General features: G+C 33.0%; 1 long non-coding RNA gene across 1 annotated transcript; it reads left to right on the top strand.

The window, feature by feature from the left end:
- Positions 1-56266: 56266 nt before the first annotated feature.
- On the top strand, positions 56267-58986 carry LOC130799722 (uncharacterized). Its single transcript, XR_009039329.1, has 3 exons — positions 56267-56533; positions 57511-57588; positions 58421-58986. It is a non-coding gene; the product is annotated as an uncharacterized LOC130799722 (long non-coding RNA).
- Positions 58987-72089: the final 13103 nt, after the last annotated feature.

Genomic DNA, 72089 nt, shown 5'->3' with positions numbered 1-72089 from the left:
TTTTCTATTATTTTATTCAATCATCAATTACATTTTAAGGGTTGAAAATAGTTTAAGAAGATAGTTGTAACCTCGTTATATAATCTAAATTTTACATAAAATTAGGATCTATAATTTATTTTTGACTCCAGCCCCTAAATCTTATTGCCGGCCCCAAGTATAATGTGCTTTAGGTGCCTTATTGGATGGCTTATTCATTGAACACTAATATGTTAGCCAAAACCCAAAATTAATGCTACACATAACATGTTATCTGATTCTTATCTTAACTAATCAGCTATTCTTAACTTTTTAACAATTTAGGAAAAATTGTTAAAAACTACCTATACAAAGTGGTCTTTTGTAAAAAACTACCTACAATAAAACTTTTTTGTTAAAAACTACCTAAAAAATATAGTTTGTTTGTCAAAAACTACCTAGTAATAGAAGATATCCATTTTCGTTAAAACTAACGGGAACTATTATATTTAATGAGCAAGAAAAATAAAAAAAAATTAGGGAAAAATAAAACTAGGCCCTTTCCATCTTCAATCTCTAACTTTCCCTTTCCCCAACAAAAAAATAGTTTATAGCTGTAATGAATTGGCAATTTTCAACTACAAATTTTAAATCACAAAAATAAGTTTCAATTTTGAATTTTACTATAAAAGAAAAGGAAAGGGACAACAACAACAGCACCTTCAAAAAAAGAGGTAGGAGAAGAGAATAAAATGAGTAAGTATAAAAGAAGAAATAATAAGAAAGAAAAATAAATGGTCTTGTATTGTTAGTTGTTCATCTATTGGATGCGGAATGCATGAGCGCGGAATGCATGAGCTGTTCATGGACTTTCATAGTAGATTTTGTTGAAGATGAAGGATAAAAATGCTACTGGTTTCTGGAAATGAAAGGGTGAATTGAGGTTGAAGATGAAGTGATGTGTAAGTTTAATAATATTTCTATTTTGCTTTTTTTTCAATTAATTATAATATTTAATAGCTCATCCTAATAGTCATTTGCATATCACATATTGGTCAATGTTAAAAATAAGAATCAATATAAATGATTTTGTTAATTGGTAGTCTTTGACAAATAAAATATATTTTTTAGATAGTTTTTTTTAAAAAAAAATTATTTTAGGTAGTTTATAACAAAAAGTCACTTTTTATAGGTAGTTTTCTACAAATTTCCCTAATTTATTCCACTTATTTTGTTATATTTTTTTCTGAAAATTTTCATTTACATAAAAACCAATATAGCAAATTAGAGTAAGTTAAATAAAAAGACATTATCTTTCTTAATTATAGGGTAGGTCAAGGAAACAAAGTAGGACTAAGTGAGAATTATAGGCGGAACTAGCGTTGGTTGGGGTCGGCTTAGGTCCTGTCTAGGGATGCAAACGGGGCGGGGCGGGGCTGGTATTGGCTTTACCATCCCCATCCCCATCTGGTAAATCAATCCCATCCCCATCCCCATCCCCGCGGCGGGTATAATTTTTTTCCCCGTCCCCGCCCCGATGGGTATGTACCTAATACCATCCCCATCCCCATCCCCATCTGGGTATCCATCCCCGTCTAATACCCATTTTACCCGCCCCACCACCCGTCAAATCCCCGCTTAATACCCATCTGTGTCACATATTTATTTTCAATTATTTGGGCCTTAAAACCCATAATGACTCTGCCAGAGAGGTAGTTGAATCTCATTCTCCCCAGTTCAGTTTCCACCCTTGGCTTCAAAATCTCTAATAATAAAGAAATTAACATAAACAAATAAAGGAATTAAGTAGCATTAATATATAATGGTGAAATCAGAGGCAACAAAGAAGCAAACAGAATCATCCAGCAACAGATCAACAACAACATTATTAAAGAAGAAATTCAAACAAAACAGAGGTTTAGATTTGGGTGGTTTAGTATGAGATTAAAATTGGTGGGTGGTGAATTACATACTCTATCAGATATTCAGATTCAATTATTTTCATTTTTCATTTTTTTAATTTTTTATTTTTACACATTCATAAATTAAAATTTTGGTTAGTGGCATTTGTTTCATAATCTATCAGATATTCAGATTCAATTAAAATTACATACTCCAGCTCATTCGTTTCATGCCATTCAAGAGAAAATATGAAAATCATCTGGCATGGTAAACAAATACAGACACCGACAAGCAAATACAGACACCGACAAGCACACTTTATTCAAGAATTTCTTTTTTTCTTTCTTCATTCCACATTGATGGTTTCAAGATGATTGAAGAAGATGATGATTGGAGAAAATCAGAAACTTACCTATTGATGATTTCAAGATTGAAGAAGATGACGATTGACTGGAGAAAAGAGAGACAATTGAAGAAGATGACGATATGCAGCAAGATTGAAGAAGATGGGAGTGTTTCAAGAAGAAGAAGAAGATGGGAGTGCAGCAGTGAAGCAAATGATGAAATGAAGCAGTGAATGAGTGAAGCAATAAAGCAAATGAGAAATGACGGCCAGCATTAGGTTTTGAAAGAAATAATTTAGGGTTTTGATTTTTTAAGCAGTGAACTGTGAAGCACAGAAGTAGTGAAGCAAATAATTTTTAAAAGTTTTCAAAGGCCCAATCCAAAGTTTTTAAAAAAATTTGAAAATAATTCAAGGTTTAAAAAATTCAGAAATTTGAAAAATAATTTAGGGTATTCCAATTTTCAAAATTTGTACATTTCGTGAGGCGGGGCGGGGCGGGGATGGAGCGGGTATCACCTAAAACCCATCCCCATCCCCATCCCCGCGGTGGGTATGAATTTTATACCCGTACCTGCCCCATGACCCATCAAACCGGTACCCATCTCCGCCCCGATGGGGCGGGGATGGGGCTGGTCTCCTACTAGACCCGCCCCGCCTGCATCCCTAGTCCTGTCAACTGTCGAACTTCTATGAAATTTGGTCTCCATTGAAGGTTTGCTATCTTAGGCATGCTGGGTGTCCAGCCTAATTATTTGAGTTATAAATTTTGGTTCATTTTAAAATATGTTATTGGGGACATATAGGGCTTCAATCTGAGCAGTGGTGATCGGATTTGGTGATCTGGTATGCCGAAAAACATAGTTGAACAGCGGATGCACTATTTTAGGTGAAATTTTCTTTATTTTTCTTTATTATAGTCTTAGTATTATTTTATTTTATTGTTTTGTTTTATTTAAGCAACATTTTTAACAAATGCTATTTTATGTGAATTTAGAATTTGTGCTTTACGCATGTATTAAAATAAATATTTTATTAGTTATGCAATCCCATCCCTTCAATCCTTAATCCGCCCCTAATATCAAGTCGACCATGACCGATCTAATACTTGTTTTATTGCTGAGATTATTAGTTGATATTCCACACCATAAAGGAAAATAGAGATCAATAAGCGTCAACCTCTTTTTGGAAATGAAATATTAAAATTTTGAAATTTTTTTTTGAGGTTACCTCTTGTCCTTTTTGTAAAATGTTGATTAATGTTGCCAGAGCTAAAACAATGAACCTTGCAGCAGTAAACTTCTCACCCTTTAAACACTGTTACAAACAAATGAGAAATATAACTATATAATATGATAACATGTTATGAACATCAAAAAGCAGTAGATTTAAGAAACTATATAATTCAAATGTATACAAGTTTCCAATAAGAATTACTTTTTAGAAAGGCAAAAACTAACAAACACTCAAGGTTGTTTCTATATATTTAAACGAATAAAATAGCTAGGAAATCAAAAAAAATAAAGAAGACATATAAAAAATATATAATTTGTTTCAAGGAATGATAAAATAATAAATTTTAAAATTTATTCTAAATTATGTAATATAAATAATGTTATAAATTATATTGTAATCTATTATACTCCCTCCAAATCAATTTAGTTGTCCCATTTTCTTATTTGGCAAAGTCTTTTTAGTTGTCCCATTTTCTATTTTGTCAATCTTTTTTTACCTAAATATTCTTAGTTCACACAAGTAATTACGAATATACCCATATATACCTTACTTAGCCAACTACCCTTCACTACTTTACCCTTCACTACTTACTCTTCAATACTTACACTTTACTACTTACCCTTTTTAATAACCGTGTCCAAGCAAATGAGACATCTAAATTGGTTCGGAGGGAGTATAAATTTGTTTTTTTTTATATTCTTACTATCGAACCGCAAAAGCGTCTGTTAGCATGATACTTTTAAAAATTTATATTTTGATGCAGACTTGCTACTTAAATATCAATACTTAAAGAATAATCTTAAACTTTATGCTCAAAATTGATTTTTAAAAACTTGTTACATTGCTTTTACACTATTGCTTGCACAAATTAATAAATAACTCATAAAATGAAAATATGTATTAGCCGAATCGTATAAAACATCATTAATGTTTTTCTTAATACAAAAAGAACAAATTTTAAAACAATCAGAATTATGGCTTTTTATTAATTAATAATCAGAATTGAAATTGTTAAATTTTGTGTTCATTTATTATTATTAATTGAATAGAAAGTTAAACGTGATGCACGATAATTTTACTAGTATTATGGCTTTTTATTTTGATATAGAAGTTTTAATATATTCTTATTTTAATATTTAAATCTATATTAATAAACCTTGAAAATAATTTTTTTAAAAACAAACTTATGAAAAAATACACATAATCAAATTACTTTTGCTAATGACAACTAAACAATTACTCTTTTCGTTAATAAATTATTCACATTTTCCATTTTGAGTTGTTCTATTTGTTGTTTGCATAAAGAATCTTTCTGTATGTATCACAAATTTTGAACAAAATTTAACTTTGTCCATCCTCATTGGAACTTTTAATAATACTTGTGGTCTCCGTGTATGTTCCATTTACTTTATTTTAATATGTATGTTCACTATATGTTTCCCACTAATTTAAAATATATATATATATATATATTAAATATTTTTTATGTTTATGGTTTTCATTTTTGTTTGTTAAATTTATTATTCAATAAATTAATATATCAATTATTGAAAAAGATTAAATATTTTAAATTTCCTTGAATATTCTTATGTGAACTTCTTTAATGGATTATATTTTATTAATGTAATAAGAAAAAATGAAGGATACTCTGTCTTACATCTAGCTTAAAATCTTCCGAGAGCCTTGGTAGTAGTAATTTCGAATGGTCAATTTTGAAATATTCATAATATTCAGATTTAGGTGGATTTAGCGTCTCCATTAACACCCACTCTGCTTCAGCATCAATAGAGAACATCAAGAATAGGGAAACGATAGCTTCCAAACATTGTACAGCTGCATCTGTTGACAATTCTCCATTAACGCTGTTTCAAAATACAAATTAAATCAATATCTTGAGTAAATTTAAATTTTTTTAAAGTTTATTTTTAAACATATTATATTAAGACTTAAACTAATTATTCAACGGTAATATTTCATCAGGTGGATTCAACTATTGGCACTTATGACCTAGTCTTCAATAGTTGTATTCACTGATTTTAACTTTGCGCATCGCTTTTATCTAAAATACCGGTCTTTCTATTTGTCACACTAATTTTACACTATTTCAGAAAGAATTTCATAATGATATCGCAACGTTCATTTTTTGTAAAACAATATCTTTATGATTAGCAAAATCGATGTTAAAGTGCTAAAAACAAAAGAAAATCAAAGCATTGAATATTAGGAAAGTCAAAGGTAATTGGAATAATCAACGAAAGTTAAAGGCTATTTGAGGTGGTTAATGGTCACTTGGTGTTAATAGTGTAGGTTTTGATATTTTGGTGGTTGTAATTCGCAAAAAAAATATACTTTAAGGTTGCAATCGTAAAAGCCCTAAACTTGAAAATTGTAATTCACAAATTAATTTTTTTTAACTTAAAATAACTATTATAAAATAAAAGAAGAGAAAAATTTTTTTATTCATTCTCTACCCTTTGCTTTCTCCACTTTCACATGCTTCCTCTATTTACCCTCCTTCCCCCTTAGTGGACTCTGGCAATCCTACCCTGCCTTTTATTTTAAAAACTAAAAATATTTTTTATTATAATTAGATGGGTAAAAATATTTGCTTATGAAATTTTTCGAGAATAATATATTAGACGTTGACTACAAAAAATTTAATTATTTACAACATTGGATTTAGTGGCATTAAAATGCCACTGATTTATATTTTTAATGTAATAATTGTTGGTTGTATTTAAAGTTCTACTATAAAGTGATTTAGTGACACTTTATAATAAATAACACATATATTACGCTTTATAATATATTTTTATTATAATAATTGATCAATACACGATATAAATTAAAATTAAAACAAAAAAACACAACAAATTAATAAATAACACAAATATTTACCTTTCTTTTAACGTTTCTATGGATTTGGCTGCATTTGTAAACTACAGAGAACGAGAAAAAGGCCGAGGAAAAAATTAGTTCAAATGAAATTAAATAAAATTTAAAAACTATGTTTAACAAACATTATTCTCCAACAATAATCATCACCCTTGTATAAAATAGTTTTTCAATACTATTGGTTTGTTTTGGTGGTAAATAGTTTGCTTTGTTGCATAACAAATGTCAGTAGTTTGTTACAATATTTTCTTGATAGTTTGTTATTAGGTGACACCTCATCAAGGTCCACAACAAACTCTACTATTTTTTGTATATATATATATATATATATATATATATATATATATATATATATATATATATATATATATATATATATACACAACTCTTTGTCGTCTCATTTAATATAGATGAATAAAATTTTTCTTCCACTTTTGATATTCTCTTTCATATTCTGTGTTTTTCATATCTTAGCATGATTTGCTAAGATTATTATGGTATTAGAGCAGGATACCTCCTGAGTCACCATTCTTTTCTCTTTCTCATTCTTCCTCTTCTCTGTTTCTGTCTTTTTTTTTCTCTGTGTGGCTATGGTAACTCAAGTAAATCATGTTGATTCTGCATAAAATCCCTCAAGTCATTACTATTTACATCCTTCTGATCATGCTAGTGCAATATTAGTTTCTACTCCATTTGATGGCACAAGATATGCATATTGGAAAATAAGCTAAAAACAAAATGTGTCAATGGATCTCTAGAGAAACCGAATACGACTTTCGCTGATGCTAAGGCATGAGAATGTTGTAATAATATGATAATTGGTTGGAGCATGCTTCTTTGGAAACGTCTATTGTACAAAGTGTAATGTACTATGTCATAGCACGAGAGATGTGGAAGGATCTTGAAGATCACTATGGCCTAACATCCGTTGCAGAAATTTATTCCTTACACACTGAATTGTTTGATGTTGTTCAAGAATCTGATATGTCTGTTTCTGAGTATTTCACTAAAATCAAATCGATTTGGGATCAACTTGATGCTCTTGATTCGGTTCCCATTTGTTCTTGTCAGGTTATGTATGCAATTTAACTAAGAAGGTGCTTAAATCACAACAAAATCAAAGGCTCATACGGTTTTTGATGAAGCTTTCTGAAAATTTCAACCAATTCCGCACTAATATGCTCATTATGGAGGAATAACCAAATGCTTCTTTGGCATATCATTTATTGTTGCAAGAGGAGAGACACAGAAACATCGGCAAGCTACCCGATTTTACCTCTGAGCTCATGGCATTGAATGTTCATGAACGCTGCTATGGCAATACCTGGAATGATGGTGGATAAAAGGTTGGTTCTAACAACAGAAATAAATGAGCTAATGTAACCTATTATTGTGATCATTCTGACATGAAGGGCCATACCATAGATCGTTGTTTCAAATTGCCTAGGTATCCAAACAAGAATAGGCCATCTAATAAGCGATTTGTTGTACTTGCTGGTTCTGATTTGGTTGCAAAGAGCAAGATTGAGAACATGGGTCTCAGTTTGGAAAAATTTAACCATCTTTGTGCATTTTTTGGTAAGAATGAGACCTCTCAAGAAAATACCTCCATGGAAGTTCTTGATACTCCAAGTGCCACTAGCATAGCATGTACCTTTTGCTTAACCTCTTTCTTTAACAAAGATGCATGGATCATATTGATAGTGGCGCTTCCGATCACATGTGTAACTTTCTTCTTCATCTTCACAATATTCGTAATATCAAAGGTCACACCCAAGAGATCACCATTCTTGATGAAAGTAAGGTGAAGGTTAGTCAACTTGATAAAGTACAGATCACAGCACTGTTGATGCTAAAATATGTTCTATTTGTGCCTCAGTTTAGAATTAACTTGATTTCTATTCCCAAATTTTGTAGAGATAATAATGTTCATGTCATCTTTACTAATGAGCATTGCATGGTACATGACCATTTGATGACAAAGAATTTGCCTCTTGGTAAGTTTACTGGAGGTTCATATACTCTTGGCAACATTCCCTCTGAAGCACCTAAAGCAACTCATGACAATAATACAATCTCAAACAATGTGATTACACCTAAATCTAAACTTGAAGAGGCCAAGTTATGGCATATCAGGATGGGTCTTGTCCCTTTTTCTAAATTGAGATATGGTTGTCCTCACATTGATGTGTCCAATGTAAAAAAAGATATTCTCTATACTATTTGCCCACAGGCTAGGCAAACTAGAATACCTTTTCCCTCTAGCTTTGTCAAGTTTAAAACACCTTTTTAATTGATACATGTGGATGTGTGGGGGCCTTATTTTTCTTTTTACTTATGATTTTTGTAATAATTTTCTTACTGTGGTTGATGATTACACACGCTGTACTTAGGTCTCCTTAATGTAATGCAAGAGTTCATCCACTTCTTTTTTACAATACTTATTCAATTATGCTGACAATCATTTTCATACTCGAATCAAATTTATTCGTACAGAGAATGCTAAAGAGTTGTGTGACAGTGAAGCTTTGCATTGGTATCAAACTAAGGGCATAGTCCATCACACTAGTTGTGTTCAAAATCCTCAACAAAATGGAGTTGTCGAACGGAAACATCTTTATTTATTGGAAACAACTAGAGCATTGTCTTTTCAAGCAAATCTACCCTTAAAATTTTAGGGTAATTGTGTTCTTTGTGCAGCCTACATCATTAACAGATGACCATTATCATGCCTTAACAATATCACACCCTATGAACATCTTTTTGGTACACTACTAGACATTCAACATTTAAGATTATATGGTTGCCTATGTTTTTTTTATCGACCCTCAAACATAACCGTCCTAGATTTCATCCTAGAGTCATGCTTGCATTTTTCTTGGTTATTCATGCATACAAAAAGACTATAAAGTCTATGATTTAACCACTCATGAAGCTCTTGTTTCAAGAGATGTGGTTTTTCATGAACATCACTTCCCTTACCATTTCAAGGACAAGTCTCAATCACCCTTTCCACATTTTTATCTTCTAATTAATACCCCACTTCCTTTCATTTTTGATATACCTTATGTGCCTACCCAACTGACTGCCCCTATCCCTATCTTATCCCAAGACATGTCTAATCCCTCAACTACTTTTGCCCCTTCTATCCCTATGTCCCCACTTAGTCTTTCCCCTTTGCCTCATCTCTAAGATGCTCTGGTTGTGTTCACAAGGCCTTATCCCACTTGCAAGATTATATATGCAATTATTCCACTGATCATTGGTGCAATATTGTTAATTTTGATTGTCTACCTCAACCACAAAAGAATCACATTGCTTACATATTTGGAAAGAACCCTTTACTTATAAAGAGGCTATTGCAAATGAAGCTTGGCAATCTGCCATGCAACTTGAACTTCACGCTTTGCAAATGAATAATACATTAGATATAATGACTTTACCTCCGGGAAAGAAAGCCATTGGTTGTAAATGAGTGCATAAGGTGAAACACAAGGCCAATGGTTATCTTGAGCGGTTTAAGGCACGTCTTGTGGCGAAAGGATATACTCAACAACAAGGGATTGACTATTAAGAAACTTTCTCTCTTGTCTTTAAAATGACTACTGTACTATGGATCATTGCTTTTACTGCTAGTCGAAAATGGCCTCTCTTTCAGCTTGACATTAATAACGCTTTCTTGCATGGTAACGTCCATGTGGAGGTTTACATGAAGGTTCCTGATGGCCTTGATCATTCCCCAAATGACGTTTGTCGTTTAAAAAAAGTCTCTTTACGGTTTAAAACAGACTTCTCGTCAATGGTTTGCGAAACTCATATTGGAATTAATCCATCAAGGCTAGGGATGGTCATAGGTCCAGGACCCCGTTGGACCCGCTCCGGACCCGCCCCTTTTTTAAGGGTCTGGGTCTAAATTTTTGAGACCCATCGGATCCGAGTCGGATCTGGATCCAAAAAATATTTGACGGGTCCGAGTCCTAAGGTAAAGACCCGGATCCGGACCCAAATCCGGACCCTAAACTTTTAAATTTTATATTATGAATTTCTGATTTTTAAATTCTAATATTAATTTTTTTATTATTAATATATAATTATATAATGCCTTGGGCTTTTGATCAGTTGATTACTTGATTCACTTGATTGCCTTCTCAAGTCCTCATTCTCAAAATCCAGTAACCCTAAGTCCCTAACTTTTTTCTTTCTCCCTCTACACTACTACTCTGCGCTGCGCTGCAATCCAGTAACCCATCGCCATCGCCATCGTCATCCTTCTCTCTCCACTTCAGTTGACTTCCACGGCTCCACCATTCATGCCAGTCTAGTCCACCTCCAGGTCCTCCACCATTCACGCCAGTCCAGTCCAGGTACTCCATTTCTTTGGTTTTCTTTAATTTGGTAGTGATTTCAATTTTCATTCTTCTATGTATTTCGTGGTTTTATTGCCTAAATTTTGTTAATCATTTTGTTAGTGATTCTAGTTTTTTTAATAGCCTAAATTTTGTTTAGTGATTTAGTGTTCGTTAATTTTTCTTTAATTTGTTAGTGATTTTTTAAATGATTCCAATTTTTATTCTTCTATGTATTTTGTGGTTTTCATTCTTAATATATGATGAATTAGGTCTTAGGTGACATAGTGTGAACCTGAATTGATTGTAATTTGTAATGTTATGGAATATAAACTATGTTTGTCATTTAGTCTTTTATATTTGATTTTTAATTATGTATTTAGACAAGTGTTTTTACGTTTTAGTAATTATTTTGTATTTGAATTTTATGGACTCGAACAAGTGTTTGTAATACGATAATAAGTTGCTTACAAAAATACAAAAAGACTCGCAAAAGGTTCAATTTTGACAAATTAAAGAGGCTTTGTATAAGACCCATTAAGGACCCTAGACCCGTCAGATCCGTAGGGTCTGGGTCTGGGTCTGAAAATTTTGGACCCTTAGGGTTTGGATCCGGGTCTGGATACATAAAAAATAAAAGGGGCCGAGTCCGGGTCTGGTTAGACCCGCCCCATGACCATCTAATCAAGGCTTCACTCGGTCAAAAAATGATTATTCCATATTCATCAAAGATACTTTTTACACCTTTATCATTGTTTCCATCTATGTCAACGATATCATACTTACTGGTAATGACAATCAGTCCATCACAGCTCTCAAAGATCACCTTTAAAAGACCTTCAACATTAAGGATCTTGGTCATTTAAATTTTTTTCTTGGGATTGAGGTCACCTATTTGCCTGATCGTATAGCTCTCACGCAAATAAAGTTCACCTTGAAACTTCTTAGAGATTCCGGCTTGCAGCTCTTCAAGACAGTTTCTACACCTTTACCTATTACCCTCAAACTCTAACATTTTAATAATTCTCATCCCTTCTTTGATCCCTCCTACTATCGCAACCTTGTAGGGAAGCTCAACTTTCTTACTCATACCCCTCCCGATCTTTCTTTTACCATCCAAACACTTAGCCAATACTTGAAAAATCCCACAAATATTCATTTCAATGCCCTCAAACATACCCTCACCTACTTAGCCTCTACCTCTGGCCACAGTATCTTGCTCAAGGCCACTAATCAACTCAACTTACATGCTTTTTCTGACTCTGATTAGGCAGCTTGAATTGATTCCCAAAGATCTGTTACTGCATACTTAATGATGTTGGAAAAATCTCCCATAAGCTAGAAGTCCAAAAAGCAAAATATAGTGCCAAAGTCCTCATCTAAAGCCGAATACCAAGCCATGTCCTCTGTTGTCTCTGAAATAGAATGGCTTGTTCGACTACTTAATGAATTGGGTGTCACCAATTTGAAACCTGTGATGCTCCATTTTGACAACCAGTCAACTATGTATATTGCTAACAATCCTGTTTTCCATGACCGTAGTAAACACATAGCTATTGATTATTGTCACTTTACTCAGGAAAAGGTGTTAAAGGGTTTAGTTCAAATGTCTTTTCTTCTATCCAAACTTCAGCTTGAAGCATTCTCTCCTAGCTTGGTATGATATGCCTCACCCCACCACCAACAATAGTCATCAGCTTTGTATAAAATAGTTTTTCAATACTATTGGTTTGTTTTGGCGGTAAATAGTTTGCTTTGTTGCATAACAAATGTCAGTAATTTGTTACAACCTTTTCTTGATAGTTTGTTACTAGGTGACACCTCATCAAGGTCCACAACAAACTTTGTATATATATAGGGCTGTACTATTCTTTATACTTATTCAATACAGATGAATAAAATCTTTCTTCCTCTTTTGATATTCTCTTTCATATTTTGTGTTTTTCATACCTTAGCTTGATTTGCTAAGATTATCAAATGGATTTCAACTTGTTGATATTGTTGCACAATCAAAACATATTTTCAACAATTTTTTTAGTGTCATTCAATAATATAATGATTAAGTTTTCTATTATTTTATTCAATCATCAATTACATTTTAAGGGTTGGGAATAGTTTAAGCAGATAGTTGTAACCTCGTTATATATCTAAATTTTACATATAATTAGGATCAATAATTTATTTTCGACTCCAGCCCCTAAATCTTATTGTCGACCCCAAATATAATGTGCTATAGGTGCCTTGTTGGATGGCTTATTCATTGAACATTGATATGTTAGCCAAAACCCAAAATTAATGCTACACATAACATGTTATCTGAATCTTATCTTAACTAACCAGCTATTCTTAACTTTTTAACAATTTAGGAAAAATTATTAAAAACTACCTATATAAAGTGGTCTTTTGTAAAAAACTATCTACAATAAAATTTTTTTGTCAAAAACTACCTAAAAAATATAGTTTATTTGTCAAAAACTACCTAGTAATAGATATATCCATTTTCGTTAAAACTAACGGGAACTAATATATGTAATGAACAAGAAAAATAAAAAAAAATAAAATTAGGGAAAAATAAAACTAACCCCTTTCCATCTTCAATCTCTAACTTTCCCTTTCCCCAACAAACAAAATAGTTTATAGCGGTAATGAATTGACAATTTTCAACTACAAATTTTGAATCACAAAAGTAAGATTCACTTTTGAATTTTTACTATAAAAGAAAAGGAAAGGGACAACAACAACACCACTTTCTAAAGAAGTGGTAGGAGAAGAGAACAAAATGTGTAAGTGTAAAAGAAGAAATAATAAGAAAGAAAAATAAATGGTCTTGTATTGATAGTTGTTCATCTATTGGATGCAGAATGCATGTGCTGTTTATGGACATTCATAGTAGATTTTATTGAAGATGAAGGATAAAAAAGCTACTGATTTCTGAAAATGAAAGGGTGAGTTGAGGTTGAAGATGAAGTGATGTGTGAGTTTAATAATATTTTTATTTTCCTTTTATTTTTTAATTAATTATAATATTTAATAGCTCATCCTAATAGTCATGTGGATATCACATGTTGGTCAATGTTAAAAATAAGTATCAATATAAATGATTTTGTTAATTGGTAGTCTTTGACAAATAATATATATTTATTAGGTAGTTTTTAACAAAAAAAAATTATTTTAGGTAGTTTATAACAAAAAAGCACTTTTTATCGGTAGTTTTCTACAAACTTTCCTAATTTATTCCACTTATTTTGTTATATTTTTTTCTGAAAATTTTCATTTACATAAAAACCAATATAGCAAATTAGAGTAAGTTAAATAAAAAGACATTATCTTTCTTAATTATAGGGTAGGTCGAGGAAACAAAGTAGGACTAAGTGAGAATTATAAGCGGAACTAGCGTTGGTTGGGGTCGGCTAAGGTCCTGTCAAGTGTCGAACTTCTATGAAATTTGGTCTCCATTGAAGGTTTGCTATCTTAGGCATGCTGGGTGTCCAGCCTAATTATTTAAGCTATAAATTTCTGGGTCACTGACTGTATAAGCCTATTTATTGATGTCTTCTAGTTAGCTTCACTTGAAAGCTTTGAGTGTGTTATTATAGTCTTAATATTGCAATGAAACAGATTGTTTTCTATGGCAACAATTAAAGGTTGAAAATCAGACATATTAGAGGATAGAAAAAGTGAGTTTTTCCCAAATATTTTATCTTATACAGTCTTCATCAAGAGGTCCGAGCCGATGCAGGGGCAAAAGTGATCTATTTTGGTTCATTTTTAAATATGTTATTGGGGACATATAGGGCTTCAATCTGAGCAGTGGTGATCGGATTTGGTGATCTGATATGCCGAAAAATATGGTTGAACAGCGGCTGCATTATTTTGGATGAAATTTTCTTTATTTTTCTCTTTTATAGGTCGCTTGGATTGCGTATAAATATTTAAGGGGGTAAATTCAATGTGTGGAAATTGGAAAACAATAAGGTGGCTTTTGCGTAGGAGAAAAAGTTAATCTTTGGACACAAGATAAGTTGGTTTGGCTTGACCTTTAACATTTGTAAAAGCCTAATATACATTAAAAAGTGTTTTAAAGCTTTGAAAATAAAATTAAAAGTCGAGTCGACATTTCTGATTAATCAACAGAAAGGCAATTTGAATTTTTTTAACTAGATGACATTTATACCTTTGCTCTATTTTTGGTTCTTGTCTCATGTAATTGTTACTATATATATGTTTTATAAATGCTCTAGTACACTAGATTTAGGATGGTTAGTTCTAACTAAATATTCTCTCGCAAGATTGAATCCGATTTGACTCCTTTTTTTTTTTCTTCTACAACTCTCATTGAAAATCTTTTGTAGTTTTCCATTAAAGTTTTATGGAAGCTTAATCTTAACAGAATTACCTAAATTAGGGAGAATGTAGTCTATATTGGATGAACTTCATTAAATATGTGTATTGATTAATTGTTGTGTAATTCTTGCAATTGTCCATTTCTTAAATTAGTGTGTTTCTTAATCTATATTATCAGGGGCGTACTTTATCACATAACCGGCATGAGCGAAGAGACATGGTCCCGTTATTTTAAGCACCCAAATTTTTTTTAATATATTTGAATATTCCAATTAAAAATTTTTAAAATAATTTTTTTACCAAAATGGCAATACGTGCAAATCTCCATATAATCTATGTCAAATTTTTTCCGTAAATAATGATGATGTATTACCCTTATATTGAGTACTTGTGTTTTAATTATTGATTTTGGGTTATTAGTTTGTGGATATTATTTTATAATTTTTGATCTTTACATTAATATTAATTGAATATAGGTAACTAAATAGTGTTATTCTTATTTTTTATGTTGATGAGATTAGTTGAGCAAATCAGTACTGAATTTAATTGAAAAAAATTAATTAGTAACTTATCATTATCACTTTAAAAATAGACGTTTTACGTTCATATTTAAAAATTCATATTATAACTTCGGCAAAAAAAAAATGGAGATGGCTATTATCATAATAATAATAATTATTAATATTATTATTATGTGTTCTTACATAGGACACCTAGAGACATCAGTCTCCTAAGCAAGGGCTTCGTAGTGCTCACAACACACAAGGCAGTAGTGTTTAGTAAGGGGAGGTCCGAGTCTGAATGTTTATTTCTATAAAAAAAAACTAAAAAGTTAATTGGCTAATCGGATTTACTTGATTACAATACTACTTTTAATTAAAAGGAACTCAAAATACTAATTTTAAAAAGTAAATAAATAAACATATATAAATAAGAAGTAAAAAATGTATCTAATTTAAAATGGATAAACTATAAAAAGATAAAAAAAATAATAAAAATCATTATTATTTAGATAAAAATGAACTTGATTGAAAAATTTACATTAAAAGTAAATAACGAATTTAAAAAAAAGAAAAAAATAATTTTTATTTAAGAAAACGAGTCTTGTCTAGGGTTTGATTTTTTTTTTAAAATACTTTCCTTCCCTATGTCTATCCTGCTACATAATAATGTATTAATAAAATAAAATAAATAAATAAATAATTAATTAAAAGATATTTATTTTAGAAAAGAATAAATCTAATTTTATATTAAATAAAAGAATTAATTAATTTCAAGGATTGAATAAAAAAATAAAAAAAATAAAAAAATAGTAATAAAAATGTAGTTAAAACCAACAGAAAAAAAAAAAACACCAAGTGAACTGCTACATCATAAAACAACAGGTCTTGTGAGAGTCCGTCTTACCATGAGATTAATAGTCCAATCGGTCTAATTATATTTTTTTACAGTACATGATCAGTAATTGATCCCTTTAAGTACATTTTAGGTCAAAGTTGATTTATTTTAAAAATTATTATTGATAATTATATCGATCACTATTTATATAATTAACGATCACTTTAAGGTCTGAATTGATCACTTTAACATTGGAATAGAATTCTTTAAATAATGATCCGTTTAAAGTTATAAACTTGTAAGTTCAACTTGATCACTTTAATGTCAGAATTGATCACTTTTAGGTTAAAATTGATTTTTTTTAGTTTAATTGATATATCTAAGTTTTAATTTAAGTTGAAATTGATCGCTATAATTCCATAATTAATAATACCTTTAATGTTAAAATTGAATTTTTATTCTTTAATTTTTCAGTTTGGATCAGCCCATTAGTATCCACCTCATAACGAGGCAGTCTCCTATGAGTGTTAGCGATCATAAAATTGAGTACCATAATTTGCCCGTTAGCCGGTGAATCGATATTCAAGTTAAAAAGCTTATTAAATATTGGATTTACTGATGTAAGTTAAGTTTAAAATTTTTTTAAAAGCCTTGACTTAAATTGTTGTATGAGATGGTTTTACTTCAAGAGAAGTATTTTATGCATCGTTAAAAACCTCAACACATATTATAAAATACAAGCTTATTGTTTGATTTCGTCTTATTATGAGAAGGTCTTTCATAACATACGACAAAAAGATAAATACCCTTGATGTAAATTCTTTTTTAAGAAAAATCAAACCTTGTTTCTGTATGCTTCAAGTTTTGGAATATATGCGGAACTATAGACATGGCGCGATTCGTCGATCAGGTCAGAAACCTTAGTCTGCAGGTTAGAATAAATGAAAATTTATATTTATACAAATTATATAGAATATTTTATCAAATAAATACTTTCTCATATTTAATCTAATAATCTAATTTAACTGGGCACATTTGTTAATGTAATAATTCTATCATTAATATCTCGAGCTAATTGAGCATACCTAAAGTAGTAAAAAGTTTTTTTTTTTTTGAAACGTTGTAAAAAGTTAATATTAATTATCTTTGCATTAAGTGAATAAAATAAGATTTTTATTAACTACGTCTTTGTTATAACTTATAGATTACTCAATATTTTTCTTCTTTTCATTTTTTTATAGACCTTTTCTCTATTAATTTTGAACCTTAGTTTTGCCATGGCCTAATGCCAAGCCAGGTTCTTTCATTTCAAATCTTTTTTCTTTATGTTCTTTTTGTTTTTTTTTTTAATTATTTTTCTTGTATAACAAAGAAAATAAGGATGACAAATGCCAATACCCAAATCAAAGGATGCACATAGAATTGGTAATATTTCCAATAAAATACAAGTTAAGAGTGATTGATAAAAAGCGTCAAAAGTCAACTGGAACTATTAGGGTAAATAGGAGGGCGTATCAATTAATAGTATAATTATATATATATATATATATATATATATATATATATATATATATATATATATATATATATATATATATATATATATATATATATATATATATATATATATATATATATATATATATATATATATATATATATATATATATATATATATATATATATATATATATATATATATATATGAAAATGTTTGTCTATTTATTGGCTTATAAATCATTATTTATTAATTTAATTAATTAATCAAAGGGCAAGGCAAGATCATAACCTTAATTTTATTAATTTCTTCAATGTAGTGGATATCAGATTTTCCTAAGTAATCATCATTTGTGTTAGGGTCTTCTGTAGGAGAGGAATTCAGTGCAGTAATGATCTTAGAGGAATAGGAATAAGATGATGAGGAGTTACACCACAGTAACGGATGCATCATAATTTGGTTTTGGAGATGATGGATTTTTGCAGGACTGGTTATGTTTATGAACGAGTTTTGATGCTGAGATTTAGCGGAGATCATGCTTTTGGGGATTGGAGATGAGATTGATAATTTAGGTTGATGAGTAAGTGAAAACGAAGCAGCCATGACTTAATGTTTTTTTGCACGTAGAAATATTAAGATGCTACAATGCAAAGTTAGTATGGTAACATCGGGCTTCCATACGCATATTTATAGTAGTTTCATAGCGTGTACGTAGTTGACTTGTAAACTATGTCAAATATATAAGTCTTAAAAAAGGCACGTTGTAATTTTTTATCTACGTAGTTGTATTATTGAATTACGCAAGCTATAATATAAATATGATTAGAGTAACAAGTTAGAAAGAACAAATGAAGCAGATTGATATTATAAAAAATTAACTAGAATAAGAAATTTTTAAACTTTTTTTTAGAGTAATTTTCAAATAAAAGCCTTTAAATTTAGTACTTTTACAAATTACAGCCTTAAAGTTTTTTTTTTGCGAATTACTGCCTCTAAAGTATCAAAGTCTACACCATTCAGGACAAGTGACTGTTGACCAACCCAAATGACCTTTGACCAGCCTAAATGACCGTTGGCCATCACTAATCACCTTTGAATTTCATTGACCATCCATAATCACCTTTGACTTTTCTAAATACCAATTGTACCCTTATGTCTTAGCACTTTAATTTCGTTTTTACCCATCATAACGATTGTTTTTCAAAAAATAGACGTCATGATTATCCTTATGGGGTAACTTTTTCCAACATCCGGTCGAAACAAGTATTTATTTGCCTATTTTTCGATACGTAGACCGAAAAAGATATTTAACGTCACTTTTACCCATCATATTGATATTTTTTCAAAAATTGGACGTCGCGATTATCTTCATGGGGTAACTCTTTAGGAAATTCGGTTGAAACAAGTACTAATTCGCCTATTTTCCGACAAATATACGGAAAAAGCTATTCAACATCGTTTTTACCCATTATAACGATATTATTTTAAAAAATGGACGTCGTGATTACTTTCAAATATCTTTTTTGGTCTACTTATCGGGAAATAGACAAATAATTAGTACTTGTTTCGACTGGATTTCTGAAGGAGTTACTCAATGAGTATAATTGCGACGTCCGTTTTTCGAAAAAATATCGTTATGATGGATAAAAACGACGTTAAAAATCTTGAGTAAGTGACCCTAAAATTGAGATTGTTTATAGTTAGTTAAAAGTTGATATTATTGTAGGAAAATTAATAAAAAAGTAGATTAATAAAGTTTCCTTAATATTATTGAACTAAATACGATTGATCATGCTTAATTTGTCACTTTTTAAAGAGTATTCATTTTGTTTTACAATTAGTGTTATATATTTCGTTTTAGATTTTTTTGTTACTTTTGAAATCTTTCCTTAGTTTTATGAATTTATATATAATTAATTGAGAAAATCCGAAAATTTGTTTTACTGGTCAATTAATGCATTTCAATGATATAACGGCTGGCCCCTCCCTTTTCTTTTCCATCTAATGAAGTAGCTATGACAAAAGTCAATAAAACATATTTTACTTATAAGTAGCTATGACAAAATAACTACCAAAACCAACCATATAATATGGTTACATCAATGAATCGATACAATTTTATCCATACATGATGTAAATTAATTAATCATCATCATCTCATCATACCCAACGTATCCCGCTCAAACGAAAACCATGATAGGGAATTAGGGAGTGAAGAAAGACGACAACTCATACCATAACGGAGAATGCGATCAAAGAATCCCTCGGCTCAGGAAAGATCTTCCTACTAGTGGAAAAAACATCAATAAACCTAACGCTTCTAATAACATTGTGAAGCCTCTGTCAACAAGTCAAAAACACGAGGACGTTTTCCTAACTCATCCTCGACTCCCTCCATCATCTCATCAACACGATCCACATCCTCATCGACATTCTCTTTATCTGTCTCATACCCATCAACATGATCTACTACATCCTCATTGACATCGGCCACATTATTGATGTCCTCAACAACGCTTTTCTCTTTGTAAACTCCCTCCTCACCATGCTAAACTCAAACATGATATTGAGGCCTAAAATCACGTCAAAGTATGTGCTCCCTAAGGATATCAACACTATCTACCTTTGATATATTGCCACAACTGATACATGGGCAATAAAAACCAACTCCCTCCGCCCTAACTTGATGTTCAACCGTAATACTACAAAATTCTAATACGCCATCAATAAATTCCGACGATTCAATGCTTCCATACATCCAAGAATGATCTTTTGTCATCCTAATTAGTGTGATTAATTGATTCAAAACAAAATTAATACACAACTTTTAAACATATATACTTATTTCTAACAAACATATTTAACCCTAAAAAAATATACTTTGAATAATTAACATTGTATACTTCATACTTCATATACTTCACATTCTAATTCTATATAACGAAACATATTCTAATTCTATATAACCAAACATATTCTAATTATATACTTCATACTTCAATATTAAGCACTACATTATAAATAAAATCATATTCAAAATATAAATAACAAAATTAAATCATTTAACCTTAGAAATATAAATATTCTAATTCTAATAATTAAAGACAAGTATAACAACAAATCACATATTAACAAAATATGCAAATAATTAACAAACCATACAAACCACATTCATAAATAATTACTAAATATGCAAATAATTAACAAACCACATTTTTAACTAAATTACTAAATTACAAGTGAAACAATAAAAATATAAACTTAAAAATTTACAAAACAAATAGAAATTACCTAGATTTCGTGGGTTACGTAATAATCTACAAAGAAAAAAAAACAATTAAGCCTAATTTTCGTATGTTATGAACTTGCAAAAAACTTAAAGGTTTAAGAATTTAAAAAGATGAATAATACCTTAATTCGTGACTTTTGAAGATGAACAAGACCAAATGCCTTTGGTTTCAAACGGTTTTGAAGAATGATGAACAATAGAAGTCGTGGGAAAAGAAGAATAGTCGAGCAGATGATGAACAAGTAGGGGGTTTATGGAAATTCAAAGTTTGAAGTCTGATAATAAAGTTTGATGATGAACAAGAACATACGATGAACCGCTGTTTGAAGTTTGAAGTTTGATGAAGTTTGAAGTTTGAAGTTTGATGAAGAGCAGATGAAGTTTGATGATGAACAAGAACAGTATAAGTTTGAAGTTTGAAGTTTGAAGTATGGAGAAGATGAACCGCTGTGTTCGTGCGTGTGTGGTTTAATGAAACAGAAGCTAAGGGTTTCTTATGAAAATATAAACATTAAAAAGCTAGGCTCCATTTTAATACATGTTATTTGCTGCGGTCAAAGGGGAAAACCGCAGCAATTGAGTGTGTTATTTGCTGCGGTCACAAGAAGAACCGCAGTAATTAATCTTGCAACTGCTTATTTGCTGCGGCCAAGGCCTAAAACCGCAGCAATTAATGGTTTGTTTTTTTTCTAACTCTCTTTCCTATTTATTGCTGCGTATATACAAAAACTGCAGCAAATGATAAGCAGCAAATACGGTTTTTTCACTAGTGTCCAAGAAGTGAAACCTGCAACTACCTGAAAGCCTGTGACTTACAACTAGAGATCGCCATGGGTTAAGATTATGCAGAACAGAGCAGAAGTAGCAAGGGTTGAGATTATGCACCCACAGTATGATAGCCTTTTGAGGTTAATCATAGAAGGAGTTGAGAATAGAAGGTGCTTAGAGGCCGCAAGTTTTAGAAAGTTGTTAGATGAACAGATTTCTATATGGAACTAGTGATGGAGATAGTTTTGGAGGCTTTTAAACAAGAGAGATCTACGCCTCCTCAGGTAGATCTTAAACCCCTTCCCTCTTCATTAAAATATGCTTATTTAAGAGAAAATTGAACATATCCAGTAATTGGTAATGCTGAACTGAATAATACCCAACTTGACCAACTGATTGCATTGATTAAAAATTTCAAGAGTGTCATAGGGTATTCAATAGATGATATCGCAGGTATAAGTCCATCTTTTTGCATGCATAGAATATTTCTCGATGATGATCATGCCACATCTATAGAACCTCAAAAGAGATTGAATCCTAATATGAAAGTTATGAGAAAAGAGGTTCAGAAATTACTTAACATAATCTACCCTATCTCTGATAGTAGGTGGGTTAGCCCCCATACAAGTAGTGCCCAAAAAGGGTGGCATGAAAGTTATAAAAAATGATAAGGGTGAGTCAGTATCTATTAGAACAGTTACAGGTTGGAGAATGTGCATAGAATACAGGAAATTGAAAGAAGCAACCCGTAAAGATCATTTCCCTTTGCCTTTTATAGATCGGATGTTGGAACGTTTGGCAAACCATTCATATTTTTGCTATTTAGATGGATACTTTGGATTTTTATGGATCCCTATCCATCAAGATGATCAGGAAAAGACCACTTTTACTTGTTCCTATGGGACCTTTGCATATCGAAGGATTCCCTTTGGTCTCTGCAATGCCCCTGCCACGTTCCAACGATGCATGATGGCCATTTTCTCTGATTTTATTGAGGAATTTATAGAAGTTTTTATGGATGATTTTTCTGTGTACGGAACATCTTTCGAAGCATGCTTAAGCAACCTCGAAAAGGTGCTCCATAGGTGTAAGAAGACCAACCTCACCCTAAACTGGAAAAAAAACCATTTTATGGTACAACAAGGGGTAGTATTAGGTCATGTTATTTCCAACAGGGGCATTGGGGTAGATAAAGCGAAAGTAAGAGGTTATAGAGCGTTTGCCTCCACCCTCTAATGTTAAGGGAATAAGGAGTTTCCTAGGTCACGCTGGTTTTTATCGGAGGTTTATCAAGGATTTCTCTAAGATTGTTAGGCCTCTAACTGATCTTCTCGCCAAAGATTCCTCGTTCCTGTTTACTAACGATTGCCTTGAAGCTTTTAACAGATTGAAATAGACTCTTATCTATGCTCCTATCATCCAATCATCGGATGAGAACATCCCCTTTGAGATTATGTGCGATGCAAGTAATTATGCAGTAGGGACTGTTTTGGGTCAGAGGAAGGATGGCAAGTTGCATGCCATCTATTATGCGTGTAAGACATTGGATCCATCTCAGATGAATTATGCAACAATAGAGAAAGAGCTTTTGGCAGTTGTGTTTGCCATAGAGAAATTTAGGTCTTACCTATTAGGTTTAAAGGTGATTGTTCACACCGATCATGCAGCTTTGAGTTACTTGATGGCAAAGAAGGATGGTAAGCCTCGCCTGATTCGGTGGATTCTCCTACTGCAAGAATTTGATTAAGAAGTGAAGGATAAGAAGACTGCGGAGAATGTTGTTGTCGATCACTTATCCTCGCTGATTCATGATGGTGGAGCATGTTTGGCAGCTCCAATTGATGATTCATTTCCAGATGAGTGTCTCTTAGTTGTGAGCATGACAAGTGTTCCATGGTATGCTGATTTGGCTAATTATCTAGCGAGTGAAATCATTCTCGATGCATACTCATCTCAGCAGAAAAAGAAGTTTTTCTATAATGTCAAGAGACACTTTTGGGAGGACCCGTTCCTGTATAGACTGTGTGTTGGTGATGTATTTAGAAGGTGTGCTCCAAAAGAAGAAGTACCCTCTATTATCTCATATTGTCATGATCTACCCTGCGGAGGACATGCTAGTACCTCCAAGACTGCTGCAAAAATTCTTCATTGTGGTTTTTATTGGCCTTCTCTGTTCAAGGATACACATGCCTATGTCAAATCCTGCGACAAATGTCAAAGAACAGGGATTATTTCAAGAAGAAATGAAATTCCCCTCCACAACATCCTAGAAATCGAAATTTTTGATGTATAATAGAGGGTGGATTTCATGGGACCATTTCATGGGAGTTGACTATGTGTCAAAATGGGTAGAGGCTATTGCATCTCTTACCAATGATGTGCGCGTGGTTACCAAGTTCTTCAAGAAACACATTTTTTTGCATTTTGGCACACCGAGGGTATTGATTAGTGATGGAGGGCAACATTTTTTGTGAAAGAGATTTGAAGGTGCATTGAAGAAATATGGGGTTTATCATAAGATTGGTCTAGACTATCATCCACAAATTAGTGGCCAAGCTGAAATTAGCAACCGAAAGATCAAGAGCATTTTGGAGAAGACGGTTGCAAGGTCAAGAAAAGGTTAGGCGAACAAGTTGGATAACTCTCTTTGGGCCTACAGAACAACATGCGAAACCCCTATTGGAACCACACCAAACAAGTTAGTTCTTGAGAAGCCATGCCGTTTACTAGTAGAGCTTGAATATAAAGCATTTTGGGCAATCAAAGCCCTTAATTATGATCTACTGCGTGCTGGTGAGAAGAGGTTGTTAGATATCAACGAACTTGATAAGATACGCTTGGATGTGTGTGAGAATTCAAGGCTATAGAAGGAAAAGACCAAGCGATGGCATGACAAAGGTCTTATAAGAAGGAACTTTGAAGTTGGACAATTGGTGTTACTATACAACTCCCGTTTGAGGTTATTTCCAGGGAAACTGAAGTCACGTTAGACGGGTCCATTCAAGATCACGAGGGTATTCCCTTACGGTTCCATTGAGCTGTCGAATGTGAAAGGGGAAACATTCAAGGTGAATGGTCAACGTGTCAAACACTATCGTGCAGGTGAGCCTTTAGCGAGGCTAGTGGTAATGCCGCTTGAGCCCTCACGTGTTCTGAATGAATAATGCACAACGGTCAAGCTAACGACCTTAAACGAGCACTTGTTGGGAGGCAACCCAACTTTGATATGTTTTTGTGTATATTCACTTTTATTTCTTGATTTTGTTTTCATTTATGTAATATATTTTATATAGCATGCTTGTATTAACTTGATGGACGCAGGATTTGATAGTTGAGTTGTTCATTGTGTGCATAAAACTGAGAAATCTGCAGAACTGGTGCTGCAGGGTCGAGCAAAAGGGTATTTTAAATATAGCTTTGCACTGCAGGTGGTCTAAATGGGATATCAACTGAAAAACACCTCGCTCGACCAGCCGAGCAAGGTTGGCTCGGGTCGAGCGACGAGTAGACATCAAACAGTGAAATAGGGAAGTTGCTCGACCTGTCTAGCAGCCCTTCTATAGCTCGCTCGACGACTCGAGCCTTTTACCTAATTTCTTCCAGAAGCATCAGCAGAAGAATAGAATGCAAAGAATGAGACTTGTACTTCGCTCGACAAGTCGAGCAAGGAGCAAATTCTGACATAATGCGCCTTTAAAATGAGATTTGCTCGACTAAACTCTTATTTCTCACTCAAGAAATATCACTTCTTCTCGCCTTCTCTCACTAAAAACTCAAACCCTAAACGCTAAAATTTTTCAATCCTTCTACATTCATTCATCAACAACAACATTTCACTCTTTAAATTCATCATTTACATCCGCATTGCTCCATTTTCATCAACATCCATCCAAATTAGGGTTTGTAAGATTGAGGTAAAAGTTGTTAAATTATTTAAGATTTGAGTTTTAATTTGCTTTCTACTAATTAATCTTTGCTCTTTAGTAGAGATTTTCTGTTCTTTGCTTGTTGTGAGTCTTTGTTTTAGAAAATTCATCAGCAAAAACAAGCTATGCCATAGAGTTGTTCATGGCCGGGCTACCCGCTAGGCCCGGTCCACCCGGCTCGAAAAACGGGCAGGCATGGACAGCGTTTTTTTAAAAAAATTTAAGTTTGGACGGGTAATCCGCCAAGATAAATGGGCGGGTAGCGACACAAAAAAATACACGCGGGTATACCCGCCCGCCCGCTTAGTTTAATATATATTAAATTTTTATTAATCAATTATATTAAGTTACCCAAAAGAAAAAATAGTTTTTGTTATTCTTTATTATTAAAAGTTGTATATATTTTAAATATTATTATTATTATTATTATTATTATTATTATTATTATTATTATTATTATTATTATTATTATTATTATTATTATTATTATATGGGTACTCTCTCAAGATACATCAAATATGTTTAATTATGGTGAGCCATGTTTAGAAGAAGATGAAGAGGAGGATGAAGATGACGATTGTGTTACCATTGACCAAGTTTTTTGAAACTTTTTATGTATTTTTATATACATGTAATTCAAGTATTTTGAGACTTTTTATGTATTTGGAATATTTTGGACAATGTATTGTATTTTAATTATTATCAAAACCCAACTTTATATTTTGTATTATATTTTTGATATTTATGTAATAAATACCCGCCTACCCGCGGGTCCCGCCCGCTTTAAAATTGGGCGGGTAGCGACAAAAGATTATGCCCTCAAATGCGGGCGCGGTTTTGTATATTTGTGCCCGCGGGTAGATTTTATAGCAAATACCCGGTCCGCTACCCGCCCAAGCCCGCCCATGAACAGCTCTACTATGCCACCAAGGAGACAAAGGAGGGAAGAAAGGACTCCATCAACACAACGAGTTGAACCAGATGAGGACTACTCCAACATTATTTTCAAGAATGAAGACCAACGAGATAAGTTTCAAAACCTCAAGGAAAGACCTATCATTCCTATTAGGTTTATTTGTGATAATGTGCTTAGAAACCTAGGATTTTTTGAGTATGTTATGCATTTATTTAGAGCAATAGGGATGGGTCTTATGTTCAATATGCATAGAGAAACATACCTCGAGTTAGTCTAAAAGTTTTTGAGTTCCTTGACCATAATAGAGGATGAGTATGGGGAAACCTCATTATATTTTAGGATAAATGGAATTGAGCGGCAGCTCACTACGATTGAGCTTGCTGATTTATTTGGTCTGAACGACATGGGGAGAGGATTAGATTATGAGCAACACTCTTCCCAAATTTGGCCGTTAATATCTAAAGAACACTTGACCAACTTGCAGAATTTAGTTCTGAAAAAGGTCCATCACCCTGTTATCAAGATTTGCCTCAAGTTCATGGCTTTCACTATCACGGCCAAATCTGAGTCCAATAAGGCCAACAGTAACGATTTGATTATTTTAGGCTCATTCCTCCGCCCTGAATGGGGTTTCACCTTTAATTTAGCCAGACTTCTAGTACACACATTCCGCCATACCATTAATAAACCTAATACTGTTCGTACTTCGATATAGTTTGGCGGACTTATCACCCAAATTATTATGCATTTTCGTTGGAGAGGGGAAGGGGTACTATCTAGAGAGACCACCACCATCAGCATGACCCACCTAGTTCAATCTAAGTGACTAGAGCTTTCTAATGGTCAAACATGGTGGAAGCTTCATGATTGACAAATTGGTAATCCTCTCCTCACCCAAGCTCTTCCTGACTTAATCCCAAACTGTCCCACCTATCTCTTTGGACCAGAAGGGCGTATACCTGACCCTCTAGCAGTGGAAAGACCAACACCACAAGCTTTCCACAATCAGTACTCTCGTAGGGCACGAGGTGGCTCTTCTTCTACAAACGAGGAGCGTCGCCCCTCACCTGCATTTGGACACGAAGGCTCATCCCCTACCTTTGAGTTTGGTGGCACCTCTGATGCAGCACCTCCACCCCTACCATCAACCTATCATACCGGCCCTGATCCCGTTCTGGCCTCTCTACAGCGCTTCCATCTGCGTATGGACGACTTTGATCAGCGATTTGACTGGATAGAGGCGCAACAGAGCCAGATCGACCAATTCATGGTCGATTTCCAGCGAAGCCAATATCCGATATATGACCATCATTACCGGCAGGGGCATCTCACCCCGGATAATGTGCACCCATCGTGGTACACACCGCCACCAAGTGATTTTGGTTATGTTTACGATTCCGCGGTGGGTGGGGGGGGGGGGGGGGGGGGAGGGGGGGTTGTGCTAATACATCTTTTGGTCTTGAAGCACAAGAAGAGGGAGATGATGAGGAGGAAGATAATGATGAGGCAGATGAAGAGGATGAAGAGGGAGATGAGAGTGATGACTAGAGTCCTCGCACCTTCTCTAAAGCCCTTTTGTCGCATTGAGGACACCTTCGGCTTGGGGGAGGTGTTGTGTTTATGGTCTCCTTAGGTTCTTCTTTTGTATATATGCATGCTTTCATTGAATACCTTTTCTATTTTATTATTTTTGTAATTTAGCTTACTATTTAATTATGTTTTCGATGCCTTGAATCACATTCATGCACATTTTTTATCTTTAGTAGCTAACTTGATTTCATTATGGGCCATATTCTAAATCTATGTACGATACCTTGGAAAATTTAGCTTATTTTTTCTAAATTTTTTGATTTGTAATCCTATGAACCTTGAGTTTTCAAAAAAAAAATAGTTTGTGGCACCACCTTTGGGTATTTGTGGACAAATATTGAACCCGTGAGTATTTATTGAGCCCCTACCATACATTCATGTAAATTAATGAGATTATGAATTTGTAGCGCACTAGGCATGACTTGAGGGACTTGGGTATTATATGGATCTAGTTGCTGGTTTGGATCGACCTTATTTCCTTTCTTTCTTACTCTCTTGTTAACCTACATTATAACCCACTTTCTTTCATATCTTATTCGAGCATTCTATTTTCTTTTGTATCCCTTGCCTTTCACTTTCTTTCACCTTCATCCTTAACTCTTTAACATACTAGTTTGTTTGATTGATGGTATGTTGGTGATTGGTTTATCACAGTTGACTTGAGTTTTTAGCTTGCCTTTGTCTTTTTATATTTTCTTGAGGTCACTACTTACATATATCATGATGATATTTCGATTTTTTAGACACAGTTGTATATATTTATTGGTATTGTACGACTCTAAGAGTCCTTTGATTTTACTACCCGGTTCTGGTAGTGTAGTGTTTGTTTTTATATCAAAAAAAACAAAAATAAAAAGAGGTCAAAAATTTGTATAGAAATATATTAGTAGTTAATAAATGCCAAGTTGTGCGAAACCATGGGTCATTTTGGTTTGTTCGGGTTAGCTAACTAGTTATGCTACCTCTTTTTGTAACCTTACCCTTCCTTACCCTTTCTACATTTCATCGTACTCTAACCTTTACCAATTCACCTCTTTTAGGTCAATCCACCTACTTCTTGTGAAGTCTTAGCCTTGAGTCCTCGAGTACCGAGGTGCAAAACTTTGACACATTTCTATTTAGAGGCTCACATCACTGAGCCATAGGATGAGGGAATGAGCGTAACTTTAAACACTTGAGTGTGGTTGTTCATCGTGGCTAACATACCCAAAAGTGAGGTCCACTTATACCCATTGTGATTGGTTTGGGAGTCTTAGACTTAGTATGGTAAGGTCATTGCTTAACAACTTGGTTTGAGAATGATTTGTAGAACAGAAACACACTTCAAACTTTTTAGAATTGATAATCATAGCTTGCTAATATATCATACATCTTTTGACAAATTGTGGCTTGTGCGTTCATGACTATAGCTGTTGTTAGATTATTCATTTGCATCTATGATTGGTTCTCGATCTTTTCTCTTTATGATAATGCAACGCTTGCTTGAGGACAAGCAAGGGTCTAGCTTAGGGGACTTTGTTAGCTACATTTTATCTTTATTTTTACCCGCTATAAGTGGCTTATTTAGCATGAGGAAACTACATGTTATTGCTTTGGTTTATTGGATTTTATGCTTGTTTTGTTACTATGGTGTTTTATTTGATTTCATGATCTAATCATCAACACTGAGCGCAAACTAGCCCTTTTGGTTACATACATTGCTCACCTAAACACTGAGGGCTCAAAGAAGTGAAACATCAGGAGCCAAGCCTTAAGAACAAGCCAAAAAGAAGCCAAAGTAGACCCACTTGACAAGAATGAGCTCGAGCCAAGGTAGCTCGAGCAATCCAGGAGCATTGCTTGATATCAGAAGCTGAGTATCACATTCTTGAAGGTCGCTCGACCAGCCAAGCAAGGTTGGCTCCGGTCGAGCAAAGTGCATTCAAACATCCAGTAGCTTTTGATCATTAGTAGGATTCAATTCAGGAGTACAGGACATCCGCTCGACTGGTCGAGCAATATGGCTAGAGTCGAGCGAGCGGGCTCCGCTCGAGTGGAGCAAAATAGGCGGCATCAGCTTTTGCGATCTTTTTAAATATCATTCGAGGTCCAATTATATTTATTGCTTCTAATTGTTGCTGCCAGACTGCTAGCAACCCTACCTTATCCATTAGGTGTGGCACCCCCCCTCCTATAATCTCGAGGTGGTGGAGCAATGATGAAACCACCACCCCCCACTTATTTTTGAAGCCTGTAAATAGAGAAGAGGAAGATGGAGCTAGGCATCTCAGTTTTCACCTTTCATTTTGAGTAATTTCTATGTGTTCTTCATAGCTTTGCTTTTATTTTAATTAACAATTAGTGTTTAGCATAATTCCCCTTTTAATTCAATCAAGTACTTTCAATTTTCAAATACAATCTTAACTTCATCCTTTCTTGTAATAGTTTGCAACTTGGATTCTTCAATGTTGGACCTCTTGAGTTTGATGATGACTACACTTTTTTTAAACAAATATGTTTTTATAGATTGTGTGCAGGTTCATATCCGATCTTGATTATGATCGTAGATAGCACTTATGACTTGGTTTATGGAAACATACATGTCGAAAGGATTCAAAGGATGTTAGGAGAATATATCGCTTGGGATGTAAAACGGAGACAACAGATCTACAGTTCCCAAGTTGGATGTTCTAGCAAAACTGGAATTCAGAGACAGCGCAGTATTCCTGAGCTGAAGTCAGCCTACGTTAACTGAAAATTCTGATTATTTATTTTTAATTATTATTTTTAGTTAATGTATTAAATAAAGTTAATTTGTTGCAATTATAATTTATTAAAATTAATTGGCAAAGTTTTTTTTTAAGAACCAACGTTTTAATTAAAAATTCTTTTTTGGACTTATATTTAGTAAATAATGGAATTTACTAAATATAGGTATAACAGTCGTTTTCTCTTCTAAGAGTCTAAGATAACCGATTCCCATAATTAGTTAGCAAGTAACCGTCCCTAATTTTTGTAAGCCTAACCGTTTCTATAATTACCATAAAGTTCCAGCAGTTATTACTGGAACAGGAACAGCTGTTGAAGAAACTGCTGATAAGGGAACTGCTGCTTAAGGGAACATAACCTATTATTAGTAAATGGGAACAGCGGTTATTGTTATTATAACCATGTACTTGATTTAATCAAGTTTTATGCCTACTTTAAGGAGATAACCGTCTGTTAGTTTAAATCCACATTATTCCCATTATTATTTTGGACAAGGAATAATGGATTGGAATATTCATTTTTATTAGGGAAATTGACTCTATAAATAGTAGACTCGGTTGTTCTTCAAAACTTGCCTTAGTATGAGCCATTAAATCATACGTAATTTTGGAAGAATTTTTATAAGAAAATTTTTTTTTAAAAATGCCAATTAATTTATAATATTTTCTTGTGCAACTTAATGATTTTATTTTTATAGAATTTTTATCCTTTTGTATGAGATTTTGAGTGATATTTGTAATTAGACTTTGGTGAGTCTAAGGGGGAAATAGATAGCTTTTAGTGAAGCTAGTGTGGAGTTTAGCTTTTAGTGAAGCTAAGTTTGTTGCTTTGAGTGAAGCAATTTTAGAGAGAAGTTGGCCTTGTTGATGCGCTTCGAGTGAAGTAATATGTTTAATGTAATTGTAACGAGTTGCCTTAAACATAGTGGAGAATTTAGAAATCCCAAGGGGTCGTGGTTTTTTCCTTCTATTTAGGCCTAGAAGGTTTCCACGTAAAAATCGTTTGTCTCTTTTAATTATTTCGCTCTAAGTTTAAGCTTTATTTATTTTATTCAATTCCGCAAAAATAGGGCAAAAACGCTTAAACTAGTAACAACAACAATTCACCCCCCCTCTTGTTGTTGTTCTCGTTCCTAATTGAGTCTACATTCAACCATTGATGTATTATTATTGAAGCTTTTGGAAGGTATTACTTTGAATCATCAAATTATCTTTTTCATCCTTAGATTGAACCTAAAAGAGTAACTTCTATCTTTGCTTATATTGTTTTCAATTCATGTCACTTAGTCATCTTTGATTGTTTGCCTTTAGTTTCATATATTCATTCTTGTAGTTCTTCAACTTATATTGCGCTCATCTCTTTAGGATACTTTAGTTTAATTTATTCATCTATAATTCTTGGCTTGTTTGCAATCTACAATTTCCATATGAGTATGAATGAGTAGTTTGTTTTGGCTTAGGCTAGGCATCATCACCATGTATGTAATTTGAATTGATTTCTTTACGTTTGGCTTGGTTTTGTTGTTTATGGTTTAAGATTGATTTTTGCCATCATGTTGTGGTGTCGTTGAATTGAGGTCGAGAGTCGATTTTTGACAATAATCTATGCTTAAAAATTAAGACATCTCTATGAGAATATGTAGATGTTTTGATTGGAAATGCTGAATGTGTGCTTCATGTCTTAAATTATGCTTAACTTCATGAGAATAGGTAGTTGAGTATGTTTAGGAAGCTTTTGTTGCTCGAGAGAGAACATTAGTACTTATGATACGTTCTTCCCTATAACAAAACATCCATGACCTTAGGTTAAAGTTTAGTAAACACTACTTTGGTGAGAAAGCCTCACCTATACCTCTTGGCTTATTGATCATTTTATCCTTGCTTAAGTTCACTGTATCCTGATTTACTTTTATGCTTTATTTCCACTAAGCTACACCGTGCACTTGCGGTATTACTATTGAAGGACGTAAAGTCTCGATCATGAGGACCCAAAAGAAACCTATGAAATTCACAACACATGACATGAAGATGAGTTGTGGCATTTGTAAATCCACTGAATATAATAAACGAAAGTGTCCAGAAAAGGGTAAAGGTGCTGACCTTACACCAACACCAATAAAGAGAGGAAGAGGAAAACTAAGAAAGGTTCTTAATGAAAGAAGAGTAAACCCAAAATCACAACCATGTCAACCAACTCATCATTAGCTAACTGGGGCAATAGGTAGAGGCGGGAGAAGGATCCACACATGGGCAAGGGAGCAAAGATGGTAATCCAAGTAGTTCTGTTACAAATGTTGAAACGGTAAGTTAGTTAAACTTTATGCCAAAAAATTATTACCCATCAAACTCTTGATAGAAAATTTGTATCTTAAGAAGCTAAAGAGCCAAGTAAAGATAGAAAATTTGAAATAGAGAAGACAATTTGTCAACAAAAAGTACACAATAAGCCATAGAGAAACTTATTTCCAAATGTTAGTGCCTTATGTCCAAAGCTGAGGGTAGGAGGTTGTTCGTAGTTAGTGACTGCGAACTAAGCTGTTGACCTTTTTTTTTTTTTTTTTTTTTAACAATGTCATCCCTAAATACAACAGCAACTCTTTTCTTCCTCATTTTCCCCAAATGCAATACCCTAAGCCCTAAAAAAAATCAACAATCCCTAACTTAAAAACACTCTTAGACTAGCTTCAATTATTTAGTTCTTACGTTCCTCTTCCAATTTAGCACTTAAAATTTAATCTGGGCACTCTAGGTTGCACAAAGGTAAACTTTTATGCATTTTTTTGACATTAAATTTCGATTGTTAGGGTTTTGAAGAAGTTTATTTATTAACTCAAATATAGGTCACTAATTCTCAAATCAATACTCTTCTAAGTCATCCACAACTAATCAAGGTAATGTTTAATTGTTTTAATAGCTTTATTTTGTTGTGTTTTAAAGTATTGTTGTTGATGAGCATATTAAAGTAGTTTTGTATGTTTTGGATGTAAAAGTATATTCATGAATTTTTGGTACATTATATGTTATTAGAAATATTATTTATGAACTTATTAATTGATTTATTATTTGAATTTTATGTACATTATATATTATTAAAAATATTGGTGTTGTTGTTTATAATTGATTTAGTTACATTATATATTAGAAATATTATTTATTATTTATTATTATTTTATCAGTATAAATTACTTCATTACTTTATATTAAAAAACTTATAATGAAAAGATGATAATGTAGTTGTATTCGCTTGAACTTGATAATAATGTTGAGTTTGCTTGTATTCATTTAGAATGACATCATTTCGTGTGACTTTAGTATGTTTTTGGAATGGTTCAATTCCAAAAAGTACTAGCAATGTTCATTACGTTGGGGGTAGACGTAAATTGTTTTCGTGCAACTCAAACATGGATTTGAATGAGTTTAAACTTCTTATATGTTCTAAGATTTGTATTGACTCCACTAGAAGTACCGTAATATAAGTTTTAAATATGACATGATTAAACAATTGTTGACCTTTCCGCTTGACGATGATGAGACCATAGATGCTATGTGGGAGCATTCAAATTCAAAGTCTACCAAAATTCCCTCTTTAGAGTTATACGTAGAGGAGGTACTGATGTAAAATCCATTATCACCACTTTTTCATTGTACATTATAAACTATTCAAGAACTGTGTTTGACGGGAATGACTAAAAATGGTCCGACAAAACTTATTTACGTTGGGATTATTCGAAATCAATAACAAAAAGGTCAAAATTGTGGTCAAAATCTTTGTCTACACAAAGTCATATTATTCAAGTCACTTTTGAAAATACTTGCATGGTCCATTCGAATGGTATGGGCATGGGATTACTCGAATGTTTATAAGGAATGGCAGCATAATAATTTATCCATAGTGATATATAAAAAGCCATGGTTCGCTCAAGGATGCCATAAGTTTGAGGTGTTATTCCTAGCCATAATTACCAAAACTAGTGTGCATGATATAAGACAATTGGATGATTAATTTTCTAATAAGTTGGTGATTTTATGGGTGAATAAATTTGAATTGAATGGGGTAATTTTTTTGCCTTGAATATGGAAAGTTTACAAAAGAGAATAATTCCCTTTATAGTCATCTATCAAAGAATTGACTATTCCGTTGAACGTTTGAAAGGCTGAATATGGAAACTACAAGTTTTGTCTTAAATCACACGGTTATTGCTCTCATCATTCATTTTAATGGCTATAGAATTATTGTCCATTCGTTTAATTGTGAAAATAATTGAGAAGAGCATCCAAAAGGCAACGTTTTATTCTTTTCTGAGATTAATTGCTCACGTTAATGAGGATTTATTGTTGATTTTCTCTTCAATTTTCATCATTCATTTGGTCATCCAATATGGTTGGTTCAAGAGTGATTATATTTCATCACAGTTATTTTTATGGGTAAGAGCATCTAAGGTAAGCATTCAAAGTCATTCTATTGCATATTAATATAGCTGTTAGAAAGGGCATTCAAGGCTTTTAAACTGATTCAGAGAAAATTCCAAAAGTTAAGGTTTTTGGGCTACGTATTCCATCATCAAGAACGGATGAAGCCATTAATTGGTAGATGTTAAATGTCTTTTGTTTCTTTTTTTATTAGCAATAATAAGAGTCGTTTATGTCTTGTGTCTTTATGTAAATACTTCAATGGTTGTATTCTAGTAAATGTATAGTTTTAATTTCATATTTTTCATATGTTTTGTAAGCCTCTATAAACGCATAATTGATGAATGGAAAAGATGCACAATAGAATACAATATATTTAACCGAAATCCAATAAAAGTTGTAAAACTTTTCTTATTCATATACTTTTGTTTAAGTATTGAATGTTTATCCAAATTGTGAGTTTTTCTTACATTTGATGAGATTAAAGTGTTTGTGTGAGTTTATACAATATATTAAAGTGTTTTTCTTACATTTTAATTTGTAATATTCTAATTTGATTTAAGTGTTCCTTAAATTGATATTACAACCTAGTAAGTTCAAGTGAGTGTTCCTTGCTTACAAATCCTTTAGTTCGATTCAAGTGAGTATTCCTTATCAAACACACTTGTTTGTTTATTTGTTTTTCCATATCATTGAAAATCCCAAATTTTTAACCAGAAAATCTTGAAATCGTTTTCAAACTCTTGAAAGCTATTTCAAACAAAAAACTGTTCTTTTTGTAACTTCATAAAATAGCCACATAAATATACCACTTTCTTACCATCTTTCTTTCAAAGCCAAACACATTTATTTTCTTTTAAGTATTTCATTTGGGTTCCCCTCATTTTTGTTAAAATAGTCCCAGTAGTTTACACATGAGGTACCTCTAGGGAATGATGTTGCTTCTAATCCTTCTCCTACTCCTATGCCTATGTCAACTCAAGAAACGTAAAATCTCTTTGCTCCTTCCTCATCTTGTACTCCTTCTCAAGCCCCTCCGAATCAAATTTCAATTGATTCAATGGTTAACTTAGGAGAAAGTAATGAAATGAGACCATGGGATGATGGTAATGAGAGCAATGAGCTTGTTGATGATCCTTCGAAGGATGATGTGGATGTGGATGAGGATGCCCTAGTTAATGACATGACCCTAGACAACATTCCTACAATCGTTGCTCCTACACTTCATGTCCTATGCGCACCTCTAGGTGAATATGTGGAGGACAACTCTTGAAGGACTTGTGCTTGTGATACCACATACACCGAAGAAGGGGAGTTGGAGAAGGGTACGATGTTTGATAGTAAGGATGCATTGTTGGAAGCTATAAGAGTGTATCATATTCGTAGAAATGTGGAGCGTAGAACTTAGATTTCAAACCAAACCGTCGTTACCTTGAAGTGTAAACGGGGTTGTGCATGAAAACTTAGGGCTAGGTTTGATTCTTATTCATCTTCATGGCGTATTGTTACATACAATGGTAAGCATAGGGCTTGTGCTTTGGGTTGTGACACTGTCTCAACTAGACACATTCACTTGACATTTTCTATGATTAAAAATGTGATTAGAAACTGTGTTGCCAATGACCCATCAATTAAGGTATTTTTCGTTTGGCAGGTGGTTAAAGATCGTTTTGGTATAGAAGTGAATTATAAGCAAGCATGGTGTGCTAAGCAACAAGCCTTGTTGTCCATATATGGGACTTGGGAAGATTCTTACTCTCTCCTTCCACACTTTTTAAAATCTTTGCAACATTTTTCAAACACCCATAGAGGGAAGTGCCTACCACAGGATGCCAGCTTTCAAGCTGGCGTAACATGGTTCACCGCACATTGGGAGAGCGCCCTCAAATGGATGTCGTTAGATGGAGCAATTTATGGTGTACATGGTTGGTGTAGACCTTCTCACAGCTCCCAAAAGGTGCTGATGAGGGCACCCATTCGAGATACACAAAGGTGTACTTGTTACATTTGGTAGGAGTTTTCTTGTTAGCTAACAAAAAAAGCAACCAAGTTCAGTTCCTATGCTTGACATTACTAGAGGACCCCTTGACATTACTAGACGACCTTTAGGAGCGCATCGCCGAGTACAACTAGAGTTCCACGGCCTTAGGGTACTTGTACAGGAGGCTTAGTGGTGGTGCCAAGAAGAACGTCAAGGAAATTACAGGACCATTAGCCATATTGTAGGTAATAATAATAACATTTTATTGCCATTTATATTTAATCAATTATATACTAATTAAATTTGAACAGGTTAGCCGTGGACCTAAGAACATATTCTAATTGGCCAACCTTACAGAAGTGTTGGTCGTCGTGAAGTTGGTCCACCGCAGCAATCCCCGCCAGATGTTGCGTATGGATCACGAAGGAACTTTGCACGCCGAACGCGCAAACACATAGGGACTGGTCCAAGATTCTACCGGGATCAGTTAGACCTGATGCGACACGACCAGGTAAAGATTTCGCTACTCATTCTCAGTACTACATTTTAATTAAAACGTCATTCACATTTTAATAACATATTTTATAGTTTTTATGGGACCCCTACCCAGCTGAAGCGTACGTAATTGAGCCCGAGCACTTAGGGATTCAGTCGAGAGCGTGGAGGGGTTTTGTGCCACTTATATGCTTCGACATTGTCGAAGTACATCTACCGGAGCGCGTACTGCGCCAGTATGGGTTGGTATAGGGCGTTCCACCACCTTGAGACACTGAACCGGAGTTGCACGTTAGTTCGCGCAAAGGTCAGGGTACGAGGAATTGGACCGAGATCAATGGGCGCCACATCGCTCGTTGGGATCAGAGGCTAGATTTGCTAACCCAAGGTGCGCCAATTAATGCTGCAGGCGCACCTACTACAGCTGACTACATGCCGTGGTTCCTCTCCATCACTCGTGGATGGATAACACCATGTGGCATCATTGCAGCGGCACAACATGCTCCCGCTGCGCCTACGATGACCCAATTTGTAAGTATTCATCAGTATTTAATTGATTAAGTTGCAGATTACATAATATAATATTACATTAACTAACTATTAAGTGCAAGCACAAGGTGTGGCGCCTGTGATCCGCTTTAGCCACGAGGAGCCGGTCGAAGAGATTGCGCAGTTCCAACACTTCATACCGGAATTCGCTGCGGAGGCATCACCGGCTACCACCGATATGCACGTCTCGTCTCCTCCACATGACGTTCATTTGGAGGAGATGGACTTGTCATACCCTAGTGATGTTGCACGGACCTCGTAGGCTGGGCCATCCCAACCATCACAGTACCAGTCCCCTCCCCTACTAGAGCGACACACGAACGCCTCTTACTATCGTAGGAGGCGTAGGAGAAATCTCAGTTGGATAAGGTGGATGAGCATGATGAGCGTTAGAGTTAGCTTTATGTATAATTTGATTGACTATGTACATAATGCACATTTGTATCATATTAAACATTTGTATATATATGTTTATTTAGTATATCATAATCTCCAAGTTTTAACTTATGAATGCTCTAAATTCTGGCGATGGATCATCCCTATGTACATAATGCACATTTGTATCATATTAAACATTTGTATATATATGTTTATTTAGTATATCATAATCTCCAAGCTTTAACTTATGAATGCTCTAACTTTTGGCGATGGATCATCCCCCCTAGAACCTACATTGACTTGTAAAATCTTATGATAATGTCTTTATTACAAATATATCAAAATAAAACGAATCAAAAATTAGGAAAAATGATGCTGAAACTTTAACATAATTTCATTAATGACGATTACACATAATCAGTTAATTCATGACCTACAACCAATACAACCTAAGGTTCCTTCTTAAACTTTTCAATATTCTCTCGATTTCTTCACTCCTACGCGCCTTATCAATTACATTCTTCTCAAGTTATGTATTTCGTTTCTAAGCTCCTCATTCTCTTTATCCAGCTTAATAATGATGTCTTTTTGACATTCGATACCCTCTCGATCAACCCACCAAAAGTAGCTACATCTCAATCCTTCATCTTGGAATAGTGGACAGGCAACATATTGACGCCTAGGATCAAAATCACTCCAATCACGACCGTATTCGACTTCACAACCACAATGACAATGTCGTTCTACTAAATGAAGCTCTTAGATATACTAATGAAATAACATATAATTAGAATCATTAAGTAAATTCAATAATAACATTAACAAAAGCAACAAAAATTCAATTCAACAATAACAATAAACAATGAATCTAAATTATAGAAAATTACCTTAACTTTGGATGATACTTAGGGTGAATTATAAAGGAATGAATTGAGTTATAAGGTTCTAGTATTTATTAAAGGTTGGTTTAACGATTAGTTTGAACACAAAACAAAAGGAAAAAGTCATATTCAGTCAAGCTTCTGTTTGTAGTTAGTAACTATGAACAAAGAAGACCTAGTCAAACAGGGTCAACCCTCTGTTCGCGGTTACTAACTGCAAACAGAGGGTTGACCCTATTTGACCAAGGCTTCCTTTGTTCGCAGTTAGTAAGTGCTACCAGATTATTGACTTTTATTAACCAATATCTCGTTGTTCGCAGTTATTAAGTGCGAACTATACTAAACCTGAGCTATGGGGCTGAAGGTGCTTATAAATGGAAATAATTTTCTTCGAAGCTTATTATAGTTAAAATGAGGGTTTTTTGTGTATTATGTACCAAAATTGAATGGATAGGGAGAGTGTTAAAATTTAATGTATTCACCTTCAATCAATTTTTTAAAAGATAATTATATAAATTGTTTAATAAATTTGTATTATCAGCTTGTATTGAATGATTAGGATACACTAGTGTAAATTATTATAGGTGAGCAATATAATCTCTCTTGATAATTTTTAATTTACTACTTTTATTATTAGTTCAATTAAGATAACTAATAAGTTGTTTAAACTTTAAACTTAAAAGGAATAGCTATTTGAATTTATGACTAATAGTTGTTGGTTCCATGTAATTATAAAATTTAGCAATATTTTTATACATTGAAAAAAAATAATTGTACTAAGTTAATTATTGATAAATAAATTTACAAATACCAAAATGTAATAGAACGTAATTTTAGATATTAGAGGCCCATAAGTTATATTTTGCTCAGGGCTTTTAAAAAGTTGGAGACGACTCTATAATCGAGTAAAATATTTATGCTTTTCTTAACAAAATATCCCACTTAAATAAGAATTTACATTAAAATTAAGTGAATTATATATCTAATATAATAGAAACTAAACTAATTATTTGTTTCTTAAGAAGCTAAAGAGCCAAGTAAAGATAACTATGACCCATAAAAACAGATGTGGGTCGGCCTTCAAATCGACAGAAGTCATATGCCTACATCAGATATCAAAATTGAATAAACAAAAAAACACTTATATGTGAAAAGAAATAGGGAAATTATTGATCGTAATCTTAAATTTTTGTACTTTATAATGGTAACTTTAAGTTTTTTCGATTATTAATGGTATCTTCGTGTTTAATGAGCGTCTTACAACCGTAACGTTTTCTATTAACTTTTTTTTCTTTTTCGTTTATTTTTTTTTAATGTTTTAAAATGAAAAGTAAAAGAAAAAGAAAAAAAGTTAACGATTTTGGACGGAAAAATTAGAAAAGGTTACGATTATAAAACGATTAATAACACAAGGATACCATTGATAATGAAAAAAACTTAGTGACACCATTGATAAAGTGCAAAAACTTAGGGTTACCATTGATAAATTCCCAAATAAATAACACATAATAGTATATATTATTTATGTATAACAAATATTTTTATGTTCAAATCATATCAATGAAAGATGAAAGTAATACCATTAAATGTTTTAGCATTGTTAACTTTTAATATGTGGAAAACAAGAGTCTTCCCACGACCCAAAAATTAATATGAAATAAAATACGTAAATATGTAGACAAGAAGACATACCTTTATAGCGTAAATTCACAAGTTAAATATTATAACCACGAGATAAGATCCACAAATAAAGTTACTCTAGTGTAGTCCACTAATACATCTGACAAAGTCGACCTATTTGATTTCATATTGAGCCAATACATTGACTTCAATGGAAGTCATTTTTGGATTATGCAGAGAAAAGAGAGGAGAGAATGAGTGATCTTTTTTTATTGAGTTAACTGATGTGAATGATTACAGAAGCAATATATATATATACATTACAAGCATCTAGAAGCTAAGAATAAACTTGTAGGATTTTGTTTCAAAATTGTAACAAACCATAGAAGAGCTGGCAATTCTGTTATACCAGATTTATAAGTGCCTAGGAGCATGGAGGAGATATAGCAGCATATATTCATGTAACACCCCCCTCAAACTAGGGGTGAGAATCATCCCAAGTTTGCTCAAAAACCTATTGTGCTGGTTTGAAGGCAAGATTTTTGTCTTCACATCAGCAAGTTGTGATGAAGTTGGAAGATAAGTGACTTGAATTAGACCTTCTAAAACTTTCTCCCATGTGAAATGACAATCAATTTCAATGTGCTTTGTCCTTTCATGATATATGGGATTCTTGGCAATATGAATGGCACTATATTGTCACAATGCAGCACCACCGGTTTGATGATAGGCACTTTTAGTTCCTTTAGAAGCCTAACCATCCATGCAACCTCACTTGCAGCAGAGGACATAGCTTTGTATTCTGCCTCACTGGAGGAATTAGAAACAAAACTTTGTTTCTTAGATTTCCAAGTTATGGGAGAAGACCCAAGCATCAGCACATAGCCAATAACTGATCTCCTGGTATTGGGACATCCAGCCCAATCTGAATCCCTAAAAGCCTGCAATACAAGCTGACCAAAACTATTTAGTAAGATGCCTTACCCTTTAGTAGCTGCTATATATCTCAAGGCATGATGAAGAGCTGCAACATGAGATTCTCTAGGCTCTTGTAAGAATTGGCTCAAATGTTGTACTATAAATGCCAGATCAGGCCTAGTATAAGTTAAGAAATTCATTTTACCCACCATTGTTCTGTAGTATGTAGGATCATGATATAATTCACCTTCCAGTTGATGAAGCTTGAGGTTTTGAGGAAGGGGAGTGACGGTAGGCTTGAGGTTTTGTATTTTACAGCGGGAAAGAAGTTCTCTTGTAAATTTCTTCTATGTGAGACTTATCCCAGAATTTGTGTACCCAACTTCAATACCTAAGAAGAAATGTAGTTTGCCTAAGTCTTTTATTGTAAAGACTTTATCAAGATGAGACTTTAGCTGAGAAATACCCTGACAATCATTTCCTGTGATGATTATGTCATCAACATCAACTGCCACAATAGCGATAAAAGATCCCACTATCTTAAGAAACAAGCTATAGTCATTTTTAGACTGATAATAACCTTGATAAATTAACTCTGAAGTTAGTTTTGCAAACCATTGTCTTGAAGCCTGTTTAAGGCCATAAAGGGATTTTTGTAGTAAGCAAACTTTGCCAGAGGCATTGTCCAAACCATTAGGAGCTTTCATATATACTTCTTCATGCAAATCACCATGAAGAAATGCATTATTTACATTTATTGCCATATATCCCAATGTTTAGAATCTGCCAGTGCTATAATGCATCTTACACTGGCCATCTTGATCACAGGTGAAAAAGTTTCATCATAGTCTATCCTTGTTTTTGAGTAAACCCTCTGGCAACCAACCTTGCTTTGCACCTTTCAATGGAACTATCCTATTTGAGTTTGAGTTTATAAACTCATTTGCAGCTAATAGCCTTTTTACCCTTAGGTAAGTCTACTAGTACCCATGTGTTATTTTTCTGAAGTGCAAAAAGTTCATGTTGCATGGCCTGCAACCACTCATTCTTCTGAATGGCTTCGGAATAGGAACTAGGCTCATCTTGAGCAGAAATCTGAGCAATGAAGCATTTATGTGTAGTGGGGAGTTAACCATAGGGTATTATATTACACTAATTGTTATTAACAGCATGTGAGCAAAAGTAATCAGAGAGATAAGCTGATGGTTGTTTAACTGTAGTAGATTGTCTGGTGGGAGCTGAAACACTGATGGAACTCATATCTACTAAGTTTTCAGGATGAATTTGAGGAGATGGAAGAACAAGAGAAGGAGTTGAAGAGGAAGAAGTAGTAGGAGTGTTATGTGAACTGAGGGCATCAGGATTATTTTGTCTTGAAGGAAAGTCATCAAATAAAGTGTTGATGTAGTTAGTTGAGTTTAAAGGAAGAAAGAAAGGGTAATGTGGTGTAGAATGAGGAGTGTTATTTGTAAAAAAAATGAAAAGGAAAATGTCTTTCATGAAAAATGACATCCTTTGAAATAACTGTCTTTTTGTCAACCATGTCATATACTTTGTAAGCCTTTTGAAGATTTGGATATCCAATGAAAATGCATGGATGTGCCCTGTTATCAAATTTATGTCTGTTTAAAGAACTTGTTTTCATGAAACATAGGCAGCCAAAGGCCTTTAAATGATTTATATCTGGTTTTGTTTTGAAAAGTTTCTCATAAGGCGATACAAAACCCAAAGTTTGCAGTGGCATTCTATTGATGAGATAGGCAGCTGTTTAAACACAATCACTTCATTAATGAATAGAGAGATTTGATTGAAAACAAAGAGCTCTGACAGTCTCTAGTAAATGTTTATGTTTTCTTTAAACAATCGCAATTTGCTGAGGGGTGTTGGCACAACTTTTATGGTGTATGATACCTTTGGAAGATAAGAACAGTTTCATTTTTCCTTAACATAAATTAGGAGCATTATCTGATCTAACTCCTTTAATTAGGGAATAAAATTGTGTAAAGACATAAGCATAGAACGATTGAAAAACATTTACTGCTTCTGCCTTATTTCTCATTAGGAAAAGCCAAGTGACTCTTGTAAAATCATCTACAATAGTCAAGAACAAAGTACAACCATTATGAGTACTATTTCTATAAGGCCCCCATGTATCTATATGCAACAATTCAAAGGTACAATGGATTTTATTGTGCTATGACCAAAAGGAAGTCTGTTCTGTCTTGAAGCAAGATAGATTTTACAGAAGCAAGTGTTTACATAATCTGACACATTGAGAGAAGGTTGGACATGTTTTATTACAAGGAATGGACTATGACCTAATCGAAGATGCCAAAACTTAGCTAAATCTATATTTGATTGAGCAGAATGGCAAGATGGGAGAATTGAGACTGTGATTGCAGTGGAGTTTGGTGTGCTTGGTATATCATTCTAACAGTAGTATGGTCCTTTTTTGAATCTACCAAGCTGAATGGGCTTGTTCAGAGAAGGGGCCTGGATGCAACATGAATCATTTGTGAATGAGATAGTACAGTTAAGATCTTCACATAATTTGCTGATGGATATAAGGTGAAAATGGAAATTAGGTACATGAAGCACAACTTGTAAAACAATATGCTCATTAAGGATAACAGAACCTTCGTGTTCAACATTGACGGTACTTCCATCAGGTATTGAAATATTTTTATTCACATGAGGAGTTATCTTATGATATGATGAAAATAAATTTAAATCATAACTCATGTGATTAGTTTCACCACTATCAAGAATCCACATAGTTTTATTAGATGACAGCAAACAAAACTCACCAACAAGGAAACAAGCATTGGTTGAGTCTTCATTAAGTGTGGGAGTAATTTCTTGTTTTTTTTGACTAAGCAGATTCAATATCTGGGAGTATTGTTCCTGAGTGAAAGTAGGTCTGTCAGACACAGTTGCCATAAACTCATCAGTTTCAGTATTATCATGTGTCACTACAGCTGCAACTTGTTTCCCTTTACAGTTGCCTTGAGGTAGAGTATTAGATTTAGGAGGATAGCCATTCAACTTGAAGCATTTCCCCTAATATGACTTGTTCTTTTGTAGTAATCACAAAACGGTCTTGATTTTCTTGATGGATCACCTCTTGCTGAGTTATTGTAATGAAGAGGTTTGTAAGATTGATTAGACCTGTTGGTGCCCAAGAAAGCCTGAGGAGTCTCTGTAGTAGACTCAGAGTATTGTATGTGCTGCTCTTCTTGCATTAAGAGCCTATAAGCATGGCTTATAGCAAGCAGCGAATATTGCATTAACAAGTTAGATCTAACTTATTTAAAAGAAGAGTTGAGTTTCATTAGAAAAATTGTTAGCCTTTGTTCTTCTTGTATTTGGAGTAGTTTAGAAGTGATTCTGCAAGTACAACCATTACAGACACAAGAAGGCAAGGTTTATATTGCATCTTGCTCATCCCACAGGATTTTCATCTTAGTATAGAAAGAAGAAATGGAGTCAGAACCTTCCTCAGTATCAACCAACTGTTGAAAGATAAAAAAAGATTTGTGTGCCTAATGTTTACCTGAACCTTTCATGCAAATTTCTCCAAATATCAAAAGCAGTAGAAAAATGTAGGACACTTCTTGCAATGGTTTGATCAAGGATTTTCATGAACCACGTCATGAGTGTGTTATTCACTCTATCCCAACATTTGAAGGTAGGTGAATAGAGTGTTGGCTTAGGGATAGATCCATCAACAAATGCCAATTTGTTCTTAGCAGAAAGAGCAATGACTACAGCACGTTTCCAATCATTAAAATTAGTGCCAGTGAAAGGAGCAGACACTAGTATGAAACTTGCATCACTCGGATGTAAATAGTATGGTGATGTATGATCAGATATCAGATCTGTAGGTGTAGATACTGAAGACATCTTTGAGAAAAAAAATTGTAATGGAGTTGTTTAGAAGAGGATTTAAAAGGATTATAACAAAGATATGAAGCAAAAGAAGCAGTAAAAGGCTACTGAAATAAGAGGAAAAATAACAAATGATCAAGAACAGGAAAACAAAAGAAAGGAAGAATTAGGAAAATCAATTGAAGCAACAAAATCAATCAATCAATTGAGATATAGAGGAAAACAGATACATTCAATGAAGAATATAGAAATCAGAAAAACAACAATTTGGATTTCAAGCAACAGGAGAAGAAAGATCAAAGCAACAATGGCAATGAAGCATTAAGCAAGAGAATGATAGCTGATTATTATCATTCAGCAGAAGAAAAATCCGAGAAGAATCAAGCATATGCAATAGCAATTTTGCAATTTCTTGGCTCTGATACCATGAAAAAGTCGAACTATTTAATTTCATATTGAGCCAATACATTGACTTTAATAGAAGTCGTTTTTGGATTTTGCAGAGAAAAGAGAGGGGAGAATGAGTGATCCTTTTTTATTGAATTAACTGAAAAAATAAATGTGAATAATTACAGAAGTAATATATATATATACATTAAAGCATCTAGAAGCTAAGAATAAACTTGTAGGATTCTGTTTCAAAAATGTAACAAACCACAGAAGAGCTGGCATATGAGCTTGCAATTCTATCATACTAGATTTATAAGTGCCTAGGAGCATGGAGGAGATATAGCAGCATATATTCATGTAACAACATCTTATAATATCACATATACTAATATACCTTTTAAGGACCTTTTTTAATCTAACTTTACGCGTAAAAGGCAACTGTTATATCTGGATAAAATTAACGTAAATAATCCTACTATCATCGATTTTGCTACAAGGCTACAATAAAATTTGACTGTAATAGCATGTGGATTTTATTTAAAAAAATAAAATGAAATTTTAAAAATAAATAAGAAATAAGAAAAAAGCAATAATTTTCTGCCATGAAAATGGAGCTCAACCATGAAAATTGAGTTCAACCTCCTCCTCCTTGATCTTAATTTCTCTCTTCAATTGTTGTTCATCATTAATCTTTCCAAACGACACTGAGGGTTATTGATATTTTTTTGGAAAATCTACCGAGAATAGTCTAACTTTTTATTGATAATTTTCCTATAACAATTTCAATTTTTAATTATCCATGACTAATATAAATTTTTGAGTCACTTAGCCAAGAACATTATTACCCAAATAATAACCGGTTTTAACAGGTTAAGTATGACAAAAAAAAAATCAAAAATTAAAAATACTAAAAGTTAAATTTAAAATTAAAAAATAAACTTAACCGATTCTTTTTCTAATTTTTCTTAAAATTTTTGATATTTTAATAATCAAATTTGTATTTACTTTTTTTTATGCAATATGATATGACTTGTTTTATAGATAAGAGAAAACTTTAATGCATTCTTAGCAAGCACCTCTTGCTATTAATCATGAATTATCCCAACTATAAGGGGACTCCTTATAGTTGGAATTATTCATGTTTAGCTGAAAATTAGAATTATTATAAAAAAATCAATAAAAAATAAAAGATTATGCTACCTGATTATTATAAAAAAATCAATTAAAAAAAAATCAATAAAGATTAGCAAGCTATTGTTTCGAAGAAAAGTCGGTCATCCTATATTCTTCTATCTATAATATACATAAACAGGAAAGAGCATGACGAAGTATTCGTTCATCAAAGTGAACATAACACTTGATCAAAGCTATTTAATAAAAATTATTATCAAATAATAGACCAGTCACATTCATTGATATTTATAGAAACATAATTATTACTCAATGTCTAATAAAATAATATTTAATAAAACTTCAAATTAAGGCCAATGATTAAATTAAGTTAACCTACAAATCGATGACTCTATGTGATGCAAATGCAATACAAGTACAATACACCAACATATAACATATTCAATATTTGGATACTTATTCAAAATCAGGATTTGAATTCAATTTAGCTAGTTTTTCCACTTTCCTCAACCTAAAATATAATAAAAAATTATATTTTTGTTGTTTGGTGTTGAGAATTGTGTTGAAAAAACAAACCAAATCATAACTACTCTTTAATAATTTTGCTGCTAAATAATAAATAACAGTCTAACCGCTAGGTATGTTCAAATACAGATACTGAGTCGATCCGAATCTGGAAATCCAAATACCCGATTTTCCGGATACCTAAAAATGTGATTCGGTGCCGACCCGAATTAAACCGGGTAACCGGATACCTGGTTTAATTTATAGAAAGTATTTTTATCAAACATCAATGTAATTTGAAAATGTGTTTTTTAATTAAAAAGAATTGATATTTAATTTGAAGAAAATTTTATTATTTTTGAATTTAATTATTTAGTAAGTATTAATTTATAAAATTTAATTTATGATTATATTAATTTTTGTTATACCGATATACTAAATGACATTAGTATTTAAGGTTTTTACTGCATTTAATAAAGTACACATTAATATATATTTAACTAACTAATACCCAAAATATAAGAATATAATTAAAAAAGGAAATAAGGATAATAAATATAATTGCATCTTTATCATAAATTTACATTTAAATATAATTTCATACTGCATCTTTATAATAATTATATATATTATTGGAAAGGGACAGAATGCCTAAAAAAATATATATTAAATTCTTATTTTTTTGTTATCTTAAAATTGAGGAATTTGATAGAAAAGATAAACTAATGAACTTTCTCCTTTTCCTTTTTTCGATTCTATATTAGAAGCAATGATGAGTAATGAATAAAACCCCTTATAAACCAAAGAAATTTCTATACTTAAAACCAATTTGTTGAGGTAGAAGTTATTACTTAATTTTATTAAATGGTCCAATTTTGATTATATAACTATTTTAATGGATTCATGTGATTGTTTTTAGAATTTTAGCCTACGAAATGGATTACAAACCTATTGAATATAAACTTCCAATCCAATGCCCCTGTAACTAGTCATTTTTGAGTAAATAGTCGGTTATAAAGTCCCAACAACTAGCGGACTATGATTGTAGTAGGGCAGCACTCTCACTACATAATTAACATTAATAATATTATTTAAGATAAATAATGCGAAAGTCTAAAACGAGAAACTGCTAAAAACTACTAAAAACTAAAATCTTTTAAATATGAGTTTAAAATATTACAACTGAGATAATATTACATAATGTTTGCTTAATAAAAAAAACAAAAGTACATCATAATCATCAAGTCATCAAATAGAATCAATGCAACTAAGTCCTCAATTAAATAAAATTGCGGCCTGGATCGAAACTTGAACTAAACCTTCCCGCAAAATACTGTCATCCATAATACGGATGATAGCCGATCAAATCGGTCAGCATTAAAGCTGAGTACAATTTCCTCAACAAGCTCATTATGCGATAGTTAAATAATGCTTACAAAATAATAATCAAGCACCATATCGAAGATTATTACTCATTATTGACCTTTGTTAAGCCATTAAGTTACCATTCTCAAATACTTTGAGAATTTCATTACTACTCCTAAAAACTTAGTAACCTTAATACTTTTTTAATCAAGTTCGATTAAGACTCGCAACTTTATTATAGTACCATATCACAAGATCACAAAAATAATGACTACGTATATATGTAAGGGTATGGTTAGGTGAGGACCGTAGTCCTAAACCCTAACTGTTGTGCGATAACGGAAGCAACAATCGATGAATTCTCAACATAGAAATTTCTTCCTTCCATCTCTTCAATTAACGTAACACCTGATATTTTTTGAATTAATATTTTACTTATTAATTTTCGGGATGTTACAATTAACCTAACAGACTTCTTGAGAACTCGTCTAGGTCGCTCAAGAAAGATGTTAGATTGACTAGATGACCCCTCATTACACTGCTCCACCTCCTCCCTAAATTTAAGAGAAATGGGAACAACCTCAGGTTCAGGAGTACTCGGCACTGGAACCTTAGCATCAACGTCAATAAATTGCACTCGAGGTAAATCAGCAATAAATGACTAATGTACCTCAAGAACCCCATCTGTCTGTAGCAAGTTCTCTCGTTCCTTCCCCAAATCAGAAGACTTTGTGCTCTTCTTGGAATACATGGTGCTCTCATCGAAAGTAACATTCCTACTCATAATGACTCAACCCTCCGAAGGTGAATAGATCCTAAACCCATTCATACCATCACTGTACCTAGCAAAACACCTTATCTTGGCTCGTGGATCCAGCTTATGCTCACTAACATGATAATAAGAAACACAACCAAAGATCTTTAAAAACGAGAAACAAGGCCATTTACCACTCCAGATCTCAAACGAGATTTTGTAGTCAATTCTCGAATGAGGATCCCTATAAGTGATATAACAAGTTTTCATCACAACTTCACTCCAATACCTCCTTCCAATCCCTGCATTAGAGAGCATACATCGAACTCTCTCAAGCAGTGTCTGATAACTCGCTCTGCAACACCATTCTGCTGTGATGTACGTCATCCTGACGGTATGATGCCGACCAATACCCTCATATGCATAGAAATGATTAAACTCCTCTTTGCAAAACTCTAGCCCATTATCTGTTGGTAGCTTCTTGATCTATCTACCCTGTCGATTCTCCACCAAAGTTTTCCATTGCTTAAAAGCTTTGAAGACTTCATCCTTTGACTTAAGTAACCTAAGCCATATGTATCAGAACTTGTCATCTACAAATAACAGAAAATAGCAGAAACCTTTCATACCTTCAACGCTAGATGGACCCCAGCAATTTGAATGGATATAATTGAGCACATCATCAGGAATGTGAGCACCTTTGCTGAACTTTGACCTTTGTTTCTTCCCAAACACACACTGCTCACAAAATTCAAGGTTTCTAACCTTGATTCCGGATAGTAGACCCGTCTTAGACAATAGCTGCATCCCCTTCTCCCCCATATGACCAAGCCTTATGTGCCAAATCTTGGTCATCTCCTGGTGAGACACCAATGCGCAAACCGCAGAACTAGACAGTGTAACACCCTCAAAGACATAGAGGGTATTCTTCTTGATACCCTTAAGTACCAACTCAAAACCTGATAAATGGACAACTCCCCATCCGAAAACACTCCATTGTACCCCAAATCATCCAAGGTACCCAATGAAATCAAATTCTTCCCCCAAAGCAGGGACATGACGCACCCTAGTCAAGGTCAACTTTCTCCCATCACTAGTCCTCAATCTCATAGACCCAATACCCATAATCTTACAAGGTGCATTGTTACCTACAATAATCGTACCCCTATTGCAACACTCATACGTATCAAACTAGTCTCAACGTGGACTGATATGGAAAGAACATAATTATCAGAAAGATCCCCAAACCTAGCAGAACTTACTAATGCCAAGGCTTCCTCTTAATTATAGTTCTCCTTCAGTTTTTCCTCAATTATAGCAGCTTGGGACTTGCCCTTCCTTACTGGATAGTTAGCCCTAAAGTAACCCAGTTATTTACAGTAATAACAGGTCATCCCAGCAATCTTACTAGATCCCTCATTGTCGTTTCCAGCACCCAACCCAGTATTGTTTCCCTTGTTAAATCCTTTTCTTTTCAACTTCCCAGACTCAAAAAACAACCCACTACTACTCTCCCCATTATCACCTATAGCCTTTCGACGAAGTTCCCTAGTATCAAGTGTTGCCTTCACTTCTTCTAAGGTCAGAGAGTCCTTACTAACAACAAAAGACTTTAAAAAATTCTCAAAGCTAGACAGTAGAGACACAAGTAAAATCAACGTAGCATCCTCATCATATATCTTAACATCGAACTTACACAAATCTAGTAAAATAAAATTAATTTTTTCAAGATGTTCCCATAAATGAGTACCTGACTGCATTCGGAGACTAAATAACCGCTACTTCAGCAATAATTTGTTGGTCAGTTACTTAGTCATATATAATGACTCCAATTTCAGCCACAATTCAGCTGCCGTAGCCTAATTAGTGACCTCCGTGATGATATGTTCATCAAAACATAGCAAAATGGTAGAATGAGCCTTTTCCTCCATTACTGCTAATTGCCCATCAGTTAGTCCGTCTTTCGACCCCGCAGTAGTACTTTTCAGGGCCAACAGACGCCAGATTTGTTGTACTTTCAATAGAGCCTTCATCTTTATTTTCCACAGCCCGAAGCTATTCTTCCTGGTAAACTTCTCAATTCTTATTGTAGAATCTCTAGCCATTGTTTCACTCAAAAATTCTCCAAAGACTTAAACCTAAGCTCTTGATGCCAATTGTTGTGCGACAGCAGAAGCAAAGATCCATGAAACAATAATGGAACATAAAGAAATTGAATGCAAACAATAAGAATAACAACAGAGATTTGACGTGGTTCAGTATCTATGTGAAGCTACGTCCACCGGCACCGAGATCGAACAATTTCACTATGATAGCAAAAAGTTTACGAGATGAATCAAGATATCACTCACAAATTACAATGGCTCTCTTGTGATCTCTCTATTTGTGAATAATTAAACCTTAGCACTAATAGAAGGAGATATATATACTAAAACCTAACTAAAAGATAATTGGGGTCCAAGAAATACAAATAACCGCAAAAAACCACGAGCAAAAAGGATAATTCGCAAAATCGTCAAAAGTGACAAGTCGTCTCCCAAGAGCAACGACTGATTGCATTTTTTCTGACCTAAATATGTGACATCAGAGAAAAAGCGACGACTCGTCACTTTCTCTACTCCAGAGTCAACGACTCGTCGCCTAACTCCTGACCCAAATCTACACTCGTTCTTTTCAAATTCATATACAACCACGATAAAGACTCCATTTGAGTCAACAATCATCAACACTAACTGTGGTGGGAGTCATCATTCCTCTCAATACTTTTATGCTCAAGATTTCATAGGATAGGTTTTTCTCAAACTCCTTGTCTGACACCTCATTTTACGTGCCGGCTAACACGATACAATTTTAATTCAATTTAATAATATATATATATATATATATATATATATATATATATATATATATATATATATATATATATATATATATATATATATATATATATATATATATATATATATATATATATATATATATATATATAATTAAATTGACTTGACCTTACAATTGCAATCAATGACTCAATGTAGTAGCTATATGTGATGAAATGTTGATACAATTTTAGTCTCAAATTGTCAACATGGTATTTAATAAAGGTAACGTACCGTAGATGTATTTTAGAAGACTACATATAAAATTATACGACCAAGTAATACAAACTAATATATGGGATACTCTATAATTGTATACTGTTTGGTTTAGAGAATTTGGGTGGAAAAGTTTTAAAGAGGTTCACATTTATTATTTTTTGGTGTACTTTCTGTTGTTTCATCAATAATATTTTTATTTATATCATAAATTTTAAATTAAAATAATTTTTTACATTTTTATTTTAATGTTTTCATAATACTTATGGCCTCTATATATCTTTTACTAACTTTATTCTAACATATTAAAAATTCTTAGTCCTTACATATTTCTCTCTAAACTTATAAAAAAAAGTTCTTAAATAGTTGTGGTTTCCATATTTTTTCTAGTTAACTTTTTAATTTTTATGTTCCCTATTTTTCTCCATTAAAATTATTATTTGATAAAATAATATTTTTACTATCTAAAAGATTCTAATTTTCTTTATTTCGTAAATATTTCTTATGTAAACTTCATTATGAAACAAAAAGAGTATAAAATAGGAAAAATAAACAATAGTAAACCCAATTATTATCCACTACAAAAAAAAAAACGTAAAAAATTGCAATGGCCTACAGGTAACGGTCACATGAACGTCACTCTTAGCGACTATTAGAATGATAATCACAATATAATTACAATATTTGCTAACAATATACTAATCTACCTAAAAAGTAAGATAATCACAATATAAAAGATACGTAGAATAAAATAATACTCCCTCCTATTCAGCTTATGTGTCCCATTTCTTTTTATGGTCAAGTTATCTTAATTGTCCCATTTCTATTTTTTGTATGGTTTTTGACTTTCTTGCCCTTAGTAACTTTATCCTATTTTCAATTATACCCTCCATTACCCATACTAATTTTTCTTCCTTACATTACAAAACCCATAATACCACTCTCTTTCCTACTCTTAGGGTCCCATTTTTAACTCTCCTTAAAATCCGTGAAAAGTCAAATGAGACTCCTAAGGTGAATAGGAGGCAGTATTTAACAATATTATTATATTCTATCACACCCCGCAATGGAAATGAAAAGTTCTCTAACATTGAGACTGTTGCGAAAAGCTTGAAAAAGAATGAGTGGAAGTCGTTCGGTGAATATGGCAACAATTTGGTATCTAAATGGAACTCGAATAAAGTGTATGTCCATATTAAAATGTTTTCTAACAGCCGCGACGACACTTGTTCCTCATTCTACCATAGCCAACGTTAAAATTAACTTCGTTTTTACGCCACCTTGCGACAGCACGTGGTGGTTAGACTCTCTTCTCCCAACAACGATTAATGTTTTTAATCTATTTCGAAAATTGCAACGACAGTCAGCAGTCGCCTAATCATCGCCACATTAATTACTGTATGCCTTTGAAATTATAATTTTAAATTTTGTGACAAGCTAAAGACTCCTCCTACTGATTGCCTTCTTCTCTTTCAATAAATTCGTTGTTTTAGTGGATTTTCACCATAAGTGTTCAGAGGCACAGGATTGCGGGATTGTGGGATTGGATAATTTTTTTTCTTCATTAGAGGTTGGTCATCCAATTTTATAATAATGTGTTAAATTATGTTTGGTTTTTATAATAATAAACAAATGATGATCATCAAACTAATATGTGAAGATGTGCATGAACAACTTATATGTTATGAATATGAAGGTTTCTAAGATCGTTTTAAACTATACAACAAAAGAAATGAAGTTTATAAGAAGAAGCTCCAAATGAGAAGTCTTCATATATCAGAAGATATGCACAATAACTTCAAGAAAAGTTCCATTGAAGTTCAACCAAGATTGTAAAGTTTCAGAGTAGAAACAAAGAGGATCTCAATGTTCTTACCAATGGAACTTGAAGAAAGAGAAGCTTCAGAGTCGAACACAATCACCAGAGACATGAAGATTCAAGTATGAGTGTACTAGGCTTCATGTATGTATGATGACACAGATTATATTAATATATGTGAATGAACAAGAGTGTGTCCAGGAACAAGTTAGTTTAAGAATGAGTCAGTTGAGGAACAAATCATTGTTCCTAACAGAACGAGTATAAATCAATTTAACGAGTTACCCTAACAAATACATGGCTAACGGTTAATTCGTAAAACACGGTATGATATAAAATAATAAAAACCAGTAATTTAATAATAATTTATTTATTATTAAAATGAGTTTTAAATAAAAAGTTAAAAGATAAAATTTGCTATAAATAAGCAACGTTTCACTAAGAGGATTTTGTTTGAAATAATCAACTCCTTTAGACAAATCATCCTTTTGAAAGTGGAGTTTACTCTATTATAAAAGTGGAGAGAAAATAGGAGATTTTTTCTTCACTTTGGAAAAAAGTGTGACACTTTCAAAAAGATATTTTAATTTTAATTTTGCATTTTTTAGGAGAAAATATCTCATCTTTTGAATAGTTATTTTATCTAATTATGTAACACCCCGAGATTTGAATTACGTAATTATTTAATATTTTAATAACTTTTAAAGATTTTACAATTATATTAAATTATTTTTGAATGAGCTTTAATAAATTTTTTTCATACACGAATTTAAATATTAACACAATTATATTAGAAAAAATATATATAGATTTGCGATTACTAAAATAAAGAGGTTCGAAACAAAATTATTATTTTATTAAAATTTGTGAACACACGAAGGTCCCTCACAAGAAGTTGAATCTAGATAAATAAATTAATAAAAAAAATAAATAGATAAATAAAATTAAAAAAGGAGTTAGAGTTTTAAGTAGTAAACACGATTACTCCCTCAAGACATGCCTCCCTTCCCTCTCTTCTCCTCTTCCCTTCTCTCCTCCCTCCTCCACAGCCGGCACACCACCACCAGGCCACCTGCCTCATTTTTTTTCCTCCACCATGAGCAGACCAAGCCTCCCTCCCCCACGAGGAGTCACGTCTGCAGCACCCCCTCTCGCCCAGCCTACCGCCAGCAAACAAGGATGCAGGCAGCCGGTTTTTGGCCTCGTGCCACCACCTCCACGACCTTCACTCACTTCTTCACCCTCTTGCTAGTTTTATTTTTGTGAGCCATCTCCTTTCTCCTATTTGATTTCATCTTGTTTCCAATTGAAATATATAAAGTTTATGAGTTAAGTGCTGGTTTTGTGTTGATTTCATTGAACCTTTTTATGGGTAAGAGTTGGTTGGATGAATTGAATATTTATGATTTAGGGTTTGAAGTGTGATTAGAAATTATGGGTTGTGTGTTGATTGTGCATTAGTTTCTTTGAATCATAGTATGGGTAGTAATTAAAGATGTCATCTTTGAACAATGAATTGATTAGGCTTTAATTTAGGGATGATATTTTAATAGTGTGTGCTTTAATGTTATATGTTGGTGGTGCGATAATTGATTTTATAATTTCATAAGTTGTTTTAAGGTTTAGTTGTGTTAATTGTGATTATGATATATTTAGTTAGTAATGATTTTATTATAGTTGACTATAGAAATTGTTTTGGTTGTTGATTGGGAGTAATAGTTGCTAATTATTGTGGGTTGTTATGAGTTACAAGTACTCCTATTAGGTTGTTGTTGAAGTCATGATGCATAATTTTAGTGAGGCCATGAGAATAATACTAACTTATTGTAAAAGGTTGTTAAGTTACTTGTCGCAATGATTGATCATAGTTCTTTCTAGCTTTGGAGAATGTAACAAATCATATCGCGATTTGATAACTCTAAGATTTGCCTTATCGCCGTATAAGTGTTATATTAAAATTGTAAGGCTTAGTTTGGATTGGTTATTTTGGGTAACACAAACCGATATACTCAAAATTAGTTGATGAAAAGGAAAGATTCACATATGCTTTTACTCTTAAATTGGTGAAAAAGACTTATGTTGTGTTGAGTTAATGACTTTGACTTTTATTGAATGAGTTGTGTGCGTTCTAGGGTAATTAAAAACTCATGTTGAATAGGTGATAGTGGTTACTTGGACATTTAGTAAGTATGACAAAGTGGTTAAGGGAACTTATTAGTTCTATTCCTAACTTGTATAGGTTCCCAATTCATAAGAGGAAAGTAGAACCTTAGTGGGGTGACTTTAGTAACTTTTGGTTGTGCAGTGACGCTTGCAGGTACGTACACGCAGTAATTAATTATCATGTTCATAGTTTCAAGTTATTATCAATATTTCATGATTATATGCTTCGTATTAGAATTATAGAGCGCCGAAAAGTAAACTATGTCATCGAATAATCATAATAGTGGTATAGGCAAGTAGAACTAAAGCATTAGGAGACTATGAGAACAAATTCCTAAGTAGTAGAGAACACACTATGGTTGTGTGTGGTATCAAAGTCATTACGTAGTTATTGAGCCTTGATTATGATTAGTTGGCGTGACCCAACTGGATTATGTCCGGTTGATTTAGTAGTCCTCTAGGTGAGATCCGACCACCGTAAGGGGGATATGAGCATACTTTTGTCATTAGGCGCCGGATGGCCGATATCGCCCCTTGACTGAGGTGTTACCATGCGGGCCTTGTAAACCCCAATATGGTGGCCTCTTCACTGGATTGGTATCCCAGTGTATTAGTTTTCCAGAAGGTAGAACCCGAGAAGGTCAGCTGGAGGGGGTATGAGCTCATACTTTGCCATAGGCATCGGGTGGCCAATAATTCTCTTAGCCATGTCACTATGCCATGAATAGAGGAAAGATCCACTACCCTTGAATAAACTTCGAGGGATTAGTAGTTTGAAAGAGAAATCATGGGTAAATAGAAGTGTTAGACAAATGAGTAGATTCATTATTGCTATACTATATCGTTGTTTATCGTTTTGTTCAATGACTCTAATTGTTATAAGTTCATTGATTACTGGCATGTATATGTTTGTTGTTGTTGTTCATGACGTCCTATGATGTTCCCGCTATGACACATTTGACTATTGTCATTATGTTGAGCAACAGGAGGATCATAACTTGGCATAACAGGTATAGGAACTTCTTTTGCATGGCATTGGGGAAAAAATAGAGTGCAATTGTAGCCATTACTATACGATTAGCCTGATGTTGTAGCTCTTGTATTATTTGTTAAGTTTTGGATTGTATAATTCTTTTGTATGAAACCATGAGACTCCTTGTATGATTCATGTTCCGCTGTGTAGTTTTGGATGTATGCCCGTAAAACTACTTCTTTTGTAGCCGTTAAAACTGATGCGTTAACACTGGAACCACGATCTGTATTGGAGTTGATGATTTGAGGAGCCGACGATGATTCATTCCGTCATGACATATTTTGGAAGGCATTGAGGTCTTGGATTGTTTTAGTTGTGTTATCTTATTTACTTACTTGGTCACACCCTCAACTTTTAGAAGAGATGCTACCGAAATTACCACTCACTCACCTTTTTAAGTTAATCTTTAACGTGTATTTAAATTCTTTTCTTTTCTTTTCCTTTTATGTAACACCCGAACTTCCTCCCGTCCCTCGCAATTTTTGCTTTCATTAAAGGGGTTGGAAATTCAGGGGTGTTACAAATTGTTCTATAAGAAAATATATATTTTTTCAATTTTTTTTTTAAATATTTTTATGGGATTATTTGAAAAGTATTTTTTTTATAAAAAAAAATTATGTTTTACGGTAAATTAAATGAAGCGGTTATTGGAACAGTAAAAGTCATAAGCATCACCCTTAAACTTAGGAACATGGGTGTTAAAGGGAATGAATTAACTGACATTATTTTCCACTTTCCTAATTATAAAGGTCTAGGAAGTTATGAAGTTAATGGGTAGTAGTGGGAAGTTAACTTGCCGAAAATGGTTATTCCCATGCTTATATAAATACTTTCGTTAATCAATTAGAAAGTGAGTCTCCAAAACTCCAGCATGGGTATTCACTTCTCAAGACTATTTACTTCATTAAAAGATGGGCTTCATAAATATTGAGTCTCACGTAATATCCTAAATACATATTTGACGTTTGTTCCTAAAGTTCCTGTCACGTCATGTTATGTTCTTGTTTCACAAGTATATTAATATAATCTAATGTTTCATCATACGTAGAGCTTGTATTCTCATCGAGCGATGAGTTTGTACTTTAAGAGAAGGGTAGAGACTTTGAGTGAACTCTTGTAATTTTAGTAAGAGAGTTTGTATTGAACTCTTGTAATTTGGGTAAGAGAATTTGTAGTGAACTCTTGTTAATTGGGTAAGAGGATTTGAGTGAATCCACAAAAGAGAGCTGAGAACTTAGAGTTAAGTTCAAGAAGGGAGTAACTCGTAAATAGCTAGCTTGCTCAAAGCTGAGAGACTAGGTAAGTGCGTTTTATGTAAGGTATAACGATTTGCTTAAAATATAGTGAAATTTTTATAAATCCCGTGGGGTCGTGGTTTTTCTTTCTATTTAAGGCTAGAAGGTTTCCACGTAAAATCGTGTGTCTCTTTCATTTAAGCTTTACATGTTCAAGTCTTTAATTCCGCAAAAGATTTGAAAAACTCTCATAAGATCTAAAATAACGCATATACTACAATTCACCCCCTTTTGTAGTATCCATCCATATATAACATAATCTTTCAATGTTATTGTATTTATTGATACGTTATTTTTTTAGTAATGTATGAAATTCAAATATATATATTATGATTAGTAGCCATAGTTATCAGAATCGTGATTCTAATCTACAATTCTACGACTCTATAATACAAAAACATGCAAGCGATCTAGATCTTAACTATGTTAATAACAATATTCTCAAATTCAAATTGAAGACTACTAGTAATTGGTGGTGAAAAATTCAAATTCAATTGTATTACAACATTCTCATCATTATAAGGAGCTAAAATTGGTGAGATACAGCATATAAGAGACGGTGATACACTATTTTTTGTTTGCAATCACAACAATCCATTTTTGTGATAACCTTTTTGCTAATGTTTTTGATTTTTTTACTAAACAATAGTATGAATTTTTTTTGGTGTTTGAGCAAGGGTGAGTGACTGGTGGGAACGGCTTTTTGGTAATGTCGGTTGGGGATGGAATTGGGGGTTGTTCTAATTTTCATGAGGTGGGAAATTGTGGTGGGGAAGGGAGGCTGCCAACACTAAGGTAGGGTGGGGCTGTGGTGGTGGAGTTGGTAGAAGCGTAGTAAAGGGTTTTGTTTTTTTTTTTTTTCCTTTTCATTAACAATTGATGTATAATAATAGGTCACCTACAAGTTAAAAGGATCTTAGGAGACATTACCCCTCAAAGATTATATTATTCGTGTTAAATTAATAGCTGGTATTATTGTAGGAAAAAAGGTAGAAAGTTGTATTATTCACGGTAATTTTTTCTAGTTTCAATCATTAAAAAAAAATCTTATCTACTAGCCTTTATTTACATATAAATATAATTAAATAATTTATTCTCATTATTATCATGAAAATATGTACATACGGATTAGCAGTTCATAATTATGAACTAAATTAAATAAATATGACTGATATTCAATAATCTATAGCGTATCAAAATATATTTGTAGGATCTGATGATCCTACGATCCAATTTTACCGATTTCGATCCTAGCTGTATCGATCTTAGCTAAGATCCCGCTTCTAACAACCTTGTTAATAGCTAATTAGTTGTTTAATGTATTTATTTATTTATACTTTTATTATATTTAACAGTAGTTTTTATATATATATATATATATATATATATATATATATATATATATATATATATATATATATATATATATATATATATATATATATATATATATATATATATATATATATATATATATATATATATATTCGAAATATAATGCAAATACAAATAAAACAAACCGATTTGTATTTCCCTTGTGTGGATGGCAATGGAACTTCTTGCTTTGTAAAACACCAAATGGACATCATGAAGATAAGGTTGCGACAATCAGAGAAGTCGCTCGGAAACTTGATATGAGTAGAAGGCGTTCATGCACTTTTCTATTGTGATATTTCTCCCACAAAGGTGCTTGGGATGATAAATGAAATTCACAATGAGATACTCTACACAACAAAATCCCAGCACAAGGAAATTGCAATAGTAAATACAAGTGTTGTTGTGAATTATGAACTTTGATGATATTAAGAGTTAATTACTCTCTCAATATTATCTCATGAAAGGAAAAACAAGAATAAGAGTATTCTTAAGAAAGAAATCATAAATTATATGAAATTGGGATGGAATGTCCCTTGGCATGCAACCTCTATTTATAGAGTTATGCATGAAACAATACCTCCTTTTGAAACAAAAGTGTTTCACCAAGCAAAGCTTATGAAACAAAGCAATGTTTCACCAAGGAAAGCTTATGAAACAAAGTAATGTTTCACCAAGCAAAGCTTATGAAACAAAGTAATATTTCATCAAACAAAACTTATGTAACAAAGTAATGTTTCACCAAGAAAAACTTATGAATCAAAGTAATGATTCATCAAATTCTTTGAGGCATTTAATTTGGACTTATAATATATTTATTTAAGTCCCATTACTATACTAAGTATGTAGTATATACAAATCTGGGCTTATATATTCTAAATGTTCAACAATCCTCCCCCATTTAGAGTATAAGAAACCTCCTTCTTCCTTTACACATTATGTATATAATTCCGTTTCACGCATCAACGCTAATGTCCCTACGGATTGAATTAACGCCTAGTATAAAACGCGTCACAAGCGATCGAACTAGAATGATGTCCTTACGGATTGAATCAACTAGCCCATCCAACCACTTGAAGGTTAAATACACACAAAGCCAATAACACATTGTCATTTACCTTGACACATTATATAGGGCCGTGTCCATATCTATTCATAAGTTTATCATAGTCGGATATGCCAATCTTGACTACTTGAAGCGGCCAAAACTTCAAACTTATATAGGTAGGTTCTCACTACGTAAAACATATCCTCGTGATAGGATACCACCAAGAGTTCTTCAACCCTTGACCTTGAGAACTTAAGTGACTACCTTGTCATCACGGTCTAAAGCAACTATGGGTCATTCATTCGTGTTGCTTTCAAAGACTTTAAAGGACTTTACCACATTGAATTCAAGACACAATGCTACTTGTGTGTGAATTGGGACTTTCCTTTAAACTTTATTGACATAAACCGATCTCTATTGACGCTTGTTCAATTGAAACCTTACTCATGGCTTTTGTGAAAAAATCAGCCAAATTGAACTTGGTGTTCACATAGTCAAGAGTTACGACCCCATGAATGATAAGATCTTGCACTAGACTGTGTCCAAGAGCAATGTGTCTCGACTTACCATTATACACTTGACTATAAGCTCTTCCCAAAGCCATTGTGCAATCCGAATGAATTGCCACCGGTGAAATTGGCTTTGGCAACAAAGGTATCTCAAACATGAGATTCCTTAACCACTCCGCTTCATTTGCCGCCGAGGCGAGTGCAATGAATTTCCGCAGACATAGTGGAATATGCTATTACCATTTGTTTCTTGGAAGCCCATGAAATGGCACCTCCCCCATAAACAAACACCCAACCACTAGTTGAAGAATTATCCTCTTCATTAGTGATCCAACTAGCATCGGAATAACCTTCCAAAATAGGAGGTTCACCGCTATAAGTTATACCATAATTTATGGTTCCTTTCAAGTATCGTAATACTCTCCTTATCGTCAACCAATATTGGGGACCCGGTTTACTAGTAAATCTACTCAATTTACCAACCGCAAATGCTATGTCCGGCCTTGTACATGTCATAGCATACATCAAAGATCCAATAATCTTTGCATACTCTAATTGAGAAATTGGTTTTCCGGTAGGCTTGGTATATTTCATACCTTGCTCCATGGGACTTGAGATTGGTGTCGAATCTTGCAATTTAAACCTATTAAGCACTTTATCAATATAATGAGATTGACTAAGCTTAATACGACCACCATCTCTTTTGATCTTTATGCCTAAGATCACATCGGCCTCCCCCATATCCTTCATTTGGAAGGATTTAGACAAAAAATCCTTTGTCTTTTGTCTCTTGGATATGTACTAAACTAGTACCAAAGATGAGCATGTCATCCACGTATAAGCAAATGATAACTCAAATGTCATGGTTATCAAATTTGCTATAAACGCATTTATCCGCTTGATTCAACTTGAATCCAAAGGACAATATAGTTTCATCAATTTTCATCTTCTTGCGGAAGATCCACTTGCAACCAATTAGTTTACAAGTCGGTGGGAGATCTACTAATACCCAAGTATTATCCCCCGTGATGGATTGCATCTCATCATCTATTGCCTCTATCCAAAAGGCACTATCTTGTGATGCCATAGCATCACTAAAAGTCAATGGGTCTCCTTCCACATTAAATAAATATGCAACACTAGAAGTAACATTATTCTAGTTACTTTGACCAATCATCAAATTTCTTAGTGCGCATTTTTTCTTGAAAATGACTTGTTATTAAACATCTCAAACAAGAGATAATTTAATCTTTTTGTCTAAACTTAAGACAAAAGTTTATGGATAAAATATTTTCTTCGTTGATTTACACTTGGAAGTTTAAAATTACCTCCCCTATTTGTAAACATTCAATCACAAATAGAAATGATAATTCTTTGTGATTCAATTCAAAATTGAATTTCCTACATATATTTATGTATAATTTGAGAAAATTTCTCACATTATTACAAACTAGTAATAATAAATAAATATTAAACATTATGGATTATATTTACCATAATATACATTTTGTGCTTAAGGCATAAAATACATTATCATACCACTTGATAATTTACATGTCTTAAAGGACACAATTTTATAAGTAAATACTTATAAATAATTTATAGTTAATAAAATAAATCAACTTGTCACATATAATTTATGAATAAATTATACACCATCTATTTACTTAAATGAATCAAATAAACATACCAAAATTATTATTACAAACTAGTAACACTAGTGGAAAAAACCTCATTTTCTGCGTGTCATTTGCTGCGGTTTTCCTTAAACGCAGCAGTAAATAGCAAAAAAATAAAAAATAAAAAAAATATATTGTACAAATGCTGCAGTTTTCCTGATGCCCGCAGCAAATAAGCGTTATTTGCTGCGGTTTTATTAAGCCCGCAACAAATAAGTGCTTATTTAACGGAAAAAATAAAAAAATAAAAAAAGTAAGCATTGTTTGCTGCGGTTCTAATAAAAACCGCAGCAAATAAGTATCAAAAAAAATAAAATAAAATAATTTTTTTTTTCCGTTAAATAAGCACTTATTTGCTGCGGGCTTTATATAACCGCAGCAAATAAGCATTATTTGCTGCGGGCATCAGTAAAACCGCAGCAAATAGTCAGTTAAAAAAATATAAAAAACGCGTTTTGACGTTCTATTGCTTAAAACCCTAAAATAACTTTCTTCAAAAACCCACGACGACGGCTGTCTTCTTCTTCAATCTCTTCAATTTCAGAAAATTTTTCTTTAGAAACCCACGAAAAATCTCTTCAAGTTCTTCAAGTTTTTCAAATCATACGACTCTACTGTGTTTTCTCTTCATTTCGTTCATCATCTTCCAAAGCCCACGACTTTGTTTAAATTCTTCAAGTTCCTGTGTTGTTGAAATTTGTTGCTTCAATAACCACCCGTTGCACGAATTTTCTTCTCCATCTTTGTTTAAGTTCTTCAACCCTCCATTGTTGCTTTTCCTTCAAAAGCCACGAAATTAGGGCTAGTCTTGTTCTTTTTCAAGTTTGAATGTGAATAATTTATTTATGTATGTACTTGAATATTTGAATGTTAATAATTTTAATTAATTATGATTTTTAGGTAGATTGAATGTGAATAATTTACTTATGTATATATGTAGTTATATATTATTTGAATGTGAATAATTTCTTATGTATGTGGTATCAATGGTTCAATGGGTAGTTTTTCTTGTAAACGACATCATGTAAGATTATAATCATGTAATTTAATTACATTATTGGATTATTTAACACTATTAAACGAAAAAAAGGCTATTATTTGCTGCGGGCTTCTTAAAAACCGCAGCAAATAGTCAAACACTATTTGCTGCGGTTTTTTAAGAAGACCACAGCAAATAGCCTTTTTTTGCTGCGGTTTTAAACCGCAGCATTTAAAATAGGCCATTTGCTGCTATCACTATTGCTGCGGGCCAATACCGCAGCATACTATGGCCAAATAACCGTAGCAAATAAAGTTTTTTCCACTAGTGTAATAATAATTTAATTTATAAACATCATGGAATTTTAATCGCCATAAAGCATAATTTGCAAAATCCATGCAAATTAATTTATTCTCTTATATAGAATAACATTTATTTCACAACTATATTCATAAGCAATGATATGTAACAACCATTTAATGATAATTTCAACATTGTTGAAATTGTACATAATAATTTAATCTTAATTATTATAAATAATGGTCCGACCATATTAAATTTAAATTTAATATGCTCCATATACATAAACATTATATCTACATGACATATAAATTCTACCCCTTAATCTTAGTTATAATATAACTAGATTGACTTGGGTAATTACATAACTCATTTGAGTATTTCAATAAAAATCATTACCCCTTTTATTTTTTATTTTCTTTTTTTTTATTGAATAAATTTGGGTATATAAAATATATGTCACTTTAATTTGGTCTCATCATGAGATACTTGACAAAAGTCAATAAAATTATCATTTACTTATAAGTAGTTATTCGCAAATAACTACCATAACTAACCACAAAAATGGTTACATCAATAAAATTGATACTTTATTTCATAATTAACAATAAAATAAAATAATTACAAATCAACAAACTGAGATTAATCGAAACTATGCTAAACAAAATTATCATACCTTTGGTTTTGATGCTACATGACATACATCAATTATCAACATGATAAAACAAAATTAATCACTTTCTTTACGCAAGCCTCATGAAGAATTAATTCCATCAAGTATAGAACATAATCATTCTTTAATCAATCAATATCCGATTAAACACATACTTAATGCCTACTTGGCAATTTTAATTTATATATAATATATAAATCTTGACATTGAGGTACTTTTATTCCATACTATAAAATTTCATTACCCTATTAACCATGATGATCACATGAATAGATTTCTATTCTCTTTTCTTAATTAAATTATTAAGAAAAATAACACTTTATGACTTCCATCATAAATATTCATCATCAAAAATAACACATACCCACTTCTCTAGATCATATCTTTGTAAAATACTATTACCCATATGCTTTACTTCAAATTAAAATTGAACACATGTATATGATCATTCAAAAGAAGATTTAAATGTATGTAAAAACTTTTTTCACAAATTTAAACACAAAATATCATATATAATTTATGATTATTAAATCTCAAGAAAAACTTACTTGTTTTCCATGATACATCTTCTTACTAAAGATACCCATGAAAATAAATATTTCATTTGCTATCATCAGAACCTCAAGCCGAAATAATTGTCCAACTTGATGAAAAATATTAACGAGATCCTTAACACTTGCCATCTTTGAAAAATTATCACAATAGATTATTGGAAATATAATGCTAATACAAATAAAACAAACCGATTTGTATTTCCCTTGTGTGGATGAAAATGGAACTCCTTGCTTTGTAAAACACCAAATGGACATCATGAAGATAAGGTTGCGACAATCAGAGAAGTCGCTTGGAAACTTGATATGAGTAGAAGGCGTTCATGCACTTTTCTATTGTGATTTTCTCCCACAAAGGTGCTTGGGATGATAAATGAAATTCACAATGAGATACAATCTACACAAAAAAATCGTAGCACAAGGAAATTGCAATAGTAAATACAAGTGTTGTTGTGAATTATGAACTTTAATAATATTAAGAGTTAATTACTCTCTCAATATTATCTCATGAAAGGAAAAACAAGAATAAGAGTATTCTTAAGAGAGAAATCATAAATGATATGAAATTGGGATGGAATGTCCCTTGGCATGCAACCTCTATTTATAGAGTTATGCATGAAACAATACCTCCTTTTGAAACAAAAGTGTTTCACCAAGCAAAGCTTTTTCACCAAGCAAAGCTTATGAAACAAAGCAATGTTTCACCAAGGAAAGCTTATGAAACAAAGTAATGTTTCACCAAGCAAAGCTTATGAAACTAAGTAATATTTCATCAAACAAAACTTATGAAACAAAGTAATGTTTCACCAAACAAAACTTATGAATCAAAGTAATGATTCATCAAATTCTTTGAGGCATTTAATTTGGACTTATAATATATTTATTTAAGTCCCACTACTATACTAAATATGTGGCATATACAAATCTAGGCTTATATACTCTAAATATTCAACAATATATATATATATATATATATATATATATATATATATATATATATATATATATATATATATATATATATATATATATATATATATATATATATAAATATATATATATATATATATATATATATATATATATATATATATATATATATATATATATATATATATATATATATATATGAATTTAGTTAGCATTCTTATATCTTGTCCTATACATTCATCTTTCAAGACAGATGTTTTTGGAGTATATGACCGTCCTCCATCAGAACCTGGCTCCATATTGTTAAAAGAGATAGGTGTGCAATCTTTGCGGACTGTACATTGTGTGAGTTTCTTTGTCGATGCATGTTTCTGGATTGAAGCGTGATTCATTTTAGCTTGTAACAGCTGTTAACGGAGATGGGAGCTGGCATGAGTGAATCCTGCACCAAAAACAAAGAATGGGCAAGGTGAGTAGTAGTAGCAGCTAATAATTTCATACTTAAATGCTATTTGAAAGATGAATTTAGTCTTTTTACTTGTTCATCATCAATCATATAATAGATTCCTATAAAACAATTGAAAATATTATGACATTCTTTTTAAGATCCTTAAAATTATTGGTATGTAAAATGCAACCTTAAGTGCCCCTGTAAAGTGCTGATTAATGTTACCATATGACATATTCCCGGTAGAGGTGTTCAAAACAGACTCGATGACCCGAAATTTATCCGACCTTGTAACCGAATCCGATTTGACATGACTTCAAAATTGATTTACAATTACGTATAAAACAATACGGACACAAAACCTGATTTCAAACCGACTCAAAACATCTAACTCAAAATCAACTCGATGACCTGAATGACACCTCTAGTTCCCGGTTCCAGTTGCTTTTTTCTTACAGTGACTAGGGTATTCAAATCTCTATATACTTACTGCTAGTAGATGTTTGATGAGAAATTGTTGTCACCTCTATATAAACTTTTTGAATGTCTATGAATAAGGTTTTGGGATTTCGGAAATATAGTATCTTCTTATTGGCTACTTAGAAATTAGAGGTCGGCTATACGAAAACTTATTTATGGAATCCGTTAGTGTTGTTTTATGATATTGTGAATTATCGTTCTGAATAAGCTCCATGCAAAGGTGCTAGATATGAACTAATTCCTCTATTGTCGACAGTTGAGATAACGGTAGCAGCTCATGACACAACTGGAGGTATAGTGACGAAAATATCTGAAGCTGCAGCTATTGCAAAACTTGGAATCGATCTAGGTTGCACTAAAACGGACACGGACACGGACACGGACACAACACGCGTATGGGAAAACGCCAACATAAAAATGGCGGACACAGGGACACGAAAATGGTAATATAATAAATATATCAAATTAAAGATAATTTTACAATCTTTCATTTGATATATGTAAATAAACACTTTAAAAACATAAAACTCACATAAACTACAAATAAGTACCAAATAAACAACATGAGTATTTAAAAATAGTCATACAAACTAAATCAAAGAAAACCAAATAAATAGGTAAATTAAGATTAATCAAGATTAACAAATAACACATTAACAATTTAACATTAACAAATAACAATTAACAAATATTCAAAGAGAATATAAAAAAAATCAAGAACAATATTTCAACTGTTATTTTTATTTTTTTTCTTAAAATTGTGTCTTTAACTGCTTGTCGTGTCCCTTCCGTGTCCTTGTCATGTCCGCGTGTCCGAAAAAATATTAAAATATTGGACACTTCATTTGGCATGTCGGACACGAATTTTCGCGTGTCCGTGTCCGACACGTGTTCGACACGGGACACGCCAGTCCAGAGACGTGTCTTTTTATTCCGGCGTATATATTGTAAAGGTAATCATTTTCTTACCTTATTTGAGATTTGTTGGATAATTTTCATTACATCAAAACAATTTAAGCGCAGCCGGCTAGTCTAGTAACTACATCACCGAAGCCTATGTAGTGTATGCGAGACCTCCAAAATCTTCCCTGCCTTACTGTCTTGTGCTGTTGCACCCGGTTGCATTTGTGCACTATTTCACATTCCCCATCTTAAACGCCATATATCCTATTGGAGAACTGGAGATCATGTGAGGAAGAAATTACGTGAGCATACACACACTCTTTGGTGCAAGATCCCCCTACCCTTCCTCAGGGAAAAGGGAGAGAAAATTTGACTAGACTATCCCGAGTTTCACCCATTTCTTAAATCTCAACTTTCGATTATTCTCGAGCGACCCTAGGTTTAAGATCAGTGTAACATAATTCGTCATTCGCTTTTTGAATTTGTAATTCGCTCAAAATGACCCTTAAATAGCCCAAAACCGACCATAATTCGCTTTTTTGATTCACGATTCGCAAGGAGAGTAGTGAATCATGTGACAGTGTGTTGCAAAACAGAATGCTTAATTGATTCATCCAGATTGTGATGAAATGCATGTGTTGAGAGTGAAGGAGAAGAGAAGAAGAGTGACAAATTTCAGAGAAGATTCTTGAAGAAGTTCTCTCTCTAGGATGAAATGTTTTCTTCTTTTATTGTTTCTTAAAATTGTAATTATCATTATAACAAAACACCTTATTTATATATACTACTTACAAAAAGGATAAAGAACTAAAGAACCAAGAAGAGCTTTAATATTGCCGAGTCATCAAAATGCATCTTAGCTTTGGCTGGATTCCTGCCAATATGAATGGCAGATTGATTGTCATTTCTGAGCTGAACAGGAAGCAGATTAGAAAGCCCTAACTCTCTAGGTTGACAACCCAAGTGACTTCAGCTGAGGCTGCTGCCATAGCCCTGTACTCTGCCTCAGAGGAGGACCTCGAAATAGTACTTTGCTTCTTGGATTTCCAAAAAATAGGTGAGTTGCCAAGAAGTAGAAGATAGCCAGTAACAGATCTTCTGGAGTTGGGGCAGGATGCCCAGTCAGAATCGGAGTAAGCTTGCAAAGTAAGTTGTGTATTTGCTTTCAAGAGTATACCCTGGCCAACTGTTGCATTGATGTATCTAAGTACATGCTGGAGAGCTTGAACATGAGGAATCCGTGGGTGTTGCATAAACTGGCTAAGGGTTTGGACAGCAAAAGATAGATCAAGTCTGGTTTGTGTAAGAAAATTGAGCTTCCCAATCAAAGACCTATATTGAATTGGATTGTGATAGAGTTCACCCTCATCTGCTAGAAGTTTTATTGTGGTTGGCAAAGGGATTTTAGTTGTCTTAGAAACATCTATGTTACAGTCTTGAAGAAGTTCTTTTGTGAACTTCTTCTGTGTTAATATAACACCTTGCTGCACATGTGTAACCTCAATACCAAGAAAGTAGTTAAGGAGACCAAGGTCCTTCATGCTGAAGGTAGAATGGAGATGTTGTTTGAGATTTGAAATGACAGAAGAATCAGCACCTGTGATGATAATATCATCCACATAAACAGCCACAATAGTCAAGCCTGAAGTTGAATTCATTAGAAACAGGGAATAGTCATTCTTTGATTGCTTGAACCCTTGTTGCTGTAACTCTTGTTTAAGCTTGATGAACCATTATCTGCTTGCCTGCTTTAAACCATAAAGAGATTTGTTCAACCTACACACCTTATTTTCTGGATTAGAAATACCTTCTGGCATTTTCATGTATACTTCTTCTGTCAAGGTGCCATGTAAAAAGGCATTATTTATGTCAAGTTGGTGCAGGGGCCATTTGTTGCTGGCAGCAATGGCAATTAGGCATCGGATAGTGGTCATTTTGACAACCGGAGAGAATGTTTCCTGGTAGTCAATGCCATATTTTTGAGTGAATCCCTTTGCAACTATTCGGGCTTTAAATCTTTCCACTCAACCATCTGCTTTCAATTTTACTTTATAAACCCATTTACACCCAATTGCTTTCTTCCCTTTTGGCAAAGACACCACATCCCAGGTATGGTTAGTTTGGAGAGCTTCAAGTTCTTGATTCATAACTGCAACCCATTTTTTGTCTTGAGAGGCTTCTAAGTAACTTGTTGGTTCAGTAATTTTGCAATTTTGCTCAATAATGCCTCTGTGATCAGCTGGGATGGAGGAAAATTGAACAAGATTGCACCAATGCTTATTAAGTATGGTAGCACACACATAGTCTTGCATCCAGGAGGGTTTATTATGTGGTCTAGAAGATTGTCTAGGTGGTGGAAGGTTATTTTGTGATGGATCAGGCTGTGGTGAGATAATTTGAGAAAAGATAGATTGTTGTTTATGAGGAGATTGTGGAGAGTGAGACTCTTTAGC

The sequence above is a fragment of the Amaranthus tricolor genome, chromosome 14, assembly GCF_026212465.1.
Source record: "Amaranthus tricolor cultivar Red isolate AtriRed21 chromosome 14, ASM2621246v1, whole genome shotgun sequence".
Classification (NCBI taxonomy): domain Eukaryota; kingdom Viridiplantae; phylum Streptophyta; class Magnoliopsida; order Caryophyllales; family Amaranthaceae; genus Amaranthus; species Amaranthus tricolor.
The sequence above is the reverse complement of the archived record's forward strand: the minus strand, read 5'-3'. Positions and strand labels throughout refer to the sequence as shown.